Below are 60,948 nucleotides of genomic sequence, written 5' to 3'. Positions count from 1 at the left end.
TAAAACAATATTTTTTATTTGGAAGCGGCCATGTTAACAAAACACATGAGAAGTTAAAACGTTAAATTCCTTTTGTTGAATTTTAAATAGCATGTCTCTTCTATAGAAATCACAATGAATAGACCGCTTTAGCAAAAATATCTTAAATGTTTAAAATGTCAGTCCCTCTCATTACTTAATGTTTTTTTCATGTAGATATACTTCAAACAAGAATGTAAGCGGTGCGGGAAGGCATGCAACCCGTTTCTAGTACAGAGCATACACTGTCCTTTGTGTGCACTGCCTATAGCGAAATGCAGAGTCAATGGTGAATGTAACGAAAAAGAAAACTTTCACAGACAGCACGTAAATCGGAAGGCCCCTCACCGTGCAGACCTTTGTAGGAAATGTCGGCATGGTTCGACGTGTGTTGATACTTGTCGTTGCGACTAAAGCTTTACTTACTGACATCCGTTATAATAATGTGTATCCTATAATAAATATTAATTTGTGCTGTGGAAAGCCATATATACTCAAAACATAAGATCATCTTAATGAACTATCATGCAAGTATATTCATATCGTCAAATGTCAAGAAATGCATTCGATGTTTTCGCCATCTTTATTAAAAGAATGAGATGTGGAATGGAAGAACAATACAAACTGTATTTTTCGCTAACACGATGGTTGTTTAACTATACCTTTTCGAAAACATATTTTCTTATGCTAACTAGACATTTCCGGAAAGGAATAAATTGCTCAAGTGTTATCATATTCCATGTATGATCTATTTATTGATTTGATATTAACTAATAAATTCATTGTTGTTATGTCGCTGGTTTATGAACACAATCTTGTTTTACCTGATAACTAAATAATGTTCTTACTGTAAACCACTTTATAGTTCGCATCTTCGTGAATTTCAACGTATTTGCGGATACAAAAATTAGCGAAATGTGTCAATACATTTTCTCCTCTCCTGCTATAGACCTGACCCAGCACCTCCTCCCTGCAAAATACTCAGGGACCCGATGGTGGTATAATGATCTCGTGTGTCTTCGATAAAGAAGGCTTTGGGAAAGGAGGAAGGAGTATGGCGGGATTGGACCAACGTGACTTCTGATGTTGGGAAATCCATTCACTTTTACGACAGGAAAAGCAAAACCTCAGAAATATCATTTACTTTGCACTTAATTACTTTCATTTGATTTACTTTAAATAAATCTAAACATTTGATATTATATGTTGGTAATTTGCACTTGTTACTAAAAGATATCGAATTGGAATATCGTAGTGTATTGGAAACAATTTAACTTAAACAACACTTCAGTGAATGGAAATAATCAAATATGTATGAATGAACAGATGTAAAATTAGTTTGTTTTGGTTTATTTATAACATTTACGTGGATGTGATATCATGTTTTGGGAGACTGCGATAAAATCGTGTTGGTCTCATTTATAGTGGAACACTCATCCTTTTCATTGTGCCATATCACTGAAGCATGCTGCCAACGACACCAAGCAACCAACAGGTCACATTATACTGACAACAGGCGAGCCGGAGGGCTGAAGTTGGTTGCGAGTTCCTATTTCCGTTTAAAAACGGAACTAGGAACCAGACCCGATATCCGTTAGGAACCAGACCGAGAAGCGGGTCTAGTTCCTATTTCCGTTTATAAAATGGAACTAGGAACAAGAACCAACTTCAGCCCTCCGGACGAACCAGTTATCCAACTGTAGGTATGTTGAGCGCTAAGCAGGAGAAAAAAATACCACCTTTATGGACGATTGCGTGTCTCGGCTAGCCGACAGAAACCCAGAGCCTACCTAACAGGGGCGAGCGCTCAACAGAGGCGGTGTCAAGAGAGACGTTAGTGAAAAGAAAGTTAGTTAGGAAGATGAGAAAAGATAAGATGTTAAACTGAGTCGCCTTTTAATGCAATAGAGGCAGCACGTACTAACGCCCTACCTGCACGGCAAATCATATTACACTGCACCAGTATAACACACTTACTATATACCACATCACATTTTTTTCTGTATAAAAGATAAAAGAACAATACAGACAGAATAACCTTAATCACGCCGATGGAGAAGTTTCGTAAATATGTTTGATTTTGAACTTGATATATTATTATTATTTCATATTGATTAGGTTTTTTATTACCAAACTTAAAGATTGCTTATTGGAATCTTTACAAACATGTCAACTTAAAAATCTTCAAATGCCCAATTGGGTACCCAGTAGTAGGGAGTGAGGTGATCCTGCCCCGGGTAGAACCTCTCAAAGACCTGTCGGTAGTACTGCGACTCCTTGTTGAAAGGAGGGTTGTGAGGATAGTGTTGTTTACATTGATCAAAGTCCGAGTCGCTAATCTGTAAAAAATAAAAAAAAAAAATAAAAAGAAACACGAATCCCCATCATTACAAAATCACCATACGCAATCAATGCAAACGTATTATGGATATCAAACAAAAATTTCCTCGATCAGTGATATAAAACGGATTAATTCTTTATTCGGCAGAGCATATATTCTAGCATGCTCATTTCATTCTTCTCAAATGGGAAGTGAGAAATTTTGATTAAAACCAAACCTAAAACAAAAAATGATCAAACAACATACTTTTTCTCCTGCGAACTCCTCAATGATTTCATCTAAAGTTCTGGTATTTATGGTCAGGCATTCATTAAAAGGTTGTTTTCTTCTCCATACAATTTCTCTCGGTATCAGCTTAGTGCCCTCAATGACAGACCGCATAAAGTGTTTTTCAATGCCGTTCTGTGGAACTCTGAGAGCGGGATCAAGAGAAAGGTAGTAGCCGGTGAAACAGTGGTCGAGATAGGGCAGACGTACTTCCAGTCTGGAATATAACACAACAGTATTTATAAAATATTTATTTTAAACAACAAACTTTTAAGGATACGTAATTGAAAATTACTTTTCTCTGATGTAACAGACAATGAAACGGACAGTGTAAAACTATTTCTATCTGTTTCATGGAATCATGACATCAAATCTCTGACCTCGTTACAGGATTAAACAAAAAGTTAATTTCACATCTGTATCTAAATGTATAAAATGTGATAAATTGGCATACCCAAACAAAGCCGATATTCTATCCAATCTCTGAATGTCAAACATGCTGAGGTCTTTACAGAGACGCCTGCTTTCCTTGTCACCAGCCTCGGGAGAGGGCACTTCGTGGAAGTACTTATACCCCTGTAGGATCTCGTCTGCTCCTTCTCCAGACAAAGCCGATATTCTATCCAATCTCTGAATGTCAAACATGCTGAGGTCTTTACAGAGACGCCTGCTTTCCTTGTCACCAGCCTCGGGAGAGGGCACTTCGTGGAAGTACTTATACCCCTGTAGGATCTCGTCTGCTCCTTCTCCAGATAAGATTAGCGTGGTGTCCGTCTTCTCCTTCACGTATTTGCAAAGAAGGTACATCCCTATGAATCAAACACGACATTTACATAGAAGGAACATCCCTAGTAATCAAACACGACATTTACATAGAAGGAACATCCCTAGTAATCAAACACGACATTTACATAGAAGGTACATCCCTATGAATCAAACACGACATTTACATAGAAGGTACATCCCTAGGAATCAAACACGACATTTACATAGAAGGTACATCTATGAATCAAACACGACATTTACATAGAAGGTACATCCCTATGAATCAAACACGACATTTACATAGAAGGTACATCCCTAGGAATCAAACACGACATTTACATAGAAGGTACATCCCTAGGAATCAAACACGACATTTACATAGAAGGTACATCCCTATGAATCGAACACGACATTTACATAGAAGGTACATCCCTATGAATCAAACACGACATTTACATAGAAGGTACATCCCTAGGAATCAAACACGACATTTACATAGAAGGCACAATCCCTATGAATCAAACACGACATTTACATAGAAGTTACATCCCTATGAATCAAACACGACATTTACATAGAAGGTACATCCCTATGAATCAAACACGACATTTACATAGAAGGTACATCCCTATGGAATCAAACACGACATTTACATAGAAGGTACATCCCTATGAATCAAAACACGACATTTACATAGAAGGTACATCCCTATGAATCAAACACGACATTTACATAGAAGGTACATCCCTATGAATCAAACACGACATCTTAATTTACATAGAAGTACATCCCTATGGATCAAACACGACATTTACATAGAAGGTACATCCCTATGAATCAAACACGACATTTACATAGAAGGTACATCCCTATGAATCAAACACGACATTTACATAGAAGGTACATCCCTATGATTCAAACACGACATTTACATAGAAGTTACATCCCTATGAATCAAACACGACATTTACATAGAAGGTACATCCCTATGAATCAAACACGACATTTACATAGAAGGTACATCCCTATGAATCAAACACGACATTTACATAGAAGGTACATCCCTATGAATCAAACACGACATTTACATAGAAGGTACATCCCTATGAATCAAACACGACATTTACATAGAAGGTACATCCCTATGAATCAAACACGACATTTACATAGAAGGTACATCCCTATGAATCAAACATGACATTTACATAGAAGGTACATCCCTATGAATCAAACACGACATTTACATAGAAGGTACATCCCTATGAATCAAACAATACATTTACATAGAAGGTACATCCCTATGAATCAAACACGACATTTACATAGAAGGTACATCCCTATGAATCAACAAAAAAAAAATACAAAGAAGGTACATCCCTATGAATCAAACACGACATTTACATAGAAGGCACATCCCTATGAATCAAACACGACATTTACATAGAAGGTACATCCCTATGAATCAAACACGACATTTACATAGAAGGTACATCCCTATGAATCAAACACGACATTTACATAGAAGGTACATCCCTATGAATCAAACACGACATTTACATAGAAGGTACATCCCTATGAATCAAACACGACATTTACATAGAAGGTACATCCCTATGAATCAAACACGACATTTACATAGAAGGTACATCCCTATGAATCAAACACGACATTTACATAGAAGTTACATCCCTATGAATCAACAACAAAATTTACAAAGAAGGTACATCCCTATGAATCAAACACGACATTTACATAGAAGGTACATCCCTATGAATCAAACACGACATTTACATAGAAGGTACATCCCTATGAATCAAACACGACATTTACATAGAAGGTACATCCCTATGAATCAAACACGACATTTACATAGAAGGTACATCCCTATGAATCAAACACGACATTTACATAGAAGGTACATCCCTATGAATCAAACACGACATTTACAAAGAAGGTACATCCCTATGGATCAAACACGACATTTACATAGAAGGTACATCCCTATGAATCAAACACGACATTTACATAGAAGTTACATCCCTATGAATCAAACAAAAAATTTACAAAGAAGGTACATCCCTATGAATCAAACACGACATTTACATAGAAGGTACATCCCTATGAATCAAACACGACATTTACATAGAAGGTACATCCCTATGAATCAAACACGACATTTACATAGAAGGTACATCCCTATGAATCAAACACGACATTTACATAGAAGTTACATCCCTATGAATCAAACAAAATATTTACAAAGAAGGTACATCCCTATGGATCAAACACGACATTTACATAGAAGGCACATCCCTATGAATCAAACACGACATTTACATAGAAGGTACATCCCTATGAATCAAACACGACATTTACATAGAAGTACATCCCTATGAATCAACAACATTACAAGAAGTACATCCTATGAATCAAACACGACATTTACATAGAAGGTACATCCCTATGAATCAAACACGACATTTACATAGAAGGTACATCCCTATGAATCAAACACGACATTTACATAGAAGGTACATCCCTATGAATCAAACACGACATTTACATAGAAGGTACATCCCTATGAATCAAACACGACATTTACATAGAAGGTACATCCCTATGAATCAAACACGACATTTACATAGAAGGTACATCCCTATGAATCAAACACGACATTTACATAGAAGGTACATCCCTATGAATCAAACACGACATTTACATAGAAGGTACATCCCTATGAATCAAACACGACATTTACATAGAAGGTACATCCCTATGAATCAAACACGACATTTACATAGAAGGTACATCCCTAACTATGAATCAAACACGACACATTTACATAGAAGGTACATCCCTATGAATCAAACACGACATTTACATAGAAGGTACATCCCTATGAATCAAACACGACATTTACATAGAAGGTACATCCCTATGAATCAAACACGACATTTACATAGAAGGTACATCCCTATGAATCAAACACGACATTTACATAGAAGGTACATCCCTATGAATCAAACACGACATTTACATAGAAGGTACATCCCTATGAATCAAACACGACATTTACATAGAAGGTACATCCCTATGAATCAAACACGACATTTACATAGAAGGTACATCCCTATGAATCAAACACGACATTTACATAGAAGGTACATCCCTATGAATCAAACACGACATTTACATAGAAGGTACATCCCTATGAATCAAACACGACATTTACATAGAAGGTACATCCCTATGAATCAAACACGACATTTACATAGAAGGTAATCATGAATCAAACGACATTTACATAGAAGGTACATCCCTATGGATCGAACACGACATTTACATAGAAGTTACATCCCTATGAATCAACAACAAAAAAATACAAAGAAGGTACATCCCTATGAATCAAACACGACATTTACATAGAAGGTACATCCCTATGAATCAAACACGACATTTACATAGAAGGTACATCCCTATGAATCAAACACGACATTTACATAGAAGGTACATCCCTATGAATCAAACACGACATTTACATAGAAGGTACATCCCTATGAATCAACCACAACAGACATTTACATAGAAGGTACATCCCTATGAATCAAACACGACATTTACATAGAAGGTACATCCCTATGAATCAAACACGACATTTACATAGAAGGTACATCCCTATGGATCAAACACGACATTTACATAGAAGTTACATCCCTATGAATCAAACACGACATTTACATAGAAGGTACATCCCTATGAATCAAACACGACATTTACATAGAAGGTACATCCCTATGAATCAAACACGACATTTACATAGAAGGTACATCCCTATGAATCAAACACGACATTTACATAGAAGGTACATCCCTATGAATCAAACACGACATTTACATAGAAGGTACATCCCTATGAATCAAACACGACATTTACATAGAAGGTACATCCCTATGAATCAAACACGACATTTACATAGAAGGTACATCCCTATGAATCAAACACGACATTTACATAGAAGGTACATCCCTATGAATCAAACACGACATTTACATAGAAGGTACATCCCTATGAATCAAACACGACATTTACATAGAAGGTACATCCCTATGAATCAAACACGACATTTACATAGAAGGTACATCCCTATGAATCAAACACGACATTTACATAGAAGGTACATCCCTATGAATCAAACACGACATTTACATAGAAGGTACATCCCTATGAATCAAACACGACATTTACATAGAAGGTACATCCCTATGAATCAAACACGACATTTACATAGAAGGTACATCCCTATGAATCAAACACGACATTTACATAGAAGGTACATCCCTATGAATCAAACACGACATTTACATAGAAGGTACATCCCTATGAATCAAACACGACATTTACATAGAAGGTACATCCCTATGAATCAAACACGACATTTACATAGAAGGTACATCCCTATGAATCAAACACGACATTTACATAGAAGGTACATCCCTATGAATCAAACACGACATTTACATAGAAGGTACATCCCTATGGATCAAACACGACATTTACAAAGATAGTACATCCCTATGAATCAAACACGACATTTACATAGAAGGAACATCCTTATGAATCAAACATGACATTTACATAGAAGGTACATCCCTATGAATCAAACACGACATTTACATAGAAGGTACATCCCTATGAATCAAACACGACATTTACATAGAAGGTACATCCCTATGAATCAAACACGACATTTACATAGAAGGTACATCCCTATGAATCAAACACGACATTTACATAGAAGGTACATCCCTATGAATCAAACACGACATTTACATAGAAGGTACATCCCTATGAATCAAACACGACATTTACATAGAAGGTACATCCCTATGAATCAAACACGACATTTACATAGAAGGTACATCCCTATGAATCAAACACGACATTTACATAGAAGGTACATCCCTATGAATCAAACACGACATTTACATAGAAGGTACATCCCTATGAATCAAACACGACATTTACATAGAAGGTACATCCCTATGAATCAAACACGACATTTACATAGAAGGTACATCCCTATGAATCAAACACGACATTTACATAGAAGGTACATCCCTATGAATCAAACACGACATTTACATAGAAGGTACATCTCTATGAATCAAACACGACATTTACATAGAAGGTACATCCCTATGAATCAAACACGACATTTACATAGAAGGTACATCCCTATGAATCAAACACGACATTTACATAGAAGGTACATCCCTATGAATCAAACACGACATTTACATAGAAGGTACATCCCTATGAATCAAACACGACATTTACATAGAAGGTACATCCCTATGAATCAAACACGACATTTACATAGAAGGTACATCCCTATGAATCAAACACGACATTTACATAGAAGGTACATCCCTATGAATCAAACACGACATTTACATAGAAGGTACATCCCTATGAATCAAACACGACATTTACATAGAAGGTACATCCCTATGAATCAAACACGACATTTACATAGAAGGTACATCCCTATGAATCAAACACGACATTTACATAGAAGGTACATCCCTATGAATCAAACACGACATTTACATAGAAGGTACATCCCTATGAATCAAACACGACATTTACATAGAAGGTACATCCCTATGAATCAAACACGACATTTACATAGAAGGTACATCCTATGAATCAACACGACATTTACATAGAAGGTACATCCCTATGAATCAAACGACATTTACATAGAAGGTACATCCCTATGAATCAAACACGACATTTACATAGAAGGTACATCCCTATGAATCAAACACGACATTTACATAGAAGGTACATCCCTATGAATCAAACACGACATTTACATAGAAGGTACATCCCTATGAATCAAACACGACATTTACATAGAAGGTACATCCCTATGAATCAAACACGACATTTACATAGAAGGTACATCCCTATGAATCAAACACGACATTTACATAGAAGGTACATCCCTATGAATCAAACACGACATTTACATAGAAGGTACATCCCTATGAATCAAACACGACATTTGACATAGAATTCAGATACATCCCTATGAATCAAACACGACATTTACATAGAAGGTACATCCCTATGAATCAAACACGACATTTACATAGAAGGTACATCCCTATGAATCAAACACGACATTTACATAGAAGGTACATCCCTATGGATCGAACACGACATTTACATAGAAGGTACATCCCTATGATTCAAACACGACATTTACATAGAAGGTACATCTCTATGGATCGAACACGACATTTACATAGAAGGTACATCCCTATGATTCGAACACGACATTTACATAGAAGGTACATCCCTATGAATCAAACACGACATTTACATAGAAGGTACATCCCTATGAATCAAACACGACATTTACATAGAAGGTACATCCCTATGAATCAAACACGACATTTACATAGAAGGTACATCCCTATGAATCAAACACGACATTTACATAGAAGGTACATCCCTATGAATCAAACACGACATTTACATAGAAGGTACATCCCTATGATTCAAACACGACATTTACATAGAAGGTACATCCCTATGAATCAAACACGACATTTACATAGAAGGTACATCCCTATGAATCAAACACGACATTTACATAGAAGGTACATCCCTATGAATCAAACACGACATTTACAAAGAGACATTTACATAGAAGGTACATCCCCTATGAATCAAACACGACATTTACATAGAAGGTACATCCCTATGAATCAAACACGACATTTACATAGAAGGTACATCCCTATGAATCAAACACGACATTTACATAGAAGGTACAATCATATGAATCAAACATGACACATAGAAGGTTACATCCCTATGAATCAAACATGACATTTACATAGAAGGTACATCCCTATGAATCAAACATGACATTTACATAGAAGGTACATCCCTATGAATCAAACATGACATTTACATAGAAGGTACATCCCTATGAATCAAACACGACATTTACATAGAAGGTACATCCCTATGAATCAAACACGACATTTACATAGAAGGTACATCCCTATGAATCAAACACGACATTTACATAGAAGGTACATCCCTATGGATCGAACACGACATTTACATAGAAGTTACATCCCTATGAATCAACAAAAAAAAAATACAAAGAAGGTACATCCCTATGAATCAAACACGACATTTACATAGAAGGCACATCCCTATGAATCAAACACGACATTTACATAGAAGGTACATCCCTATGAATCAAACACGACATTTACATAGAAGGTACATCCCTATGAATCAAACACGACATTTACATAGAAGGTACATCCCTATGAATCAAACACGACATTTACATAGAAGGTACATCCCTATGAATCAAACACGACATTTACATAGAAGGTACATCCCTATGATCAAACACGACATTTACATAGAAGTACATCCCATGAATCAAAACGACATACAGAAGGTACATCCCTATGATCAAACACATTTACATAGAAGGTACATCCCTATGAATCAAACACGACATTTACATAGAAGGTACATCCCTATGAATCAAACACGACATTTACATAGAAGGTACATCCCTATGAATCAAACACGACATTTACATAGAAGGTACATCCCTATGAATCAAACACGACATTTACATAGAAGGTACATCCCTATGAATCAAACACGACATTTACATAGAAGGTACATCCCTATGAATCAAACACGACATTTACATAGAAGGTACATCCCTATGAATCAAACACGACATTTACATAGAAGGTACATCCCTATGAATCAAACACGACATTTACATAGAAGGTACATCCCTATGAATCAAACACGACATTTACATAGAAGTTACATCCCTATGAATCAAACAAAATATTTACAAAGAAGGTGCATCCTTATGACTCAAACACGACATCAACAAGTAGTATCAAACACTTTACTTCCGCGTATACGTTAGTTTTCGTCTTCTTTAATTAGAAAAAATCTTCTCGAAAGCATTAATTTACGACCGAGAGCTGATAAGTATATTTAACCTCATGAAATAGACAGTACATAACGAAAAAGCCGTTTTGAAAACTGTGAATATATAATTCGTGTTCGCTTTTTTTGTGAAAATATATAATTAAAGTTATTATCAAGGTGTATTTTAGTTTCATACAGAAGCGTTATTGCATACCAATTGATCCACGAATGGTGACGTCATCGTAGGATTCCACGTAATAGATGACGTTTTCAATGGCGGCTGTTGCCTCCTCAGCCGTAAACAAGATCTCATGATGCTCCGTATTAAGATATTTTGCAACCTGTATTGATTTTCATTAATTTTTCAAAAACAAAATGTTGAGTATTAGTTACAAAGAGTGTGTTTTCAAAACAACAAATCAACGTTTTGGTATATATTTTATAAATCTTCATTGAATTCTAGTAGAAAACATGATTTAATCAGAAAATTATCGAAACTTGCATGTCACTTAAATATCTAGTCTTATAATATTCAAGGATTACAAAGAAGAAGAAAAAAGAGAGAAAAAGTAAAATGCTCGAAATGTTCAATAACAATGTTTATCTTAAAGATGCTCCACCGCTGACAAATGGTATTTTTCCACTATCAAATACAGGAGCAGACGATTCGGTATTTTCTTCAGTTACAAAAGTTACTTACTTTACACCATTACCACCATTGAAAAGTTTGAGCTTCTTATTTCATTTTAAGATAAAAATATTGAAAATAATTAATTGCATCCCGAAAAATTCCGTGGCACTATGTCCTATATGGAATAAGTACTGACTGTGCATGCACCAAAAGCAAAAATAATTATTTTATGTTATCTTTAGGGTTGATTAGATATACATATACATTTATTGCTCTATCGGTGGTGGAGGGTCTTCAATAATATAAATTTGAAGAGAAAATACTTTCATAAATGAAACAAACTGGACATAAAATACACATCGTAATATCCCAATGGCATTTTATAGAAGTCACTTAAAGACTTGAATTATTTATGAGACTTGAAAAAACATGAGCAAAAAGGAAAAGCAAGAGGTGTACCCAGGAAGTTGATATTGCATGAAGCTAACTGTTCATTTCGAGAAAGTTATAAATAAAAAAATAAAGATCATTACAGCATAATTATGATTTACAGTATTGCATACACATATTATGTGCGTGCTTGGGGATAATATGTTAACAGTTGTTAAGCAATTCTCTTTAATTATAGATGTATTCATTATTTACTTAATGTGACATTATTTATATACTTCCGAAAATGTAACAATAACAGTAAGAATTTCACCGCCACGCTTTGGTCAAACAATTCAATTGTCACATGTATTAAAATATAAGTATTTTTTTATTATCAACAGAAGCTTCGGTTTGCAAAACTTCAAAATTAGGAATCATAATGGACATCTAAGAAAATACAGCTCGGGTTGTTTAGGACTCGAAATAAAACTTCTTTTCATTTGTTGAGAGATCAAATTTGAAAATATTTACCATCTAGTCATGGATTGATCTGCAAATACATGTATGCCAATAAATATAAAAACCAAACCAGAAAAAAATCTTCCCTTGTCATTAGGTAATCATTAAAAAATATGAATTATTGAGTTAGTTAAACCACAGGCGTTTGGCTTTATAGACATTTTTCTCTCTATATATATGTAATACTGTGTCAAGGTCTATAACTCGGCCGGTCATAAAACGCTACCCAATTTCATAAAAAATGTTATTATTAACAAACCGTATAAGATGTGACAATGGGAATACTCTCAATCGATAGCAGGATTATTTATCTTTAATTTGGTATATGATACAATATATATCATGCCGTATAAATATCACTAGATATCCAGAAACATCGGACAACAGCCAGATTTGAACTGGTCGCTGGTCGGACACCATTGTGTCCTTCGATGAACACGCCACAGGGCTCTAATGGGTAGCTCAAAACCACTGCAAGTCAACACTTCAGCTTCAAAAGAATGAAAGTTTGGTAGAAAACAAACTTACCGTTTAGTTAGTTCATGTCTAAATACCATTCATTTGCCCAACGTAGCCCTTTGAAATTTCCGATTGAAAAAATTGTGTCTCTAACCGCCATGTTAGTAAAAGTCTTAAATAAATGAAATTTTTTCATTCATTTCGAAGAACTTTAATGAATATCATAGTGACACCAATTTTTATGGTACTTGTTTCAAACTTGAAAGGTGTGACATATATATTCTAATGTACGTTCACTGACCATTCTTGCAGCTTATATCCTAAACATTTACTGACCTTTCTTGCAGCTTATATCCTAAACATTCACTGACCTTTCTTGCAGCTTATATTCTAAACATTTACTAACCTTTCTTGCAGCCTATATCCTAAACATTTACTGACCTTTCTTGCATCTTACATCCTAAACATATACTGACCTTTCTTGCACGTTATATCTTAAACATTTACTGACCTTTCTTGCAGCCTGTATCCTAAAGATTTACTGACCTTTCTTGCAGCTTATATCCTAAACATTTACTGACCGTTCTTGCAGCTTATATCCTTAACATTTACTGACCTTTCTTGCAACTTATATCCTAAACATTCACTGACTTTTCTTGTAGCTTCTATCCTTAACATTTACTGACCTTTCTTGCAGCTTATATCCTAAACATTCACTGACTTTTCTTGTAGCTTCTATCCTTAACATTTACTGACTTTTCTTGCAGCTTATATACTAAACATTTACTGACCTTTCTTGTAGCTTCTATCCTTAACATTTACTGACCTTTCTTGCAGCTTATATCCTAAACATTTACTGACCTTTCTGGCTGCTTATATCCTACACATTTACTGACCTTTCTGGCAGCCACCACATCAGGACTGGCTTCCATGCCGACAGAGAAGGTCCGTACTGGGAAGGGTAGGCCTTGTTCCTTCGACTGTTTAACCACTAGTGCGGTCATCAAGCTTGAATCTAGACCACCTGTAAATCCGTAAATCAGATGGAAAATTATGATAGAAATGGAAAGAAAATCACATCTCGGAGTTTCGGTTGCCAAGTGGTAAATAGTTTATTCCGGTATTTTGCTAATAGGCATTATCTCTACGACTAATCACAAACCATGCATGGCAGTTCCAATACAATATACCATAATGTTTCACTATGTACCACAGCTTCAAAGCTGCGTTCATACATGTCTATAGCTGTTAAAATCGAGATCTTACTGGCCTATCTTGTGGTCAAGGTAAATAGTTAATATTTAGCGATTTTATTGTTGTTTTTGGCTCAAGAAGTCATTGACAATAGTTTTTTTTTATTTATCTATTAATTCCAAAGAAAATAGAATAAGAATGATGGCGAAATGCAGTGCAAATTGGAACGGAAACAATGATATAATACTAAATTATCTAAGCTAAAACATATAGGTAAATATAAACAAATTAGAGATTTATGCGGAAAACTGTGAAAAAATAAAAATGAAATACCATAGTTTATTGTTATAATGTGTTCCGGAAGGATAAGCGTCCTTTCCATTTACGATGACATCACCTTTGGAAAGTTGGGTCAAATCCAAGTCAACATATTTACAATGCATGTTAAGAAGAACTGAACAATACAATAAAACATCCGACAATTATCTGTATTCCGAGTCGGGAAGATTAATGTTTCAATCGTGTCGACTAGTAAATTTTGAGTCTTTTGACATGTACTATAGCTAACCTGAGAGGAGACATCCAATATGTTGTCCAGAAGTCATCCTCTTCTTCACCGCTCTCTCCAATAATGTTCTTATGATGGTCTTGGTGTCATTAGCTGCATCGTTGAAATGTTTGAAACACCATGATTTTATATAAACATATACGTAGCATACAATGGTTCTTAAAAAGAAATTTAATATTTATTAGTAAAGCCATAAATATGTCTATTGCAGTTCATCTTTTTGAATTTTATTGAAATAAACTTTTGTTTGCTTTAATAATTTTCTTTAAGATTTCTTATCAGCTGAATTCTTTGAGCTTTAAAGCAGTTTGTTGTAAATTAAAATCAACAGTGGTTATGGGAGTTTGATGAAATAAATGAAGGCTCTACAAACAAACCATCGATATTTCTCATGTGCTAAACTTATTTCAGTTTTGTTAAAATCTTCACAGTTTCGACAAAAATGCATATTTAAATATAAATAGAAAAGAAAATTTACAAGATGTTTAAATCTTTCTATGCTTTACGATGTTCCTCATCACACAGGTTCTACTTTCTAAATAGAAATGTATTGCTATCTATTCCATTATGACGACTTTGAAGACGCATTTGTACGCATAAAATACAAAATAATTTTTTCGAATAAAAATACAAAAACGGAATGGGATTTAATTCAAGTGAACACCTTATATTGATTTCCTCACCGCTTGATGTAACCGTTGGAGTGTGTATCGGGACGGCACCTACGTTGTGAAATAGCTCGATTGTCTCAAGTGATACTTGATATTGATTGTTTAGTTGGTAAGTTTCTACGTGACCAGGTGACACGTGGTATATCTTGTCTTTGGAAGTGTTTGCCACAATGTCCATCAAACCTGCAATATGTTACATATTTTTTTATCAGAAAATGTTTTACATGTTAAGTATATTCTAATAATACTATTATCACTTTATGATTATCTTTTATAAGAATTTTATCAATTTCACAAAATGTACATACACTCTCTAGAATACTCTCTCTCATACACACAAAACGCACCATATATTGACATATGCATGCAAAAGCATAAAATTTTGTCAATAAAATAAAACTTAAACCATCTTCAGAAACAACGTGCACATTCATGTGTAGTATTTTTAGAAAAACAATTGATATCATAACCCAATATCTGCCCATTCCTACCAAAATAAGCTTGCATAGGGTAAATCCAACATGTCCTACAATAAATTTTACTGGTCCAAATAATCTGCGAGAAGTGGGTCAAAGGTTATTGATGTGATATTTGTATCAACAGTACAGGAGCATTTTTTACCCTTGACTTCCGAGCAGATTGACAAAGATCCATCCTTCTTTATCACACGATAGAGAGGTTTCACGCCAAACGTATCCCTGCCGAGGTACACCTTCCTCTTCTCTGTATCAAACAGACAGAAGGCGAACACTCCATCCAAATGTCTGGCTGCGAACTCTATCCCACCACGGTTGTACAGGTGGATAATAGCCTCCCCGTCACATTGGGTGGTATAGTGCAAGTCAAACTTATTTTTGAGCTACAAAATGAATAACATAAAACTCAAGATGAACGACATGATCTCCTTTTCTCATTTTAAGATATGTTCTCTCTTCTTTTATTTTAATAGTGACATTGGAACTATCCTTATAATGCCAAGGAGACGATTTCGGGTGAGTTAAGCCGTACATCAACAACAAACGGTCAGTGTAATTATTACGTCACGGTATCCATAAAGAGTCTTCCTGGTACAGAATCAAACGTCAATTATTCTATGTTTTATTAGATTGCAAAAACATACATGTTGATGTTAATTATTACAGCTATCTCGGAAAAGAATCCATTCAATTTATTATCAGGGGTTGGAAGCCACCACAAACCTATATTGACAAAGAATTAAGTCGCCTATCAACCAAGTTGGTCCCCCAATTAGAAGTAAGGAATTAAGGAATATCTTTTCCCGTTTTTTTTCTTCTCTTTTCTCTAAGAAATAATGGCCACCAAAGTCTAGTGACTGATATGTAAGCATTACTCTCAATATATTTTGGATTTATGAAGTCATAGATAAAAAGAAAATATATTTTTCTAAGAGAATAATGCTTATAATATAATTTGAGTAACTCATTAGTTTTCGGGTTTTACTTACTTTTACAATAAAAAAAATTGTGTTGAGTTAAGGCGCATTGATAGTTTAGCCAATAGTTTAGCTTGGTCTTGATTGTGCCGCTTTTAAAATTTCCCGCGGAAACGTCCTTCGTTTATGACGTTATAATAGTCGACGTACAATTTTTTCAGTCTATACAAAAATATTCCCCAACGTCTAACCAGTAGAAATGATTGCACCATGTGACATTAAATTGCAACCCCATAATGGTTGGAGTTTCTCGTTCGAGCCGTCTTAGAAATAACGGTCACAACAAACAGTCATAGGAAAAAGTGTTATTTTGATAGTCCACCATCAGATTATAGAGGACTAATCGTAATTATAAACAAAAATTATGATTGACTTACAAACCATGATAATTTGGAATTGTCATTAATTTCATTTTAAACAGCCTAGAGTTTGTACAGCATCGATGTAAGTTGTATTTCATTGACTGTTTGTCTTTATATACAATGTATATATACGATATCGCAATTGTGTAACAGTTGTTGCTCATGTTTAGCTGCTAATAGAAAAGTATATAGAGACATTTCTAAAAAAAATTTTATTCAATTATGTTTTTTACCAATATATTAAAGATGCTCCATCGTCGACATAGTTTAAACGATACCCATCATTTGAACAACAATTGTTGTTTAATTAAGTATATATATGTATAATTAACACAAAAATACATATTAACTAATTTATTTTGTTTTTCGTTGCATGCGCGATCAGTATTGCATATCATATAGGACATAGTGCCATGGATTTTTTTACGGGATACAATTCATTATTTTCAATATTTTTATTTTTGAAATTAAATTAGAAGCTCAATCGTTCCAAAGGTGGTGATGGTATAAAGAAAGTAACTTTTGTAACTGAAGAGAAATACTTAATCGTCTGTTCCTGTTTTTGATAGAGAAAAAATGTAAGCTGTGGAGCATCTTTAATAGTATATAGTAAAATTATTATTTCAAATAACTGATCAAGTAATATGTTTTGAACTATATTTTGTATTTGTAAACATATTATCTGGAAAAATGAAATTTCCAAAGATGATTCAGTATCTGATATAAGCGTCAAGCTCAATTATTTTAAATTACTGTACAGAAGACGTAAGGCATATTCTGTATTGATATTTACATTACTATGGTTATATATCTTTCCATCGCAGATGAGCCAGATGTGAGGATGTTGTGGTACTCTTATAGGTTGCATGTCAGAATTAGCAGCCACTCCAGCAAGGCGGTGGAATCCAAGCAAGCATGACGGAAATTGGTAAATGGTTTCCAGTCGAAATGCATCGGGTCCACGATGTGCTATTTTCAAAGCTAATTTGCAGAGCGACAAAACGTCACTAGCACAACCAAACGTTCCCCATATGCCACACATGCTTTTCTCGGTGACAATACCAGCAATGAATTTGTTTCCAGAGTTTAAATATTCACTAGGTTTGACCCCGCGACCCATCATGTAGCTACAAACTCGGATTGAGCATGTTATAAATAACTATGTGATATTAACCCGCATAGCCTTGACCTTGTGAAAACAAGGGATGAACACTCTCTTTTCAGCGTCAATGACAATTGGATCACTTTCATAAGAGTATTGAAGGAAACTGAAGACAAATGCACACCAAGTAATTAAAGCTGGCAGGAATAACAAACATAGCTTCCCAGCAGATCAAGACAAGTTGATTTATTATATTTCAATGCATTTGAAACTTTCTAATAATTGCTACTATTAATGCTTTAAAGATAGAAAATAAGGTTTTTTTTTAATTCGACGCGTACCTTTCATACGGTGGCGCCATATTGGAAAATCCGTTCAAAGAAGACCAACTCGCGGGAATGACGAATATGCATGGCCAAAAAAGAATGAAGAAACTAAATCTACCAACGATGAACTTTAGGATGATTAATAAAAAAAGCCGAAGCTGAATATTTCAGAACGAAACTGTTAAGGGTCATACTATAGGGCTTTCATAAATGACAATTTTTATTCAATACAATGAAAGTGCCATTGATTCCCTAATATCATATTCTGTAATAATGTATTCCCTTTGTCTCAACTGTAACTGTAATATTATTTGTGATATAGAGCTAATTTGTATTTATCATTGTGTGTGTATGTCATTGGTCCTGCAGGTAGGGCGTTAGAATTGTACCTGCTGTCCCTATTGCATGATCGTAAAAGGCGACTAAATTTAGGATCTTATCTTTTCTATTCTTCCTAACTGACTTTATCCTTCCTAATGCCTCCCTTGGCACCGCCTCACTTTTGGCCTTGAGTTGAGCGTTCGCCCCTGTGAGGAAGGCTCTGGGTTCTGTCCCCTGGCCGAGACACACCAAAGTCTGTAAAAGTGGTAGTTTCTGCTCCTGCTTAGCGCTCAGCAAAAAGGGAGTGGGACGACTGGTTCGCCCGTTGTCAGTATAATGTGACCGGGTGGGGTGTGTTGCTTGGTGTCTTCGGCGGCATGCTTCAGTGATATAGCACTATAAAAAGGGCAAAAGTTCCACTATACAAGAAGAAACAACATGAATATACCGCAGTCTCCCAAAACACGCACCTCGCACAACATACACGCAACACACCGCATACAGGAAGGCCGTCCTTACATGACCATAGCTGTTAATAGGACGTTAATTGATCAAACAAACAAGTGTATGTCATATATCTGATTAGGAGAGTGTTTATATAGGCTTGTTGTAAAGTTGGTTTTACAATGAATGCGGGGACCGCGGTGGCCGAGTGGTTAAGATGTCCCGACATATTACCACAAGCCCTCCACCTGGGATTTCGAATCCCATGTGGGGCAGTTGCCAGGTACTGACCGCTGGTCGGTGGTTTTTCTCCGGGTATTCCGGCTTTCCTCCACCAACAAACCTGGCACGTCCTTAAATGACCCTGGCTGTTAATAGGACGTAAAACTAACTGTTGTAAAGTTGGTTTTACAATGAATGTAGTTGAAATGAAAAGTCTTTTGAATGGATATGCACGACTATTTGCATCATCGGAATACACGGTTGATTGCACAACCCTACACTTCACTTAGCACGTGGTACATTGTATGTTTAGTGTAGCGTAGTGCAATGAACCATAGGTCTCCTACGTTGTGGATATACTGTAGATGGTTCAATGTTTGTAACTATCTAATGTTCTGGCCGAAGGGTCAGATGACTTAGACCATTTGGGCATCCAGAAATACGGTATGAGATGACCCTGTCCGGAGAAGAACCCTTCAAATATCCGTCTGTAATACAGAGATTCCTTAGTTAACGGAGGGTTGATGAAGTAGTCCTGTACAGCCAAGTCGTTGATCTGACAAAGCAAAATTAAACTTATGTTTAAGAATACCAAAAAATCTTCATGACAAAATTGTAATCAAATTTTAAAATTTCTCAAATGAGGATGTAAAATAAATAAAGAAAAATAAAGCAAACGTTATTGAGGAATGGTTAATTGAATAGAATAGTAATGATCAATTTGTGCGAGACATACCTCTTCTTCCACAAAGTCCTGTATCATCTGATACCAGGATTTCGTCGGTGAAGTCAAACCATCACTGAAACCTTCTTTTTGTCGCCATAGAACCTCCCTCGGTATGATATCCATGTCTTCAAACGCGGACCGAAGTAAATACTTTTCAATGCCTTTCTTTGGCGCTCTTAAAGCTGGGTCGAGAGAGAGGTAGTAATTTGTAAATGTGTGATCAAGAAACGGCACTCGGATCTCCAATCTGAAATAGTATCCAGCAATACAACAGTACACAGATAAAAGGTAATTTCATATATAAAAACACGAGGTGTCCTGAAACAACCAATTCCTAATTATAGGCGACAAGCCTTATAAAATGAAATCATCGGACATGTTATTAGATAACCTAAGGAGAGAAAAGATTTGGGATGATCATCCTGACAGAATGAAAGAAATGAAATAAGACAAGTGGATTACCCAAACGCAGACGACATCCGATCAACCCTTTGGACGTAGAACATACTGATGTCTTTACACAGTCGTCTGCTTTCTTTGTCACTATCCTCTGCAGAAGGTGCTTCCTTAAAGTAGATGTAGCCCTGAGCAACCTCGTCTGCTCCCTCTCCTGACAGTATAACAGTGGTGTCGGTATGTTCCTTCACGTATTCACATAACAGGTACATACCTGTAATACAAATAACTCATACACCAACAGACTTTAACCACACAAGTTTAGATGTAGTGGCTGAGGTTGAGTTCTTCTTGAAGGTGTACCTTTAATTAGTTCACCGTTTCGAAAACACATGATAAGACAATAGCAAAAGGAAGGAAAGACTAGAAACACAAATTAGCTTATGATGTATCCTATTTTGGCGTATATCATTAAAATCTTTTGACCTTTAAAAGTGTTAGGACATAGTTCGTCACCAATGTAGAATGTTCAGCTCTCATCGTCATTATCAAGTTAGCTTACCAATTGACCCACGAATGGTAATGATGTCATAGGTCTCCAGATGATAGATGACGTCGTCGATAACGTCAATGGCTTCCTGAGGTGTAACAATAACCTCGTGATGCTCGGTCCCAAGATGATTGGCCACCTGCGTTTTGATACAACCAAAACAAACTCCATTAATTTGGATAAAACCAGATATATCTACTTTTAGAAAAATTTCAACCAACGAGATGTGAAAAGGTACCGAAGTGAGTGTAATAAGCCATTCACAGAAGTATCCTACAGATTCCGTTTATAATAGTTACCTTTCTTGCAGACGCAAGATCGGGGCTTCCTTCCATACCGATAGAGAACGTCTGAATCCGGTACGGCAACTTCCGCTCCTTCGCCAAATCCACCACCAGCGAGGTCACCAAGCTAGAGTCGACACCACCTTGTGTGAAAATAAACAATTAAAACGAATACATTTTTCTATGACTTAAGGCTCAAACTACTACACAATGAATAAATCAAATCAGAACATACGGCCGGATTAGTTTAAATCATTAACAAAATACCGTAAATTGAGATATTTGGATGTGGTACTATAAACTGGCTTCAAACTGCTCAAGTTTTGTACTGTGCATCTATTGCCCAAATGTATTCACATGTCAAAATTCCATTTCTCAGAGATTTATAGCAAACGAAATAAACAATAAATAAAGATTCCACTTTTACACCATTAATGCAGTTGTTTTACCAACCAGAGAGTAGACATCCGATCCGACGTTCCGACATTAGTCTCTTATCTACAGCACTCCGTAACAGAGTTCTGATGTTTGTCTTGACGTCTTCACCTGTAGAAATATAGTCACCAGTAAGTCACCTAGCAGCTCCATAGTCAATAGGAGTCTTGACAATCATATAAATATTCTAAGCTTTGAGGAAGTGACGTCCAGTTTTTAATTTCTACTTATAATCCTAACCCTAGTTTTTAACTCACAGAATAGAAAAGCATATACATAGTAATATTTACATTTTCACTGCAACCCCACTTTTATCCCTTACCAAACGCAATTGGCGTTGGTCAGTGCATGAACTGTCGTTCGCTTATTTAGACGTCATTTTCATTGTAATGTTATGCCGGCGTCTCATGGAAGATTGTTGTTGAAAAGACTGTTCCGTCTTTGGCGATAGTGAATTGTTAATTCATTATAGATTCAAAATTTCTTGAGATAGTATTAAAAAATTGTTATCATATGTAAATATACATGCACTGAGCTGTATGCAATTATGGGAAGATGAATATTAAATGGGCTACGGATGATTTAACATGAAGCGCTAGCGCGCTCATTACATTTGCCGTTGTCCAATTGGCATTCATCATTCCAAAATTGTCAACAGAATGCCGTTCAATGCTTAAATACTAGAAATAATTTTGAAAGTATACCTCATGAATCTAAAGGACTGCATTCTAGATTCTAGATAATAAGCGTCCTTAGACGCACACAAATACGTTCAAGCTATTTAACCATTTCTTAATATTTTGATGATCAATTTTATATCACAATATAATTTCCTGTCTAGATTGATAGCACATTCGTTCGAAGACGGCTGACATACAGGACAGGCCAATGTCGTCTAGACCATGACAATGTATCAATTAAATACTTACCTATTGTTGTGGTGATGTTATATACAGGATTGGCGCCTACGTAATGAAAACTTTCACAACATTCTAGGGAAGCGCGATATTGGATATCAAGGCTGTATATTTGTACGTGTCCAGGTAACACGCGTTGTATCCTATATATTAACTGATCGCCCACGGTGTCCATTAATCCTATTAATATCAGTAAGCAAAAACAGAATGATAATGAAGGCACGTGCAGATTTATAATTTATCAAAAGTGATAAAATATAAACAAAGACACCGGTTCGTACCCATCGACTACAACATATATAGATGTTCCCTGATCACTGGGATATTATGATTATTCGAGCAAGCAAGTTAAAAATCTAGAGCATTTGTTTTATTCAAATTCATTTCACGAATCCACTATATTCAAATGTCACAAATCCGTAATTTAGACAGCGATGATAGTTTATTTTGAATCCCAGAAAACCAGAATTATTGTATACATCTACCCTTGACTTCCGAGCAGACTGATAAAGATCCATCCTCCTTTATCACATGATAGAGAGGTTTCACTCCAAACGTATCCCTGCCGAGGTACACCTTCCTCTTCTCTGTATCAAACAGACAGAAGGCGAACACTCCATCCAAATGTCTGGCCGCGAATTCTATCCCACCACGGTTGTACAGGTGGATAATAGCCTCCCCGTCACATTGGGTTGTATAATGGAAGTCAAACTGCTTCTGCAACTAAAAAAAGATACCTTGTATCAAGAATGATAGGGATAATAAATGGATAATACTGCGTAAACTTAAGTTAAATGGAGACTGACGTTGAGTGGAGACTGACCAAAAGTCTGATTCTGGTAATGTGGAGAAACATCAAAATTACTAAGTAAAAACATACATGTTCTTTAAATGTCAGATTTTTCTGAAACTGTTTTATCGCTCATAATTATTTCAATGAAGTAAGGGTTATTATAATTTTAGTTCTCTGTGTGACCTTTCTAAAATTCATTACTATGATTCAGCAAATGCCGGTCCAATAATCCAACGATTCAGTATTTTTTTTATATGATAATATTTTTTCTTTGCATTTATTTAACACATTCAAATATAACGATACAATGCCATTCGTGCAATATAAACAAAATATTTTAAGATATTGTCAATGAGCAATTATCGATACCCTACTCAACTTTATCTTTCGATAACAATACCAGATAAATACTTTAATCCTTATATTTACAGTCATAACTATTATTTCCATAGCTCAATATTTACACTATTTAGTGTCTATGCCATTTATAAGATTCAAATAGAATTATATCGTTTGGCTCTGACAGGCATTTGGAACAGCCACTCGAAGTGGAGGGCATTCCAGCCAATTTGTCAATGAACATACAAATAAAATGAGTACCGTCTGAAGAAACATATATCTGGGTGTTTCCCGGTATGAAACTCATTTTATTTATTTGATGTTTAAAACTCAACAGTGCAAATCAATGTGATTTTAGACGTTTGCATAGTGTGATTAAACACGCTGACACATTTCATAAAGTGGAAGGATATTTAACGTAGTTGTGACGCGGTGTCCGACTGAAACCGCTTACGTCAAGGATGTGTGACGAACAGAGGGTTTCCTTAACTTTTTGATCACTTGAGTTCTACTTTGATCAGTTCATGTGTTAAATGACTTGAATAAACGGATGTTATAATGGTTACCTGTCATTATTTATTGTAAGTTACAGATTACCGCTCTCATAATGTTAGCATAAAATTGCATCGTTGTTTCAATCACTTCATATCGATCATAAGTATCGAAAAAACTGTTGGATTCAGTTTCATTCATATTTCGAAGCATTATTTTGATACATGTTCTTTGGTCGTACGATCGGTACTAAAAACAATATCAGTTTCTGATACAGAACATCATATATGTAATTACCCATGTGGCCCGAAATTGCCTATGACATACTCAGTTTATCGAGAAATAAAGATAAGTAGCCTTTGATAGGTATCATCTATGATTGACCATGGAGGAAGGGGGAGGTGGTAGATCTTCTATGTACATGTATTAGTCTGATGCGTGTATAACCCTTGCTAGAAAAAGGGCGAAAGGGCCACAGACCAAGGTATCCTGTAATATCGGGCCACAGACCCAGGGACCCTGTAATATCGAGCCACCGACCCAGTGATCCTGTAATATCGCACCACGGACCCAGAGACCCTGTATTATCGGGCCACAAACCCAGGGAACCTGTAATATCGGGCCACTAACCTAAGGACCCTGTAATATTGGGCAACAGACCCTGGGACCCTGTAATATCGGGCCACAGACCCAGGGACCCTGTAATATCGGGTCACTGACCCAGGGACCCTGTAATATCGGGCCACAGACCCAGGGACCCTGTAATATCGGGCCACAGACCTAGGTACCCTGTAATATCGGGTCACAGACCTAGTGACCCTGTAATATCGTGTCCTTGATGACATTATGATACAAATTAACTGGATTGTCGAATGCTTTTACACTAATATGTACTTTGAGAAAGGGGAGGGCTGCAGACTAACCAATGATATACATGGTGATCTTAGAATCTAAGGACCCTTCCAGACATTGCTATGGCTTGATATGTTGTAAGGGTAAGTAATCATTGGTACATAATATCAAGCTGTTTTTTTACAGGAAAGGGTTTACTATTAAGTAATTTCAAGAAATAAAATCTTGATGATAAACACATCAAAATTGTAAATTTGTTTCCCCATCGATTATAAGTACTACTTCTGGTTTGATTTAGAAATCCTATCCTGCTGTCTATTTTTCACAATTTTAAATTTTCATCAAATCTGTTATTAAACTATGCTTACCTGTCTATAATTGTAAATTTCTCCGTTGTACATAAGCCATACGTTCGGGTAGTGTAACACTCTCATCGGCTGCATTCCATACTTGGGGTCTTGGATAACAAGACGGTGAAATCCTAGATAGCATGTCGGGCACTGGGAAAGGCTTTCAAATCGGAAGGCATCTGGTCCACGATGAGCTATTCTGCATCTTTACTACTACCAAACACAGTCCATATTCCACACATGTTGTAGTGAGGACATACACTGAAGTTAATGTATGTTTGTCGGTACACCTATTATAACAGCTTGGATGACTGAGAATTCCAGTGGATTTCTTTATCATCCACTTTGTATTTCTCTTTTGATAGGAACCCTTACTATCATTTTCAAATCTCAAGCGTAACCGAAACACTGATTAATAACAGAAAAATGTCAATTCATATTTCTCTTTTTTTTCTTTATTATCATTTGTTATTCCGTTTGCTTTCGTTTACAAAGGTATTCATTTAGATGATATGGTCAATAATATCAATAAGTATGCGGTCACGGTTAGTATTGGTTGAGGCGTGAGGGCTGTGGTAGTTGTAAATGTGTTCGGATAAGTAACCGCTATCACTCCACATGTTGGCTGGAGTTCGAAACCCACCATGATACTCACAGTAGATTTTCTCCGAGTAATCCGAAACCAGACACGTCCTTATATGACTACCTGTAAATATGAAACACAACAAGGTGCCTGGACCAATCTGTATGATGTGTTTGTGGTCAAAACTTGGTCATGTGTTTGTGGTCAACTCTTGGTCATGGGTTTGTGGTCAAAACGTGGTCATGGGTTTGTGGTCAACACTTGGTCATGGGTTTGTAGTCAACACTTGGTCACGGGTTTTTGGTCAACACTTGGTCACGGGTTTGTAGTCAACACTTGATCATGGGTTTGTAGTCAACATTTGGTCATGGGTTTGTGGTCAACACTTGGTCATGGGTTTGTGGTCAACACTTGGTCATGGGTTTGTAGTCAACACTTGGTCATGGGTTTGTGGTCAACACTTGATCATGGGTTTGTGGTCAACACTTGGTCATGGGTTTGTGGTCAAGGTTTGTGGTCAACACTTGATCATGGGTTTGTGGTCAACAACACTTGATCATGGGTTTGTGGTCAACATTTGGTCACGAGTTTGTAATCAACTCTTGGTCAAGGATTTGTAGTCAAAACTTGGTCATGGGTTTGTGGTCAATACTTGATCATGGGTTTGCAGTCAACACTTGGTCATGGGTTTGTGGTCAACACTTGATCATTGGTTTGTTGTCAACACTTGGTCTTGTGTTTGTAGTCAACACTTGGTCACGGGTTTGTAGTCAACACTTGGTCATTGGTTTGTGGTCAACACTTGGTCATGGGTTTGTGGTCAACACTTGGTCATGGGTTTGTGGTCAACACTTGATCATGGGTTTGCAGTCAACACTTGGTCATGGGTTTGTGGTCAACACTTGATCATGGGTTTGTGGTCAACATTTGGTCACGAGTTTGTAATCAACTCTTGGTCAAGGATTTGTAGTCAAAACTTGGTCATGGGTTTGTGGTCAATACTTGATCATGGGTTTGCAGTCAACACTTGGTCATGGGTTTGTGGTCAACACTTGATCATTGGTTTGTTGTCAACACTTGGTCTTGTGTTTGTAGTCAACACTTGGTCATGGGTTTGTAGTCAACACTTGGTCATGGGTTTGTGGTCAACACTTGGTCATGGGTTTGTGGTCAACACTTGGTCATGGGTTTGTGGTCAACTCTTGGTCACGGGTTTATAGTCAACACTTGGTCATGGGTTTGTAGTCAACTCTTGGTCAAGAGTTCGTGGACAACACATGGTCACGGGTTTGTGGTCAACGCTTGGTCATGGGTTTGTGATCAACACTTGGTTACGGGTTGTAGTCAACACTTGGTCACGGGTTTGTGGTCAACACTTTGTCGCGAGTTTGTGGTCAACTCTAGGTCACAGATTTGTAGCCAACACTTGGTCGCGAGTTTTTGGTCAACGTTTGGTCGCAGGCTTGTGGTAAACTTTTGGTCGCGAGTTTGTGGTCAACTCTTGGTCACTGGTTTGAGGTCAAACATAATATAAAACTGTTGGAATATTTTCATACAATACAAATATTTGACAATTCCTTAAATGACCATGGCTGTAATATATAATGTATGATAAAATAAAAGTAACTTGTAATGTTTGTTGATTTGGAATACTTTACATTATTGCACTAGTCATCATCCAGGCGGTAATTGTCATTACATATAGTCATAGTGGTATTTAGTACGACTAACTTTGTATGTGTATTGCGCATGCCTATTGAGTTTGTTACTGACTGCCCGCCATATTGGAATAAAGTGTGAAACATGTGCGCCGTGTTTGTTCCTGAAATAACATCTAATGAAAGCCTACACCCGGACATTTCAGTGGCGACGAGGATTTCTGGTGTAACGAAGCTGAAGAAACGGCAGTATGGTAAACCAAAATCGTTGTAAATTCGTGTAAAAGCCATTCACCGGCAGCCAAGGTGGCGAATGTTCCCGAACTTTTCTCAGTGTTACCATTCCACGTAAACACAACCATGGCAGTGTACGGTAGAATAGAATCATTCGATTTTGAAATGAACTGGGATGAGTATGTAGAAAGGGTAGAACAATATTTCATAGCTAACGGAGTTGATGATGTTGATAAACAACGCTCGATATTGTTGACAGTTATGGGTCAGAAAATGTATGGTCTCGTGCGGAACCTCACATCTCCCGAAAAACCCTCTGATAAGACATACGATGAGTTGAAGGAACTCATATCTCAACATTTAAAACCAAAACCGCTTATTATAGCCGAAAGATTTAAATTCCATCAAAGGAATCAGCAATCGAATGAAACCGTATGTCAGTATGTAGCTGAACTGAGACGACTAAGCGAACATTGTGAATTTGGCACGTTTCTAGACGATGCATTGAGAGACAGGTTTGTGTCAGGTTTGTCCTCGATTCCTACACAACGTAAACTTCTCACAGAGGCAACTCTGACAATGTCAAAGGCAAAGGAAATAGCGGTGAGCATGGAGATGGCTGAAAATGAGGCACGGAAATTGAAAGGAGACAGCGTAGATAAAGCTGGAAATGTAAACAAATTTCAAGCATTCAAGGAATGTTTTCGCTGCGGTAAGACGAACCATAGTGCAGACAGATGTTTCTACAAAAGTAGTAAGTGCCATACATGCAAAGAGATAGGACATTTACATAAAAAGTGCCCGAAATCAAAGACTTCCAAAGATAAACATGGGACTTCAAAAAACCAAAGTACTGGTAGTTCTGATTCAACCAGACCGACAAAGGGAAACTCTAAGAAAAGTAAAAAGAGTTCGAAAATCCATTTCATGGAGGATTCTGACCAAGAAGAGGTCTCGGAAGTATGGCCGATATTCTCAATCAGGTCCAGAGGGCAAAAAGGGATCCGTATTTCATTAGAAATTGAAAAGACACCTCAAACGATGGAGTTGGACACCGGATCACCAGGGTCTCTGATATCAGACAGAGATTACATGGCTATGTTCAAGGATAAAGTTAAACTACAAGACAGCTCAACTATGTTAAAAACATATACCGGTGAAGTATTGCCAGTGTTGGGCGAGGCTAGTGTCCAGGTGTCATATGAAGGACAGAACAAATTTTTGCGATTGCTAGTAGTGGAAGGTGATGGACCTGCTTTATTTGGTAGAAATTGGTTAGGACAGCTACATCTTAACTGGAAAACGATCAACCTGATGACTATCAACGAGCAGAAATATTCTGTATTTGAGGACAAATTAGGCACAGTTAAGGGAATCACAGCATCTATCAAACTGAAGGACAATACCCAGCCTAAGTTTTTCAAAGCTAGAACTGTACCTTATGCACTTAAAGATCAGATAGGCGCAGAACTTCAGCGACTAGAGGCAGCTGGCATAGTGGAAAAGGTGGAAAGTTCAGATTGGGCGACACCTATAGTGCCTGTCATGAAACCGGACGGTTCAGTGAGAATATGTGGCGATTTCAAAATCACCATAAACCCTGTGCTGGATGTACCTGAATATCCCCTGCCTACCAGCGAGGAGCTATTCACCAAGCTCAACGGAGGACAGAAATTTCCAAAGCTGGATTTGACCCAAGCTTACAACCAGGTTCTTCTGGATGAGGAGTCGCGAAAATATGTAACTATCAACACTCACCTTGGTTTGTATAGATACACCAGGCTTCCATTTGGTGTAGCGTCTGCACCTGCTATTTTCCATCGGACAATGGAAACTGTTCTACAAGGATTAGACAGTGTTGGTTGTATCTTGGATGATGTTCTCGTGACCGGAAAAGATGATGTAGTTCATCAGCAAAACCTGAATGCTACACTTAAGCGTTTGGATGACTATGGTGTCAAGTTGAGGAAAGACAAGTGTTATTTTATGAGAGAGGAGGTAGAATATTTCGCTTTCGTAGTAAATAAAGATGGTATCCACCCATCACCACGCAAGGTTGAAGCTATCCTACAGTTAAAGGATCCACAAAATAAGAAAGAGCTTCAGTCATGGTTAGGCATTGTAAACTTCTACAGGAAGTTTATACCAAACATGTCTACGATTGTACAACCCCTCACGACATTACTGGCAGACAAGGTCGATTGGCATTGGACAGCAGATTGTCACCCCGAAAAGCCTGTAACCTTGGCAGTAGATGCATCTTCTTACGGGTTAGGAGCCGTGATATCTCACACTATTGACAAAGATGATCGACCAATCGCGTATGCGTCGCGTACCCTCACTGCGACCGAAAAAAACTACTCCCAAATTGAGAAGGAGGCTTTGGCAATCATGTATGGAGTCCGCAAATTTCATCAGTATCTTTATGGACGAAAATTTACTTTGTTGACTGACCATAAACCTCTGACACTGATTCTAGGACCAAAGAAAGGTATTCCTGTACTAGCAACCTCACGGTTACAGCGGTGGGCTATCCAGTTTTCGTCGTATCAATTTGATATAAAGTATAGGTCAACTTCTCAGAACGGGAATGCTGATACTTTATCGCGTTTTCCTGTTGACACCGAGGATGCTGCTGAAATAGACCAGGAAGCCATGAAGGTGAACAAAATTCAATTGAGCAAGTTACCGATCACACCCGAAATAACATCTAATGAAATCCTACACCCGGACATTTCATAACTCATTTTAGTATATTGTGCTATGTATTAATCTTGACAACACATTTAGTTCAAGTAAGGCTGGTGCCGATGCATTAAAATGTCAAGAGTTTTTGGGTGCAAATGATTTACGCACGAATTTCTGGTCATGTCTGGCATGGCGATGAGGAGGAAGTTGGAATATGTGATATAGTTTATTATACCGCAAGTGGGAATCCTTCATTCTTATTGGTCGAGAGATATATGGCATTTCACACTGTCACTGGGAGACAACAGACATGTTCGTAGCAATTAACAACGGGCGACAGTGTAGTTTTGACAGTATAAGCTGTTAACCGCCCGAAAAACTGTGTACAATCGTTTTCTTTTTCGATGCCATCATTTTAAGCGACTATTCGAAATCTTATTTGAAACTACTAATTAATAGTAGTTTTTCAAATAAATCTATTAATCTTTTCCCATGTCAAGTCCTGAGCTTTTCGCTTACGTCAAAATGCCGTATGTTGATTATTAATGAACTCGTCGGGGATTCGGTGAACAGCAGAAATGTGACAACAAGCGCATTTGTGACATTGCTAATGATGTATACAGACGTAATGGCGAAGCTATAATTCATTGAGATTTACTAAATTGTTAGGATTTTAACAATACAGGAGACAGGACAAAACGAATATATATTTCCTGAATATTTATTGTGAGTTTTGCTACATTCTGTGTATTTACATTGCTCTTGTTAATAAGTGTTATGAACGCTGATTTTTTGTTTTTCTGTCGACAGTCAGTGTACGACTTTTGCGAAAGGGTTGGAAAGTTTTGCTTCTAGACCTTCGGTATAAAAAACAATGGATGACAATGAATAATCATTGTGAGATCTAAACACCTGGCTTGACCTAGGTTTTGTTTGTGGCTTTTTTTGTTCTCTAGATTATATAATATCAAAGGGATGTGCTCATTAATATCCATGGGACTGTTTCACATTGTTTTTAGATGAACTACGACCTTCCATCTGATAATGCTTCCCTTCAGTTTTCGATCAGACATACTGTTTTAAAGTCACACAACGGCTACGCCACTGACATTAATCATTGGGCTCTCTAATTTTCTCAGTGACATCAGAGGAACTCAATCTCTGCATGGCAACCGAGCGTATTTTCGTCAATTTGTGTTTTTTGTTTTGTACAAATTATTTTTATTTGTCCCTCGAAAGACATTTTTAGATAAGAACAGTTTTTCGTTCACGAATGCTGAGTGACTTTTTAAAGTTTTAGCTTATTTTTTTTTTAAATCTGTTTCTTAAATATACGGTCCTGCCTATCATCGTAAATTTCTCCGTTGTACATAAGTCATACGTTCGGGTAGTGTAACACCCTCATAGGCTGCATTCCATGCTTCGCGTTCAAGATGACAAGACGATGGAATCCTAGATAGCATGTAGGAAAAAGTTTTCAAATCAGAAAGTATCTGGTCCATGATGAGCTATTATATATACTGCTTTACAATTTGTACATGGTTCTTTACTGCTCTCAGACACAGGTCATTTTCACACATGTTGTACGCCACGGTAGTTAATGTATGTTTGTCGGCACACCAAACAGACAGCTTGTGTCATGTTTAAGAAGTTCGGTTCCAAATCATCAATAAACCAACCACAAATATGCGCAGATTTGTAATGATTTGTAGTTTTTCTTTGATAGTAAATAACTGCTACTCTCATACTCCGGGAGACACTTGAGTCGTAAATCCAATTGTTTTCTCTTCTTTTAGTTTTTCTTCATTTTTTGTTTATTTAGTTTTACTTGTATTCGTTTTAGAGGATTTTTTACGGTTTTCATCTAGATAGCTTGACCACTATTGGTTTAGTCGTAAGGGCCGCGGTGACAAATATTGGTTTAGTCGTGTAAGCCGCGGTAGTTAAGTTGAGTTGCAAAGGTGTTCGGACAAATAACCGATATGCCTCAACCTATATGTTAGAGTTCGAAACACATATGATACTGATTGTAGGTTTTATCCGAGTAATCCTAAACCGGACACGTCCTTGTATGACTCTGCTTATAAAATGTTACAATAAATAAATAATCCTACATTCCTTTAAAGCGCCTGACACTCTATGGGGTATACTATACTATCTGTGTCTATGCTATGGACCACTCCGTAATATGCGGGTTTGTTGACAACTCTTGGTTTGAGACCAATACATTATAGATTTGTGTCAAAACAATAAGTTCCAGTTTACTCCGAGCTCCATACTAAACTTACGATTGGCACTTCATTAAAAAAAATCCTGGATGTTATATTTATCGTGAAATAAATATCAAACCAAAAAGAAATCCTTTGTGCCTACGTTTTGCTACTTATTAATCAAAAGGGCTTTTGATATCATGCACAATTCAAACAAGACTTGTGTCAGTGCATTAAAATGACTACAGGGTTTTTTGAGTAAAGATTATCTGCATACGCATTTCCAGTCATGTCTGACACAGGGATAAAGGAGGAAGCTGGACTAAATCATATAGTCCAAGGTAAAGTTATTGTAACTTGCAAATTAAAAAAAGGTAATGAAAACAACATAAATACGAACACAAACTTTAGTATTCATCATCAGTGACATAGAGTTACGATTTTCTAAATAAGGATACCAGATTTGGACAACATATCCAATTTTAGGCCGAACAAAAGCCGTTTATAATAGTTTGAAAAGGTTTCATTGTTCTCCGTTATACGCCTATGACTGAACTTTTTTTCACCGATAAGTTTATCAAAAGTAAGTTTATCATCTTTGATGATACCAATATCTTTCTCCGAATACAAACATTTTCCCCATAAAAAACAACATATTTCCACTCAAGTGGAGGTATTCCTCGACTCCCCCCTCGTCTTCGTCCTTTTCCTTTACTCATTCCTCTTATCAATATTTTATAGAGTCTATGTTTACTTTCAGTTTTACTTCCCACATAGGTTCATAAAAGTTTCAGGTTTTTCTTCCTTGTAGTGTTTTTTTGTAAAATTAGCAAACGTGCTATTTTAGGCTCATTTACTATATAAATAAAACAATAACGATTAGGGAGACATATTAGAGAATATTATGAGATAATAATTAGAGTTAGTACCCTTCGTTTCACTCCGTCAGTATAAAGGTAACGCACTCCTGGAGATGGCGGAAACCATTGTGTATCTGGTAGTACATCTGTTTGTGTATGAATTCTTATTCGGGTCCCGTAACAGATCAGCACGGAGCTCCCTTTTTCATCTTTTTTTTTTACATTAAACTAGTACAGAAATTCACCGACACAATTGTAAAACATTTGCACAATGATAAAAAAGCAAGAATGACATTTCGTGATCTCAGCAAAGTTTTTGATCGTGTTTGGCATGATGGTTTAATTTATAAGCTTTAAAAAATGGAATCGGTGGTAATATGTTGACATAGTTCTCATCTTATCCGAAGAATCAGAGACAGAGAGTGGTATTCGATGGATTCATAACTACTTTTAAACCCAAGCTGGCAGGGGTACCATAGGGATCTGTCCTGGAACCATATGTTTTTATTGTATATTAATGATATTGGTGATACTATTTCTTGTAATGTTAAATTGTTTGCTGATAATACCTACTTAATAAGTCTCATTGAATGAAATAGACAGTAAGCTGCCGACTAAACAACGGTATGAGAAAACATCTTCATATGCTGAAAAATGGGGCATACTTTTTAATCCTGATAAAACTATATCTCTTCTTTTCTCAAAGCGAGTTGACTCCCAAATATTAGTTCCTGATTTATTTTTCACCAATACAAAATTGATAATGTTACTAATCATAAGCACCTAGAGATATATTTCAACGTATTCTGTATTGATATTTACATTACTATGGTTATACAGTGTATATCTTCCCGTTGCAGATGAGCCAGATGTGAGGGTGGTGTGGTACTCGTATAGGCTGCATGTCAGAATTAGCAGCCACTCCAGCAAGGCGGTGGAATTCAAGCAAGCATGACGGAAATTGGTAAATGGTTTCCAGTCGAAATGCATCGGGTCGACGATGTGCTATTTCTATTTCCAATACTATTGAGCAGTAACTGTCGCCAGTACAACCAAATGTTTCCCTATGCCACACATGCTTTTAACTGGACATCATATGCCAGCTATATATATATTTCCTAAAGTCACGATAAAGAGTGTCCAATATGCTAACTTAAAATTAAAAGCTGAAGTAAAAGTAATTCGTATCAATATACTAACGGTAACAACAAGTCTAATGAATTCCAAATAGTTTCTGGATACACAACGCTTAGTCCACACTTTGACCTCTTCTAAACTGAAATACTTACTAGCACCTGATAACGTCTATCGCATGTTACGTAATCCTTACAATCGTAAGTTAAAAAACTTCATAGTATTAATAATACTGATATAGAGAAATTGAATTAAACATCAGAGCAGAGGAAGTTCATCCAAACATCAATGTAAAACTCGGGTAAACAATTACAAAACAATGTAGACCTTACACAGAATAATTAAAGGTCCTTATTCCAACAGCGAAAAACATCGTTCGAACCGTGAAGTCCTCTGATATATGGGGTTTTCGGACTAGGCCCTCCTCTGACCACATTTCCAGCCAGACCGACACTTCAGGCAGAGGTCAGCGCGGTGTGGCTTCTCCGGATCCACGTGTTGCTCGTCATCGCTATCGTCAGAATAACATTCACCAACTTCCTTGCACTCCGGTACGGGTAGTCCACACTTAGGGCATTCTAGGTATTCTAGCTATTCTAGGGTTGCATGCTGTGTTGCATTTCTTGCATTCTTGCTTGAAGTATACCTACGGAAATAATGTTATTACATCATATCAGTTGATGAGAACAAGATAACAAGACGGAAACCACACTCAATCAAAGCAAATGAATAATTCTAAAGCATCTTTAAAATATCACCATATCTGACTTTGAGTTGTATAACAGATTTGTATGTTACTTTTGCAAGAGTTTAGATAAGTTATTCACCAAAGGCTCGCCAACTTTGCATTTCTCTGCAAAAATGTCAAAAATTTATCATGTATGTCCCTTTTCACTCTTTTCACTAAGAAGTACTGTAAAAGTGGATATTTTCACGAGTGACTAATTTCGCATTTGCATGCATGAAACTTTCGCGGTGTTGTTATTTTCGCTATAGATACACTTTAAAACATTTAGCTACAAAGTTCATAAATATAGAAAATATTATTGGCGGGGTTAATTTTCGTGATCAAGCGACCTTCGTGTAATTAGCGTAAATGATCCCTCGCGAAAATGTCCATGTTTAAAGTAGTCCAGTCGAATTGACGTTTAAAGTCTAAAATATAATTGTTTTTAGAAGTGCGGAATACCGCAAAATATATGCGTAGTTAGTGTCTCAAACAATGCTAACTCCAGTTAAAGGATATATATGTATCAGTTGAATAATTGGTTTTAGCAAGACATACCCTGTTAGTGTCCCTAACGCAATAAACATGGGCACTCTCCCAATGACTTCTACAAGAAGGACAAGCAAAATATCCATATCTCCTCTCCAGAGTCGGCCTTCGCCTCCGCCCACCTTGCCTAGGTTCTCTATTCATTTCTTTATCTTACAAGTCGGTCAATACTCACAAAAACGTATATGTTTAGTGTTCCTGGTAAACTAAACTAAAATTAAACTAATCAATTATATTATTTGATGAATGAGTGATTATTTTCAAATGTTACATACATGAACATGTTAATAGAGTATTTAGATGTAGATAATAAATGTGTACAATATGTATGTATGTATGTATGTATGTATGTATGTGTGTGTGTGTGTGTGTGTGTGTGTGTGTGATGGTGTGTGTGTGTAGGTATGTAAGTATGTATGTGTGTGTGTGTGTGTGTGTGTGTGTGTATGTATGTATGTATGTATGTATGTATGTATGTATGTATGTATGTATGTATGTATGTATGTATGTATGTATGTATGTATGTATGTATGTATGTATGTATGTATGTATGTATGTATGTATGTATGTATGTATGTATGCATGTATGTATGCATGTATGTATGTATGTATGTACATGTATGTATGTATGTATGTATGTATGTATGTATGTATGTATGTATGTATGTATGTATGTATGTATGTATGTATGTATGTATGTATGTATGTATGTATGTATGTATGTATGTATGTATGTATGTATGTATGTATGTATGTATGTATGTATGTATGTGTGTATATTGCATGAATCGGTATTTTTATGAAAATGAAAAGAATAAAAGAAAATGCTCAAAAAATTAATATTCTCAACTCTGAGTGGGAAAAAAAATGTTCCTGGTATACTGATATCAATATGTTGTGAGCTTATTTCACTTTCGTTTTCCGGTATCGGTAGTAAAACAAAGTTTCAAGATTTTGTTTTATTGGGCGGTTGACATTACACACAAAGAAATGAGAAGAATAATGCTGGTTTTGAAGGACCCTCTATTATTTTTTACTTATTTATCTATCTACTTATCTATTTTGCAAAGCAAACGTAAACATATAAAATATGACATACATCAATGTTAGAAATGATGTAGGCTTGACTTGGTGCCTAAACCATTTTATTATAACCTTCAATGTTCATGCATTTTACTGGGCGTCTCTGGTGTGTGGGTTACGCCAAATGTAAATGACGAAATGTCCCGAAAAGAGTATAACAACTCTCGTTTTCAGTCTATCAATGATATTGCAGCGATGGGTTCGCTCTTGCATAATGCAACAGAAAGTGGCACTATGGATTTCCACAGAATTTACGTGTCTTGTTTGTTGAAACGGGGATGGCGTTTTGTATACTTATGCAGGATGATTTTGAAAGGAAAATGATCGCTCTTTCCAATGGTAGTAACCGTTTTTGTGAAGACTAACTAGAATTGTATTTTTAACTGCTGAAATGGTGGATAGAATTTTCATGTCTCGGCAAGCTTTCCACCTTTTTGGTGTATAGTACTATATATAGTTGAACTCTTGCCATTTTTATAATGCTATATCACTAAAGCATGCAGCCGAAGACACCAAGCAACACACCCCTACCGGTCACATTATACTGACAACGGACGAACCGGTCTTTCCACTGCCTTTATGCTGAGTGATAAGCAGGAGTAAAAACTACCACTTTTATAGACTATGGTGTGTCAGGGAACAGAACCCAGAACCTAGCTCACAGGGGTGAGCGCTCAAACGAGGAATACTAACGTCATTCTTTAGAAATTGAATGGACAAAACACATATAGTGTCTAATTGTAATCGTATCGCCTGATAGCCAGAGTTATACTAGACAAACACATTTCATGACATGCATCCATGTTTCTAAATATGCTGAGTTTGAAAGTTCTCTTGTGTGGGAAGATTAATATAGCAGAATGCTTGATTGCTATTGTAAAACATACCAGACATACTATAGTAAATATCATTGCATTCAATCTGTTATGCATATTATTGACGGTGGTTTGAACGTGTATTATTTAAAGAAAGCCGCGAAGTAGAATAAAAAGCATCAACACAATATTAAACTTATTTTAACAAAATATTGTAAGATTTATTTTCAAAATAATGTAAGATTTGTTTTTAAAATAATGTTTGCCCATTATTTCGCTAATTTTTCATAAATGGCCTACTCCGAACACTGACATTCTTGTTGGTGAAGAGAGTTGGAAGTGTCCTGACAAAGGCAGTACAGCACAGAGTCTGGGGAGGATCACCGAGCTGACAGCAGCACTGCCAGTACTCCAGGCAAAGTTAATAAAAAGACAAGGTCCGCATCGTTAACTCTGAAGTTTTGTACTGGTTTATGGTCCGAAACTGAAGGACAACAACACAGTAGATTCAACAGAACATCCAAACATTCTTTAGCACGTGTCGGAGACACATCTCCATCGACACATACAATGAAGATGAGATTAGGAATGAAGATATGTGACAGCGCGTAAAACAGGAACAAGTGGTCGAGGATATTCAGCAGAGAAAGTGTTGTCTGATTTACCCTCAGAAAACCAGCATCTTCACATTACAATAAAAAGAGTGATTAGTGGATATCTTCGTCGATGACTGAGCATCCATTGAAGCATCAGTAGTGTAGGACTGAACAGCCTAGGAACCTAATTCCAAATTCCACTGAAGTCGGTGGCGGAGGAGTTCAAAGAAACAAAATTGTGCCAAGTCATTATACTGAGGGTCAGTTCGGACGACAAGGTGAAAGAAGCGAGGGTTACTATATAGACAGAAAGGAAGTGTGACGCCAAACAGACCTTGAAGGAAACAGGCTCAAGTCTCCGGCACGGGGATGTTATTGGGACAGTGTCATCAGGGCGTCTTGGTCTATGAATTATCAGAAGGCCAAGATGGGAAATTGGAAGCCAGCGGGCACGAAGGGACATGGACCAGGCAGAGATCAGGTCGATAGATGAGATGGAAGAGCTAGTAAAGTAAAGGCAGTGTGTATGAAACAGCAGGGTAGCTGGATTAAATGGGAGACAGTGACATCGACGGATAGCCATGGAGTGATATCATGGGAGAAAGAAGGACTTAGACTTATATAATATTTAATGTTAAAGGCGACATATGATCTACTGCCAGCCAAGTCCATCCAACCTATTTACCTGGAGCATCGAGGGCAGCGCAGAATATGGACTGTGTGGAAAATCAACTAACCTCGTGGGAAATACACCTGGCTCCATGATAAGTCTTTCAGTAGACCACCCCAAGCTTTTACTGCACAAGAAGGAATAAACGGACGTTACCCAAGGGGGGCAAATAATTATAAAAGAAACCAATATGTCTGGCGGATTCAGGTTTTGAGGTTAGAGGGGGCGTGTGACCAAGCAAATCAGGCGAGGGGTCTGGGGGCCGCCTAGGCCCCCAGAAGCTCTAGAATAAATGGTGCAAAATACTGCATTCTGAGGATTTCATGAACACATTTTCCAGTAAATAATTGAAGCCATTTAAGGATGTTTATTTATGGTTTTCGTGTCAAGTGTTCATATTTTTTATTTGAAGTTTTGATTTAATTTTTTTTACTTACAGAATTGCAATATCAAAATCTTAATATTTATATGGACATAAAGCGAAGAAGGGTGGGGGCCCCCAGAATCCCTCGAATAAATGCTAATAAATCCTGCTTTCTGATGACTTCATGTACACTTTTTCCAAAAAATAATTGAAGCCATGTAAACATTTTAGTTTATCATTTTTGACGTCTAATGTCATATTTTGAATATAAAGTTACAGAATTGCACTGCCTAATATCTTAATATTTATAGAGGCACGAAGCAAAGAAAAGGATGGGGGTCTGGGGGCCGCCTAGAACGAATATACGTACCTACTATGCATTTACATATTATTTTTGTCCAAAACAAACATAAATACCATGCTTACTATCTACCGTACCGCTCACAAAACGTCAAAATCACATTTTGTGAACTTGCCGTATAAATTCCGTTCTGAAAGACCTTCATATGTATAATGTAAAAAAATAATGCCTCGATGAGAATTTGATATTTATGTGGTTCGGTTTTATTGCCTAGTAGATAAGCTATATCAAACAAGTACGATAAAATGTAAAACAAACGTTTTATAATGGTTTGCATAATCATCACTTTGCTCCATTAGCAGTAATAGGGAACAATTGTAGCTCTAAAGAAGACACCATTTTCAGTCTAAAATACTTTTGAGCTACAATATTGCAGGTAGGGCTCGCCTATTGAAGGGTTTTATAGGACTAATAAAAATGTATGTGAACTTTTTTAACGATATAAGCTTTTACTTTTATACATTATCTGCCAGATTAGATAATTTATTTCCCCTAACATACACAATCTTCATAATTCGTGTATTGGACAATGACAGAAAAGAAGGCTAGTGGTCTTGTCTATGGCCATACGGTGCCAGGAATCATTACTATCATCCTCTTTTCTAATAGGGAGCCTTTTGTCATGTGCATTAATTTTTTAACATCGTTTGTCCCATCTTATAACATTATCGGTAAGATATGTTTTTGTTGAAACAAACAAGGAAGGCATCTGGCCATGGGGTACACCCAGACCCCTAGAAGCTCTCATTTTCTGTCGCATTTGGTTCTCCATTTGGTTTGATTTTCCACTTTTTCTTTACACACATTTTCTTAGGACAAATAGAAAGCTTCTAGAAGCATTCAACGTCAGTAGTAATCTTGAAACTGGCGTTTTGAAAGTACGCACACATTTGTGAATTGATAGTCGGATTTAATACAGGACTTTAATGCTGATTCAAAAATGTGTAATATATCATTTACTACCTGAAGAACGAAGGGCATGGCATATAGTCAACCAGCGAAGACTCATGGCCAGCTACAATTTCTTCCACCTACCCCCTCCCCATTTTCTTTTATTTGCTAAGGATATCGAGATATAACCTGTCAATATTGAATATTAATGACAATAAATTATCCAATATATTGGGATTTTATCGTTTTTTTAGGAAAAAGTAACTACTTGAAGGGATTTAAATTGTACCTTTTAAGCGATGGAGATAAAACCTTATGTTCATGCATGTAACAGTTATGTACCACAAAGGCGAATACATTTAGATTTTAAAATGATAACATCAAACGGTAAAGATAGGAAATGGAGCTTTCTGTCTAATTCTCACTCTTTATCTAATTCCTTATTTTTTTGCCCTTTTCCTTTCTTCCTCTTTTTTTTCTTTCTTCCTTCTTTTCCTTCCTTCCCCTCTTTCTTTTCCCCTTCTTTTTCCCTTTTCTTTTTTTCTCTCTCTCCTATTTTAGGGGGGGCGTACGCCGGGTCCGCCCCCCCCTTGGATCCGCGCCTGAATATGTCTGGTCGAGTTAACCTTACCGTAGAAAGGCAGGATGGAGGAGATCAACGAGCAGAAGCAACAGAAATACCATGCTTGCAGCAGCTAGTTGAGGCATGTAAACCACGGGGATGGAAGACATGATACTTGCCTGTAGAGGTTAGATGTAGCGGTTTTTCGGGTGTATAGCGAGACTTACGACTGTTCGGAGAAATGGCAGCAGATCGAAGAAATCCGATAAGGGGTTATAAGAAGGCAGACAGACTCTGCTTTCAGTTGGATCCGGGGTAAGAGGGCAGCAAATTGAATTGATCACCAGTGCTAGCCACTAAGTTACGAAAGGAAATTATAGGCATCACCGCCCGTGGTGACGACCAAGTTACAGTAGTTCTGTATCACCTCAGGAGGACGTCGTGAAAAGCGCCGAAACGTGTAAGGAAGGAGGATTCATCAGACAAAGGAACCGGCCTGCGTTTCTGTGTATATATGTTAAAGTATTTAGACAAGAAAAAAATCCTATATACCGATCGTTACTCTGTCTTCAGGCAAAGACAATAAATAAGTTTCCAAATCATCATGCTGTCTTACATGTACATACATGTTTGTTTCTGAAGTGACCAAGTACATAGAGAGTACATGGTTAGTATCTTCAAATACAGATTGATTTTGGTGTGAGACAAAGGGAAGCCGATATGACGAGACTTTATAATTTAAATATCTGGGATATATATTTTTTTAATGAATCTTATATAAAAATATCTTTTATCGTAAATAAGATATCTTATATAATTGAAAACTCGTTGCTATATAAGATATCTTATATAGGAAAGAGATTTCAAAAAAGCCCAAAAACTGAAGACTCCCTACCCGAAATATCTCGTGAGTCTACATAGAGACATGTACAGCTAATTCTACTCGTTCAAACAGACTCTTGTTGGCTTCGCATGCTACGCCAGTATCAAGCGTTTGGTTGAGCGAGACAAAAGTATGCATTCAGTTTGGCAGCCATTATATTTATTGCCGACAACTAGAGTAATGGAAATAACTGCTTCTGCGTTTTCCGTTGAATGCAACCAAACAGCGCTAGATCCTCCCTTTCAGTGCCATCTCTGCCATTTCGAACGGTTCTTAGATGTGCACCGAAGTGCTCCCAAATGATGCTCGAGGGAGAAATTAGTTTCGGTTTTAAGGTGGTAGTCTCATATTCCCAAAAAAAAAATCCGTGGTTCAATATCTTTTAAATTTGTTATATGAAGTAAATATGTTATGCATCTTCTGTCAAAGTTTCGAAGAAATTGAACCATCCATTTTTTCTCAATCAATATTCAAATTTGTAATTTTTGAGTAGTTTCTACACATGAAAAAACAGAATTAGTCTGCACTAAATCCACCCTGTAAATAAAAATCTTTAACAAAATGTTTCTATTATACATGTATTATGTAATTGATATGATATATATAAATGCTTTTTCGTGAAAAAATGCTTTACTTTTACTCGTCATATTTTATGATAAATTTTGGTGGAAATTGGGTAAAAAATGCATATAAATTACCTAAATCATTCTCACAAAAACGAAATTAGATCCAAATTGTAGATTTCAATTTTCATAGAAAAATAATAGACTAAAAAGTCACATAGTTGCTTTTATTTAGTCAATTTTCAAGAAAATTTAACCACAAATTTTCAAGATATAGCATTTTTAGCACCATAAAACCTTCTTTTTCATTGAAAATGACGTTAATCACAAAAGAGTTATCTTCACTATTATATATACTTTTTATACATATACTACAGGTTCTCCTGTTACAATATAGCCTAGATGTCAATACTTTTAGATTGAAAATAAATAACAATGTTTAATCAATATATATTTACCATAAAATAGCAATATAGGGTTGATGGGATAATTAGTGTTGTTATTTTTAAATTTAATAAAATAATTTATTCATAAATTCAAACTTCAGAAAAGGGGATATTAATCAAATCTCGATCATTCAAATGCTTGAAGAGCTTGGGGCACTGTCATAGCTCAAGTGTCTGCATGAAAAAATCATGATCTGTCTCTCTTACCATGAGACTTCATTCTTAAATGCTACGAATTATATAAGATATCTCATATATTATCTTATACGTTGTATATTTGTTAATTTGTTATTTGTTAAATATATAAGGTGCATTATGCAATATGTTGTGTTACACGCATAATATGAAATTTACATGGAAATAAAATCGTACAAACAGAAATTGTAATAAAATTTAGGCAAACAAGTCTAGAATGAATCGCTTTCTAACATCAACCGATATATAATTTCAAAGCCGCCGTCTGTTAACACTCCTCGGTCGTTCTCGACATTATTGTTACACCGCTTGAGGCGAAGCATCCTCGATACTCCAGGGGTTCCGATCACTTACGATCTCTACACCCCTGGACTATTTCATAGTAAAACTGGAGGCAACAGAACAGAACAGGTAATTTAGTCCTTTGATGTACATCAAAAGAACCGTATAACGGTACACTGTGGTTGACTATGTGGCTTTGAAGTTGGGCGTCGCTCTCTCTGTAGTCTTCAAAGGAAATCTTTGCTGGTCTGTGATTGGTCAAATATTTTCAGCTGAGCTGCCTTCAATTTCACTATGAGATAGTCCAGGGGTGTAGAGATCGTAAGTGATCGGAACCCCTGGAATATCGAGGATGGAGGCGAAGGGATTAGAATCGTATGCATATCACGCCATCTTGCAGGATAGCCATGTAGCAAGAACGCTTGAATCGGATGGATGTTCGGTGTGTTACAAGCACTGCCTATTGAAGTAATATTAAAACGATTTACGGAAACAGACTTAATCTGTCCGGATTCGGACGCCATCTTCCTGATAAAGCATGGTCACATGTGCGCTTGCATCCGTTAATTAGATTTCGGTGTAGAACAAGCATTCGTGGTAAAAGTATTCTGAATAAGGATTTTCTAGAAATTAATCGGGCATTTTAATTAAATCTGGTTCCATTTACAGATGGAACAAATATATCTGTAGTAGTATACCATGTTCGAGACATTACTTTTATATTTCTTATTTAATTTAGATCACCATCGTGTAACATTAATAATCAGATATATTATTAACGGGACACGGAACATACTAAAATGCGGGATGACAGTACATACTAAAAGCGGAATGAAAACGGACCATAGAAAAATATAGAAACAGATTAAGTTCAATATTTTCTTTGCCTTTTCTCTGAGCAAAGCAATCTCTGCATAAAACCCTTTTTAATTTGTTGGAAGCAAAAGTTTTGTTGAAACTGTTCGCCTGTACTAGACCTGGCTACCTTGCACTAACACAAGCTCACAAATTATAAAATGGCTTTCAACAGAACAATTAAAATTGCTAAACAATATCATCATACCATTGATTAATTTCCATATTTTGTCCAATCAAATGGGTAAGCTTCCGCGTAGCCCACCTAGCTTTTTGGGAAGCTAATACTTGTTCTTGTTCTTTAGATTAATTACTCTGCGCATGCGTTAAGACACACACATTTACTCGACACTCTAGTAACCAAATCGAACGCAACTCAGTGTAGTCGTAGTAGTAGCTATGTCCGGTGTACAATTTATGAAACTACAGCTGATTGTTTATTGTCAATGCTTATTTATGTCAAAACTTACGTTTATGATATCGTTAAAATAATTTTTACTCCACAATCTGCGACTATAGTAACAGTTATTAAATTGTTGGGAATAAATATTATTGGTTTGAATAATAGTCAATCGGTAACCTTCGGCACTTTCCGTAAACGAATGCCCGAGGAGTTCCGATTGTAAGTCCGAGGTGTATTCTTTACAGAATGCCCGAGGAGTTCCGATTGGAATAATAGTATAAACAAACCAACTTCCGGTTCCTGCATATTTTCGTTTTAGAATGATATCATCGCTGACTTAGTAAATAACACGTAGGCCTACATATTTCTTAGAAATGTTGTATATGTAGCAACATAAAATGTCTTTTAGTATTTGAGATTTACAAGGACAATCATAAGTCGTGAAAACAGATACCTGGCTCGTGTAGAACAGGTAAGTACGTGGCGTCGTCGTGCATCATGTTTGACAGGTGTCAAAATTCTACTGTACTGAGCAATGGAGGGTATTATCGTCAGGGGGTAGGCCTAGTTATCGTCAGTTTTTCCTTAATTTAGAATTATTTTGATAAATGTTACAGTCCGGTTGCTATAGTTTTCATCAAAGCAAAATGTTGTTACTTCAGAAACTTTCTGACCCTACCATCATTCAGGAAAAGCTTTATCGGTTTGTGTTTTGATGTTCAAACCTTTATATACGTTTTCCGTGCTGTATTTCGGACCGTCTTATGTGATTGAATAAGGTCAGTCAAAAATACTTTTCCTTAAGTAATCAAAATCGTAAAACAAATGCAAGAATATATATGATCTATGACAAGTTCTAGAGCGTCTGCTAAATTGTCTAGCGTTCTGTGTACATCCGGGGTACTTCAGTGCTGTTAATGGACCTAGCGATAACTAACTCAAATTGTACACTGGAGGCAGTTTTCTAAATTAAATAGAAAATGTTGAGAAAAAAAATAAAAAAAAGGATCTCAATATACAATTCTCAAATAAAACTTGAATTGAAAGAAATCGAATGGAATAATACTTGTAGTCTTAAATTATAGGACAAAAAGTAGAGAAATGTTCCTATATTTGGAACCTTGCTTTCACTTTAATGTCATGGACTAAGTGCACGTGGGTCATGTTTATATCATAGCATCTATATCTACATGAAGTTCCCGATGTAACAATATCATGCAGATGTATATTTGGCTGTATTGTTATATAGAAAATAACTGGAATTATAATATATATATAGATTTTATCAGAATGCTGTTGTCTTGTAAAGAAAAATACTGCTCAAGTCATGATCAGATTGCTTTGAATTGCATGGTCTATGTTTCGTTAACAGAGCACATGGTTTTACATAATATGACATAATTATCAACTTATATCATTTAACAATGTTTCATTGGAAATTAAATGAACTATTTGTTTTTAATAAATGTGAATGTAGAACTACATAAACTAGCATTTCACTGCCAATATTTATGAATGCAAGTAAGGAGTCATATATATATATATATATATATAGGAGCCATACATTATTTATTTACTATATGATGTATTAATTAATACTGAGAAAGTCTCTGTCAACAAAATATGTTAGGTGAATCGTGGTTTCACTAATATGTGTAAATTGTCATTAATAAACTAGAACTAGTTAACATAAATATTGTCTTCAAATTGTGTATACAATATTAACATGAATCAGTTTACAAACGTGGCACAAGGTGAGCAAATGTACTTTTAATAGGTGAAATAACATAGACTGACAATAACTGCCTCCATGTTACGATAACTGCCTCCATTCAACCGGAAATGCAAATAATGAATTCTCCCTTATTATCATGATTAACGTTGAAAACGAGCGCACCTATAAAAACATGGATAATTGTATAGACAACTATATCACATTTTTAAATCAACTGTGTGACATGACTTTGTTATGACCCGGAGATGCTTAACCCGACGATAATACCCTCCATTGCTCTAGTCTATATGAGTTTCTTGTTTGTTATTTACTGCTGAAATATATTTCAAAAGTTTTTGTCTGAAATTTCATCCATTTACACTTACAGTCAACTACTTACTAGATAATGTTACATGTACAAATGTGATGAACAATATAGATCTTACATGAAGGAAAATTAAAAAAAAAAATACTGAGATTCCTCCTCGAGACTGTAATATTTGGACGTTTGTGCGAGACATCTATCAAACGTCCGAATTTAATATAGTCTCGAGGAGGAATCTCAATAGGGATTAGTGGCACACTATTCTTGCCTGTTTCAGTAATTTAAAATGCACCAATACATGTAAGTTAATAAACAGCAATTTTATGAAAATATTACATGTACAAATTGTATTTCTTTACAGATATATATTATTTTAGAGTATGTGTCGTTGTATGGCTTTTTTCAGCAGCTAGTTAAATTTCAATCATGTAATTATAGGTTTTTTTTTATTTGTCCTATAGCATCTAAAGGATTTCCAAGGTGTAGTTTGTGACTCAGCTCCCGAGCATGGCGGGTTACATGCGAAAAGCAAATCTGGTAGAAGGTGTTGGAGATGAACTGATCTTTACTTTAAGTGCCTTTCTGGGAATACTAGTGCCATTGTGTATATATGTTTTAAAACGAAGGTAACTATGGAATTTATCACATCTGCACTACAATATAGTTGCTATATTTCACGAGTGTGAAATTTTTACGATGTACTCTTTGGAACTTATTCGCAGGGTGTATTTGCACGAATTATCTTAGTAGCCTTTTAAAGTGTTTTTGTGATCACAGGCTATTGTAGTAGATGTAAAACCAAGATTTTAAGGAATCATTTAACTTAAAATTCCTCATAGGAAAGCATTACAGAAGAAGGTCGAGAAACTGGGCCCTGTTTATAATTAAATCTCTGAACCTGCACAGACCTATCTTCATCTGAGGTAAAACTTAAAGATGACAGAAATCATACATTATTGTAAGCATCATTTAATGTCACTATGTCAGCAGTCACTTGTGGTCTTTATCCAAATCGGTTTCCTGTTACAATGCTTGAGTTTCAAATAAAACTTTTAAAAAAAAAGGTGAGACAAAGGGCTGTAACAGGAGAGTAGAAAATGTAGCGACCAGACCGGGTTTTTAACCCGGGATCCTCAGAACACTAGCCAAGTGCTCTACTGACTGAGCTACCTGGTCACCTATGAACAACCCAGTCCAATCCCGCTATACTCCTCCCGCCTTTCTCGAAACCTTCTCCCTCGAAGACATTCGAGACCCAAACACTACTACCATGGGTTATTTAGTTTGGCGCCAATTCTGTAACAGGAGAGGAGAAAATATAGTGTCCAGACCGGGATTCAAAGTTAGGACCCTCAGAACACTAACCGAGTTCTCTACGGACTGAGCTACCTGGTCACCATTGATCCACCCAGTCCAATCCCACTACAGTGTAAAGAAAATCGCTATTTGACAACTTTTATATACTGTAATAATTTATGCTGTAATTATGATAAAATCTAGAATCTAGTAATAATGCAATTCTTCAATTTCATTAATTAGAAGACAAATTGACTTGTATAAAGAAAGCTATTTTGGATTTCTTTGCAGGAACACAGTAGAACAGTATCAAATCCATCCAGACAATGAAGACAATGTAAGGACAGCGCGAGAGAGAATCTATGGAAACCCAGTACCAAACGGTGACACGGGGACTAACCAGAATCAGTCCAACAGTACTAGATACCGGGCTAGAGAAACACAAACAAACCTCAGTTGTCCCATCTGTCTCGGTGATCTGGAGTACAGCGTGGATACAAACTGTGGACATTTTTTCTGTGGTGAGTATATTAATGTTTACTAGTCCACTAAACTTGCCTATATTATTACAATTTTTTTATATTATTTTTTTTCAAAAAGCCTAGTAATATAGGCAGGTTTAGCGGACTTATATGTGTACATTTGTGTAATATAGGGATTCATTTACTCAATACATTTTACATGAATCCTGGCTGATGCTTAGTTAATTCAAATAGAATTGGTATTTGATATGAAGCAGCTGTTTAATACAATGCTAAAGTGAAGATACATCCCTATATCAGGGATGAATCTAGGTTTTGGTGGAAACTAACCTTTTACAAAATAATGCAAAAATTTGGCGAAATAAAGGGGAATTTGACACTTCTTATTTTGGTCCAAAATCATATTCATTTTGACAAAAAAGTACTGTAAAACAAGTAAGTTTATTGTAAGATTTAGTAAAGCGAGATTTGAAGCTCAATATAATGAAAAATTCGTCATAGGGGAAATTTTGTTACAAAAACGGTCATTTTTTAGCTTTAAATGGGGGAATATATAAATCTTCAGGGAAATTTGGGGAAATTACCCATAGCAGAAGTAAATCAGAGCTAGTTTGATCCCTGTATGTGTACCACTGCACATATCAGTTATGGTCCAAATATTTCTCATGAATGGATCCATCCTCAATACTCTAGGGGTTACTATCACTGTTGTTATATCCATCCCTAGAATATTTCATAGCAAAACTGGAGTCAAGTTCAGGAGAAAAAAATGACCAATCACAGACCTTCAGAAATTTCCAAACTATCTTCCCATACAATCTGTGATTGAATACTCAGCCTTCAGTTTTGCTATGAAATATTCCAGGGGTGACATAACAAAAGTGATAGAAACCCCTGGAGTATTGAGGATGGAATGGATCATACTATATTGTAACTATTACAAAGGGATCGTACAATTTACCTTGATCTTTCATGTTTTAAGGGAGATAACTCTTGATATGTTACAGGTAATTGTATCATAGCCTATTGGCAGCATGGAAGCTGGCTAGGAGCAGTGGCCTGCCCAGTATGTAGACAACAAGTAAGTATTTCATCATCATCTGTACTCCAACAATGTTAGAGGTATAGCACGATGAGACACTTTTGGAACATTACGTCGTGTCTAACCTCTAACTTCCGATAGGCCATTTACCCGATGCTGAGGGTAACATTTTCAAAGTTTGGATTGTGACAATATAAAACGTTTAAATCATATTTAAATCGTCATCAATGTCAAATACCTACCTCTTTTTCATATATCAACAAGTATTTTGACAAAATCAGCCGTAAAATTCATCTAAAACAAATATTTACATCTCCTAACGTAAACTTTCATGACCCAGACAAAACTTCATGATGAAAGCGATCCGGCCGGTAAATAGAAAAAACGAATTGCAAAGTCCCCAAAACGCTTGATATGCCTTTACTTTTACTTGCATTCTGCCCGCTTGAATTCACGTTCCGTTTTTTGTAGTAACCAGCCGCCATATTTAAAACTAGGTCAAAATGTTAGGGAAAAGATTCATCATATCTAATCCGCTAAAATACTATTTTATGAGGCCTCAACTTACGGTTTTCCCTAGATAAATGGAATAATTAATACCTAAACTGTAAGTACACATCGATGTTATCAATGTTAGAGCTATAGATATTGATATAATTGCATTTTTCCTTCCGCTTTCATCTGACGTCGGAAGCTGCATCAAAGAAATAGGCCTTCGGAAATGAGAGTCGACAGTCAGCAAAATAACGTCCGATAAAAAAACGGCTGACCAGTCGACTCTCATGTTATGGGAGTACATCATCTGGTGTGTTTTATCTCAATAATATTTCTTGTTAAACCTTAATATTTCATAAATCTTCATTTTGTATTGATATGTACATGTATATTTATTCATATGATATTTTTTCTCCATCAAAAACAGGAGCAGACAAATTAATATTCAAATCAATATTTGTCTTCAATTTCAAAATTAGCTTACTTTACACCATTACCACCATTGAAAAGTTTGAGCTTATAATTTTACTTCAGGATAAATATACATGTATCAAAAATAATTATTGCGTCCCTAAAAAAATTCAATCATACTTTGTCCTATATGGAATGAAGTACTGATTGTGCGTGCACCAAAAGCAAAATAAATTATTTATATTAATTTTTTTATGCTAACTAGACATCTACATGTATATATACACATTTTTAAAGAAACCTTTTTTGTTGTTGTAGGTTACACTTCTCCTTGTGGCCTTTACCGCAGAGGAAAACAATAATGATAGTCAAGAAAAACAAAATATATTGCGTGAAATCAACAGCTACAATCGACGCTTTTCTGGTCAACCAAGATCTGTAAGTGTGTCATGCATAACATGCCCAAGTGTTTCAAAGTAAAATTATAATTAGCATGAGCCCTGTTGAGAAGAAATGGTTTAAGACATTGTATTAATTACATGTTTTTTCACTTTTAAACAAAATTAAACAATTATCATTGTTTATGCAAATATGAAGCTCCTGACAAGGACAAATTTTATTTACTTACCGGGTATTGGTAAACAGAAAGGCTTTAGATAGGATGAATTTCTATATTTGTATAAAAACTGATTGAAAATGTCTATAGTAAACTTGCCATAAACCTCTAGTTTTGACTGTATATTAAGATAGCATAGATCTTTTTAGCAATGATATAAAAAGTCAATGTGTACATATGTCTGTATTATCACAGATTGGAGAACACCTGCGAGACCTCCCAACACTGATGAGACATTTTGTGGGAGAGTTTTTCTCCGTCGGGGGACTGATCTGGATGTTTCGTCTCCGTGTTCTTGTTTGTTTTGGTGCAGCTCTTCTGTACTTCATATCCCCATTGGATATTATACCCGAAGCCATGTTTGGAATATTTGGACTTTTAGATGATTTGTTTATTTTACTTTTACTAGCAATTTATATAAGTATTATTTACAGACAAGTTGTTCAGAATCGAGCTGGTGCCCACTGATCGCCATCTATGTTGATGTTTTGTCCTAAGTGCCCTCAAATTTACATATTTGCTGATACAGAATGTTCTATTTTAATGCAAATGTTTCAATATGTATTTATAAATGCTGAATTTTTATGCAATTGTTCACTGAATTCTCAATCATTTTTGGACTATGTCATCTACCAACAAGTTCTCATTCTAAAATGATTTTGAACAAAATGATATTGTACTAACTTTGATAGAATATCATCCGATTGTCCAATCTTAGGGTTTCTCATGTTCCAATCGATTTTCCAATCTTAGGGGTTCTCATACTCCGATGGATTGTCCAATCTTAGGGGTTCTCATACTCCGATCGATTTTCCAATCTTAGGGGTTCTCATACTCCGATGGATTGTCCAATCTTAGGGGTTCTCATACTCCGATGGATTGTCCAATCTTAGGGGTTCTCATGTTCCAATCGATTTTCCAATCTTAGGGGTTCTCATACTCCGATCGATTGTCCAATCTTAGGGGTTCTCATGTTCTGACCAATTGTCCAATCTTAGAAGTTCTCATACTGATACTGTGATCGATTGTCCATACTTAGGGGATTTGACTTTCTGATCTGGTGACTATTGATATAAATGGCAGATTAATCAAATATCAGGAATCAAGGAACTCATTTAGACTTAGATTCACTTTTACTAACCAAAGACAGAAGACATCACAATTGATAATATCACATGGACCTGGCACAATTTTTTTTAACCAACAGTATACATATATATATATTATAGCATTATACTATGATATATATACCGGTATGTATACTGTTAGTTTAAAAAAATTGTGTCAGGTCCCTGTGGATAATATCACCTGTGATAAGGTAAGTAAGAATTTATGATATTTTTATACTTTGATCTTGGGGTCTACATGTAGAATGTAGGCAGAAATATCCTGGCTACAGATATATTACATTAGTATTTTGTACATTTTATCCATATCTATGTTTTAAGAGTTAAGTTTATGTGCTTCTCATGGTAACCAGGTATTTCTTTTCAGTTCCAAAGGACATTTTTAGCCCACCATCATCAGATGGTGGGCTATTCAAATCGCTTTTTGTCCGTGGTCCGCCCTTCCGTCCTTCCGTCCGTCCGTCCGTTAACAATTCTTGTTATCGCTATTTCTCAGAAAGTACTGAAGGGATCTGTCTCACATTTCATATGTAGTTTCCCCTAGGGCCCTAGTTGTGCATATTACATTTTGGGACCAATTGGTAAACAAGATGGCCGCCAGGCAGCCATCTTGGATTTTGATAGTTAAAGATTGTTATCGCTATTTCTCAGAAAGTACTGAAGGGATCTTTCTCAAATTTCATATGTAGGTTCCCCTAGGGCCCTAGTTGTGCATATTGCGTTTTGGGACCGATCGGTCAACAAGATGGCCGCCAGGCAGCCATCTTGGATTTTGATAGTTAAAGATTGTTATCGCTATATCTCACAAAGTACTGAAGGGATCTTTCTCAAATTTCATATGTAGGTTCCCCTAGGGCTCTAGTTGTGCATAATACGTTTTTGGATCGATCGGTCAACAAAATGGCGGTCAGGCAGCCATCTTGGATTTTGATAGTTAAAGATTGTTATCGCTATTTCTCACAAAGTACTGAAGGGATCTTTCTCAAATTTCATATGTAGGTTCCCCTAGGGCTCTAGTTGTGCATAATGCGTTTTTGGATCGATCGGTCAACAAAATGGCCGCCAGGCTGCCATCTTGGATTTTGATAGTTAAAGATTGTTATCGCTATTTCTCAGAAAGTGTTGAATGAATCTGTCTCAAATTTCATATATAGGTTCCCCTAGGGCCCTAGTTATGCATATTTTGATTAGGGACCGATCGATCAACAAGATGGCCGCCAAGGAGCCATCTTGGATTTTGATAGTTGAAGTTTATTACTGCTGTTTCTCAGAAAGTACTGAAGTGATCTGTCTCAAATTTTATATGTAGTATGTTTGCACAAGTTTGAAATGCAGAGAAAAGATCCCTCTTTCCATTATCAGACATAGATCATTCTTTGGTGGGCGCCAAGATCCCTCTGGGATCTCTTGTTCTGACATCAATATGACAGAAGCTTCAAGCGTTTAGATATATTTTTCACTTATCACGTTTCACTTACTACATTAGATTTAAAGGTATGTCACTAAAATGTCACAAGTACAAAACCTGATAGTTAAATATTAATAATAAATATATTTTATGTAATCCTGATGAAACCTCTCAGATCTGTTGGAGTTACTTCCCTTTACATCAATTTTGGCTGATGGGGTCGAGAACTTGAATGCCTCTTCTTAAATACATACGTGACGATGAGTCGATTTGTTTTCATGTGCATGTTTATAGATTTACTTATATGTGTATAATATATAGTATGTGATGTTATTTGATATCTCCGGTGAGCACTGCACGTGCATGAGCCAAGGAATGTCCTAAAGATAATCACTGCATGTAGCTACATGTACATGTACATGTATGTATGCCAGAAATAAATTATTGAAAAAATAAATTGATTGTGTTGATGTCCTAGTAAGTGTAAGCGCTGCCCTAATAACTATAAATCAAAACGTCTGATCATTCAACATTCCGAATGTAAGAAGGCCAATGTCAATGTTAGGCGAAATACAAAATTTATTGTTTAACGCGCGAAGGTAAATTGTAATGATAATGTAAGCTCGCGATGGCCTATTGTAATCATTAACGTTAATCCCACCAAGGTAATTTACAACTTTCATGTTTATCTCGCTTAAGTAAATCTTAAGGCCAATGAAGGACAATAGAATTGTTACCGTTAGGTCCGTAAAGGTCAAATACAACGTCAAGTTTAACTCTGAAAAGGTGAATTGCAATATTACGGTAACCATGGAAACTGCCGTTTCAAATAAAAACATTAACCTTACGACGGCGCATTGCGACATCAATGCGAAGGCCTATTACAAAAACGACGTTAGATCCACGAAGGTAATTATTGCTGTATTAAAGTATCGCAATTATTAACGTTTACAGCATAGTACGGAAGCCCATTTGGTGTCAAATTAGATTCGAACGATAAAAAAAATATTGCGACCCGCGAGACTACTTACAAAGTGTATTTCAAGGTAATCTTAGTTCACGGAGCAAATTGCAACGTAAGGGTTCGTGAAGATTAATTGACGTTAATTAACATTAGGCCTGCATAGATCTTTGAAACGCTAATATTTGTTCATCCCTGATTCAGTCCACTAGCGAAGGCCAATTGCAAAATTAACTTTACATTCACAAACAAAAGAAGTAAAGAACAAAGGCTTTGACAAAATTCATTTGATTCTTTATATTTAAACATGCATATTTTGAGATATATAGAAAGAAATGAACCAATGAGGCGCTTTGTAGTCGTACGTTATCGGACTTTTGTTCTTAACCTTCATCTGTCATCCCTTTCCATAAAAAATGAACCTTAAATTTCTTTAAGTTTATTATTACTAGAATGTGATCATGTATTTGTGTATGTGATATAATGTTGTCACTACATCAGGCATGTCGTATCTAGTTCTGGTTTAGTGATATGTCGGCTGGTTTTAGGTGTTAAATCTTAAGCGGTAAATATCCGTCTCCTAAACTATTGGTACGGATCCTGTCAGAGATAAGAGGTGTGACCTTTTGACCTCATGTCAAATAGGTCATTTGTCCACTAACACTAATGGATATATGTGGTTCCTGATAATACCCACCATTTGACTTTTACTAAGTGGTTATTTTTCTAACAAGTCTAACCTATAAATGGTATATGGGCGATACTTTCTATACTGAACAAATAAAATCGAAGAACGTCAACACGTTTGCGTGTCGCAATTCTATTCTATTAGCAATTAATTTCAAGAGTTAGTGTTTTCATGACTTCATAGCTTGACATTTTATTTAGATATTCGATATTGTTTTGTACACTACAAACTATTCTGGCTCTGTATGTTTAACACACTTGTCCTAAGTAAATATAACTGGACATGAGTGTCATGCTGAGGTCCGATCTTAATAAAACGCGTTCTCACCAAAATAGAATTAGATACGACGAATAAGATTCTAGATGGCGAACCATTATAGTTTCATATTTTCTGTTTTAGAAGTTAACTTGTTTTCCGACATGCGGGTATCAACAGTCAAGGAAATTTCATGGATTTATGGTTAACATTTTACCCAAATGGAAATTTCCGTGATAGAAAGTCAAATAACCAGATTTTTCTCCAATGAAAATGTTTAATGACAGTGAGTTTTAGCATAATATTTAATGAAAAATTAAATTTTGCATAGAAACCAATCACGCATATGGGCGACGTTGATCAATGTGTCCACTTTGTTACATATCATATCCGACTGGCACCTTGGATCTTTAACCTTACTTAAATTATGATATTACATTTTGTAACTGGTATCACAGGCATGCGATATTGATTCTGTTTTGTAATTATTCCTGTATCAAAATGAGAAATGTGAAATTAGACAGTATATATATTTACATAGAGTCCCCTCATTCTGTATACAAATAGTCCAGACAAACGAGATGTACCCGGGGTACTCTAACCGCTAATGTACATTGACGTTAAATCTTAATCTAACACCTCGCCTCTAGCATTGTTCGCGTTCATAGAGTCATAAAAATCGCAGATCTCAACATTCATAAACATTTCAATGGACGATAAACAGTCATTTGTGTTAAAACCTTTACAAATGTATCTATCTTACCGCAATGAAAAGAGCGGGATTCTACGTCGCCTTGTAACTATTGAATGTGTGAAATATTTAGGTAGTATCAGTTAGGTGTCCAGTGTTTATCCCCAGTCCTATACTCCCCATAGATACAAGCTGATCTGATCGTCCGTTAACGATAACCATTCGTTAATAGACACTGTTTTTGTCCGGATCCGGTTTTTGTTCCGTACCACATTTATTTATGTGGTAAATCAGTTGGGCTGGGCACGTGTTCCTCGAAGTCACAAAACAGGGCGAACAATATAAAGTTACTTTATTATTTGTACTTAGAATCAAACGTCTGTTCGGATCTGAAAACCGTTGATATCTGACTACGTTTTCTGCTGTTGAATCTAACAGGCAAATTAACTTTTATCAATATTTTCGGCGCTCGTTAATTGTGCGTGAATTTCTTATCAAAGTTTACTTTCCTAAAAGATCTTTTCAACTTCAAAATCGGTTTTGTTAATAGTTTTCTTGGAATGATTACAAGAAGAAACCGAAGTTTTTTTGTGAAATAATTTCATCAACTTGAGTGTAATATTTGCTTCTTATTGGATGCTAATATAGTGTGCTAACGGTGAATTTGTCACAAAATTCTGGTGGAAATACAAAACTGAATATGAGTAAAGTTTTGAAAAAGTCGGACCGTAAAAAGTCAATGACTCGCGGCGATAGTGCGAAATCTATCCGGAAACCAAGTCTTAACACGGATAGAAAACAAAGCATGAAGACTTCAGAGAGAAAATCAAGTGCGGGTCCCGAACGGAAACAGAGTTTAATGACAGGAGACAGGAAGTTAAGTATCAATTCTGAGGAGAGGAATTCGTCGATGGATGTCGGAACGCAACGGAAAGCGTCGACGTTTGCCGAAAGACGGTCGTCACTCGTCGGCGACGCCCGAAGAGGATCGATTCTAGAGCCAATGGTTGGGCGGTCGGCGTTGATAACAACGTCGGCACAAGGCCAGCGTCCCGTCAATGTAAAATTAGAAAATACTTACAAAAACGAACCTGACCAATTGATCAGAAACGACGACATTAAAACGTGTATAAAGGAAGTGTTCGAAAAGGAGCTACGGGATAAAATTTATAACCAGGAGGAATGTTGCATTCTCTCAAAAAGACTGGCGGAAATGATCAAACAGAACGTGAAATCTTTAGTACAGCGGTATAAGATAATCACTGTGGTAGCTCTTGGCCAGCGCGAGGAGTACTCCCCTTCCATCGCCTTTACCAGTCGCTGTGTGTGGAACGCCAACTTCGACACGTTCGCGGAATACACGTACAAGAACGCGTCATTCTATGCCGTGGGACTTGTGTATGTGTTGTATGCAGAGTAATCAATCGGAAAACCAGGCCAGATCTTGTTCCGATTGACCGAGTGATGCTGGCGCCAATTCATTCAAAGGATGCTGATTGGATGTCATGAGGTGGGTTGGTGTCTTCAAGACATGACCTTCAACACACGTCTAATCGTCACGTGGTATATCGTAATTTGAGCATTACTAAAATTGGAATGTGTATTTCTGAACTTAACTTGAGCCTTACTGGTTCTCAACATGTGATCCCGGTTGCCAGAGAGAATGTCGAGTTTTATACATTGATCAAAATTTACTTGTATAAATGTAACATTATATTACAAATATATAGTTATATATCACGTACAAACGATACTAATTATTACTAATAATCATTTATAAATAAATCTAATCTAAATTCAAGTTGCCAGGATGTTCAGCACATTGAAATACCTAAACGATAAGCACCACTCTAATTTTATCTAAAGCTTTTCTCAATCGTATTGTGGAATTCTAAAATAAGTTTCAATAAGTAATACAATACCCATGTATATAAGTGTAAGTACGATAGTATGTCGCCATTTGCTTAATACCTCTGGTATATCGTTGTACAGTTGTCAATTACAGATCGTCGTTTGGATTTCTCCAGGAACTCTGTAATTCATTAATCACCAAGCCAAGATGCGTCCTTAAATTACCATGTATGTCAATAGAACTATAACACAAACAAAAAGGGAAACATTCATTCTCTCGCTTTTGTTATTTCATGCTCTAACCTCTGTAGGTGTCATCTTGACCTTCGTTTCGACTTTCAGCCATAGGAGAACTTCAAATGTCTTACAAGTGTACCAGTTGTCGAAGTATTTGAATTTCTGTTAAATGCACGCCGTCTGGGAGTTCGTCCGAGATTCCACGTAGACAGCAAACTATAATTAATATAGAACGTGGACACAATCTGTCAGTTTGTAATCTTCTTATCAAACAATATTTTAAAGTTCATCACAAGGAAAAGTCATTTATATTATAATTACATAATATTGACACATGCTGGGAGATATTTTGATGGTCGATATTTGACATTGCCTTAAATCTTGATCTATCGAATTTTTTACTGGAAAAAATTGATAAGATGGACATTTCGCCATCTCCACTATTTCAACGAACAAGGAAGGAAGGCATTTTATCAATTTAACGTAGCAATACAAATATATGAAAAGGTTATCGTGTAAATTATAGGATAAGACTAGATACACATGAACTGCAACTATTTATCTCTGTGGCAAAATGCTGTATTACTGCATACATGTACATGTACATGTATATAACATATCGGTGATTTTTTAAAATGATATTCCTTTACTTTTACGACATTCCTTTCTTTCTAACCAAGAGAATAGACTTGAGTAGACAGTGGCGGCTTAAATCTATAACACAATGAAGTACAATTTTAACTTAAGATTTATGATATATATATATATAGGTATCATTTTCACGTTTAAATTCTCTGTAGGACTGTGGTCCAATTACATAACACTATCGCCGGTTTCCATGGCTGGGAGATCGCCGACAATGGTACCGATACATTGAAGATATTCTAAAACAGTAACGAATAGTTTTTGCACTCGACTGGAGGTCAGTGTTTTTTCATTCGTGTCATATGATACAGTTTAAAATGCATTATCGTAATTAAATGTAACAAAGTATAGCGTCATCAATCATAATTATTGTCATGTTAGTTAGATAACCTCTGCGATGTGTAAATTGCCGGGGGAATCCGAAGGTAATCTTAGGTTAGTATTTATCATCGTTGATCTCGTTCGCTAACACACCTTTAAGTTTCAATTACATATAAGAGGTTGATTCATTATGTGTATATATATTATTGCACTGTCATTATCTATTCCACAATTACTGATCGTCGTCGACGTCAGCGTCGTCAACAACAAATCGCCATCATCACCATCACCATTGTCATCATCATCATCATCATCATCATCATTATTTTTGTTATGATGCCCAACCGAATAAAAGTGAGTTATTATATTACAAAACGCGCCAGAATGAGCTGACAACAGCTAACTTCATATCGAAGAAGAGTTATCGGGTGTCATCATCATCATCATCATCATCATCATCATCACCATCATTATCATCATCATTTCCTCCTCGTCTCTGTCTATAAATTTTGTTGTCGTCGTCATTTTCTTCTTATTCCTTCTCCTCCAACTTCTCATCGTTGTCGTCTTCTTCTTTCTCTCCCTTCTCAACAGCAGCAGCAACAG

The 60,948-nt window shown here is 36.2% G+C and overlaps 4 protein-coding genes across 5 annotated transcripts in view; 2 read left to right on the top strand and 2 right to left on the bottom strand.

Moving 5' to 3' along the window:
• Positions 1-586: 586 nt before the first annotated feature.
• On the bottom strand, positions 587-19,708 carry LOC138326499 (asparagine synthetase [glutamine-hydrolyzing]-like). Its single transcript, XM_069272598.1, has 9 exons — positions 18,409-19,708; positions 16,422-16,659; positions 15,813-15,983; positions 15,130-15,222; positions 14,264-14,391; positions 11,601-11,727; positions 3,081-3,435; positions 2,606-2,843; positions 587-2,357 (listed from the first exon to the last, which is right to left on the bottom strand). Exons 1-9 carry the CDS (start codon positions 18,736-18,738, stop codon positions 2,193-2,195), a joined length of 1,845 nt encoding a protein of 614 aa, XP_069128699.1. The 5' UTR covers positions 18,739-19,708; the 3' UTR covers positions 587-2,192.
• A 496-nt stretch (positions 19,709-20,204) lies between these two features.
• LOC138325777 (asparagine synthetase [glutamine-hydrolyzing]-like) lies at positions 20,205-31,346 on the bottom strand. 2 transcript variants are annotated; one of them, XM_069271662.1, is made up of 10 exons: positions 30,399-31,346; positions 26,184-26,871; positions 23,825-24,062; positions 23,352-23,519; positions 22,441-22,533; positions 22,003-22,130; positions 21,716-21,842; positions 21,220-21,427; positions 20,767-21,004; positions 20,205-20,586 (listed from the first exon to the last, which is right to left on the bottom strand). In XM_069271662.1, the coding sequence occupies exons 2-10, from the start codon at positions 26,256-26,258 to the stop codon at positions 20,401-20,403; spliced, it is 1,461 nt and encodes a 486-aa protein (XP_069127763.1). In that variant the 5' UTR covers positions 26,259-26,871; positions 30,399-31,346; the 3' UTR covers positions 20,205-20,400. The 2 variants fall into 2 exon arrangements, with proteins under 2 accessions (XP_069127763.1, XP_069127764.1); XM_069271663.1 differs by lacking the exon at positions 23,352-23,519 and having other exon boundaries at positions 30,399-31,344.
• A 14,717-nt stretch (positions 31,347-46,063) lies between these two features.
• LOC138325776 (E3 ubiquitin-protein ligase RNF170-like) lies at positions 46,064-55,150 on the top strand. The gene is made up of 6 exons (XM_069271661.1): positions 46,064-46,249; positions 48,278-48,442; positions 49,404-49,633; positions 50,602-50,675; positions 51,861-51,980; positions 52,354-55,150. The coding sequence occupies exons 2-6, from the start codon at positions 48,324-48,326 to the stop codon at positions 52,624-52,626; spliced, it is 816 nt and encodes a 271-aa protein (XP_069127762.1). The 5' UTR covers positions 46,064-46,249; positions 48,278-48,323; the 3' UTR covers positions 52,627-55,150.
• Positions 55,151-57,356: 2,206 nt separating this feature from the next.
• LOC138325773 (dynein light chain Tctex-type 5-like) overlaps positions 57,357-60,948 on the top strand; it is a 4,182-nt gene continuing 590 nt past the window's right edge. The window contains exon 1 of the mRNA XM_069271659.1: positions 57,357-60,948. This exon is cut by the window's right edge and continues 590 nt beyond it. Coding sequence (XP_069127760.1) covers positions 57,989-58,708 — 720 coding nt within the window. The 5' untranslated portion in view covers positions 57,357-57,988 and the 3' untranslated portion in view covers positions 58,709-60,948.

This window comes from Argopecten irradians, chromosome 6 (genome assembly GCF_041381155.1).
Source record: "Argopecten irradians isolate NY chromosome 6, Ai_NY, whole genome shotgun sequence".
NCBI classification, from domain to species: domain Eukaryota; kingdom Metazoa; phylum Mollusca; class Bivalvia; order Pectinida; family Pectinidae; genus Argopecten; species Argopecten irradians.
This window is presented reverse-complemented; position numbering and strand designations above follow the sequence as displayed.

Coding starts and splice junctions, on each gene's coding strand:
- LOC138326499 (XM_069272598.1), bottom strand. CDS start 18,738: ATGATGGGTCGCGGGGTCAAACCTAGTGAATATTTAAACTCTGGAAAC. Junction 11,728..14,263: donor ATGTGGTGGCTGCCAGAAAG/GTCAGTAAATGT, acceptor AAATCAATACAG/GTTGCAAAATATCTTAATAC. Junction 2,358..2,605: donor AGGAGTTCGCAGGAGAAAAA/GTATGTTGTTTG, acceptor TATTTTTTACAG/ATTAGCGACTCGGACTTTGA.
- LOC138325777 (XM_069271662.1), bottom strand. CDS start 26,258: ATGCAGCCGATGAGAGTGTTACACTACCCGAACGTATGGCTTATGTAC. Junction 22,131..22,440: donor GATCGGATGTCTACTCTCTG/GTTGGTAAAACA, acceptor TTTTCACACAAG/GTGGTGTCGACTCTAGCTTG. Junction 21,005..21,219: donor CGGATGTCGTCTGCGTTTGG/GTAATCCACTTG, acceptor ATACTATTTCAG/ATTGGAGATCCGAGTGCCGT.
- LOC138325776 (XM_069271661.1), top strand. CDS start 48,324: ATGGCGGGTTACATGCGAAAAGCAAATCTGGTAGAAGGTGTTGGAGAT. Junction 49,634..50,601: donor CTGTGGACATTTTTTCTGTG/GTGAGTATATTA, acceptor GATATGTTACAG/GTAATTGTATCATAGCCTAT. Junction 51,981..52,353: donor TTTCTGGTCAACCAAGATCT/GTAAGTGTGTCA, acceptor GTATTATCACAG/ATTGGAGAACACCTGCGAGA.